The following is a 60,948-nucleotide window of genomic DNA, read 5'->3' as shown; positions in this document are numbered from 1 at the left end:
GAAAATAAAACCAACTCTCTAATGCAAACAACTTTATTAAAAAAAAATGAAAAGATACAAAGAACAATTAATAATTCCTAAATTACTAATTGTGGCCAAACCATTATTCTAAATCATTATATCAATCCATTCCGGGTCAGTAAAGCATGCCTGTGGTAATATCAAGGTTGATTTTCAAAATACAACTAGTTGAATTCATCACAAAATTTTAAAATCTTCTTATGGAAAATATGAATTTTCTAAACCAATAAGAATTTTTGGGTATCTATGTTTTTGTGACATCGCCTCCTATGGGGCTATTTATCATATTTTCACAGAAGCTTTTGATAGGTTATTATAGGTTAGGTAAATGATTGCTCCTTAGGGACTAGAAATAGGAAAAAAGCTACTGTGAAAATACGATGAAACTCCCCAGGTGATGTCACAAAACCAACAATACTTGAATTTTTTTGGAGTGGAAAACTTTAAAAATTGAAAAATTATTTTATGACTGAAATATCTGAATGTTCTACAGGCTTTGTACAAAAATCAAATCATAATATTGGTAATAAGTATTCAAATCTATCTTTTAAACTATGATGATCATGAAATTTGAAAAAAAATATATTTTATCTATTTAGTAGATATAAAAGTTGATTTGGATACTTATTACTAAATATAACATAACATACTAAACATTATAATTCATAGTTTTATCAATTCATACTTTTCAACTAAAACTTCATTGATTACTTTTCTTTTAAAATTGTTTCAATAAATAGGAAGACAAAAAGAATATTTAATTGGGTGTATGCTAGTTATACAAACATATTTAACATCTTCATTATAGATGTGCTGCTCTTGATACCATATTAAATAGTTGAAATTTAAAAAAAATTATGTTGAATTATTAGGGCCTAGAGATAGTAATTAGTCATTTAAATTTGAATTTGGACAATTACAGAAAAGTTTTTTTTCTAAACTTAATGATTAAAATTAATTCTCATTAGATTATAAAAGATGATTTGAAATCAAAAGTTTTATAAACAATTTGTAACATTTAAATAATAAAATAACTTTATAGTAACATTTAAATAAAAACCTTCTTTGTTATCTTTCTATAGCATATCATCATACACAATAATCATACAATATAAAACATAGTAATAAGCAAATAACTAGAATGAAAATAATTAGGAGTTGCCAAGCACAAAAAATAGATAAATAATATAACATGGAAGTCTAAACATATTGTTAGCCCTAATAGATAAAATTCATGTTTCTGTGGACTATTACTGGAAACCATAAAATTTTTTGGATATAGTCCCTTTCGTGGCGATGCCTCTTAAGGGGCATTTTGGTTGTATTTTCACAGAAGCTTTTCCCCTATTTCTAGCCTCTGTTGAGGATCTAACCCTGCAGTGCCATTTGCCTAACACTGCAGGTCATTCACCTAACCCAACTTAACCTAACCTAACCTAAAATAACTTATAAAAACTAATGTAAAATATAATGAAACCCCCCTTAAGAGGCATTGCAACAAAAGGGACTATATCCAAACTTTTATAAACTTTAGTTAAAAAATAGGTTTATCTATTTTTTACTTTACAGAAATATTATACTTTAAAGCAATGTTGTATACTGTCATAACACTTAAAGTCAAAATAAAAGCAGATAAAATTTTAAATTCAATTACAAGGACAAACTTGACAAAAATCTGTTTTTCTGAATTTTTTTTCCAAATCGAAAACAAAGAGATATTTGAAGAAAATTTGGAACATTTTGTTGATGCTAAGCTTTATTGAACACACCTTGCAGGTTACAAAAATTATATCCCATGCACTATTGCTTAATTTACTGGTTAAAAAAATCGTTCAATTGCATTTGTAATGAACACTAAACCTCAGGATATTTTTTTTGAAACAAAAATAAATTTTTAAAAATCAATAAGCTTGAATGAAGCTAGAAAAAAACTCAAATTGTTACTGAATAAAAATACACATAAATTATTAACTAATACCATTTTGCTAGTGGCCTTCCCCTTTAGGATATTGGGGCATTGACTCCCCCCTTCCCTTCAGCTGAAATAGATTTTTGTCATAAGAAGAAACAGATTACTTTTCAATTGCTTAATAGTCTAAAACCTTCCCTGTAGAATTTGAATTTAAAAAAAATTGTTCTACAATAAGTCTATCAATTATTGAGATCTTACAGAACATACAAACAACTAACTTTCAGAAAACTTTCTTGAGCCTGAAAAATGATTTTAAAATTTTAAATTATGAAAGCTAAAACTAGTGGTAGTAACCTGCATCTTATTTTAGTTGATATTCTATCTTATTATAAAGAATTTTCAAATTGAATGTTAGAATGTTTTTCATTTTATCATCAATAGATTTTTACTATTCTAAGATTAATATTGTAAAATTTTGAAAAATGTGTTAAGAAATTGTTAAAATTTTAGAGGCCCAAGAGTTTAAACAATAAAATATAAAATAGTGCAATATAAGAAATTAAACAAAAGTATATAAAGATAATTAGCACAATAAAAAACATGAAATATTGAAATGTTTGTCTCTTGCTAAAATATATTTAGATTTTACTAAATATTGCTACTTAAGGAATGCTTATCTACATTTGAAATTTAAGAAAAGTTATTTTTTTAATTCTTCTAAAGTTTCCCTTTAAATAAATAAATTGTCATTATTTTTTCATGTCATTTAAATATTATTTTTCAATATTAATTCAATTACATATGCATTAGAGACAAACAAGTTAATATATAATTGAGTCATCAATTAAATAAAAAAAGTACTAAGTAATTCATCTATACCTAGATTTTGAATGATTATCAATATTTTTTGAATAACTAAATCTGGACAAAAACTCTTAATTTGCAAGTAAAGCATCTTAATCCCCCCTCACTTTATTCATGAAAACTATGATCAAAATGGCTATTGTATGTCAGATATGACTTTCAAGAAAAGTATAGAATATTAAAAGGGTTTTGTGCTTTGGGTGGGGTTGAAGGTTGCTTCACTGGAAATATGTGAGATATTACTTAGAGCAACAGTAATATACTTTTCATTCAGTAAAAAAAGTTTAAAAATTTAGTTGGACATGATATTGTCAAACGTTAATAGAAGAATTTAATAATTTTGAGTTTGAATTTACTCTATATGCTGAAATATCTCTTTTTACATATCCATCCAACTTTCAAAATCAATCAAATACCTGAAAGTAAAATAATCATCAAATTGGTCAGACCAAGAAAAAAATAGTATCATGAAAAAAAGATTTGGTTTAGACTTTTAAGTTGTCTAAAATAGATATCAGAGGTGGAGAAACTCACAGAATATCATTTGTAAGAAATAATGCTAACAATCTTTACTATTATCTTTTTATTTCTAGTCTTTTGAGTTGAAGAGAAACACCAATTAAATAAAAAAATCTAGAATCATTCTGAGATAATTTTGTTCAGAAAACATTAATTTTCCACATTCAATAATAGATGTACATGTACCTACTAATATTGAGTTTAGAATATTATAAAGTTCATTTGTTATAAAATTATGTACAAAGTGCAGCTGAAAAAAAGAGACTTACTTTTAATGAAGTATTTATCTTCCATTTTAACACACACTGCTCTCATGAGTTGGTTCAACAATAGCCTAAACAAAACAACATTTTAGAAATCTTATTTAACATTTTAAAGTTGAGATATTTGTGTTGTCATAAATATATTTTTTGTTTGTAATTTGTTCATGAATCTTAATTAAAATTGTAGAAACAGAATTCCAAAATTATGATTGGGAGTTATTATCCAGAAATTGCATGTTTAAACAGGGATATGTTACCACTGACCTTACTTGAAGGAAAAGTAGCTCTGATATTCTTGAAACTATATTTACCTCAGTTGTGATAATTTGCATTGGGATTTCGTCAACTACAGCAATCAAGTTTTCTCCCTGAATAAAAGTTTACTCTTATTTTCCTTAATTTTAAACAGGTTTCTTTTTCATTAACCTTATATTGACCTAAATAAACAATTTTTAACATTTGTTACAAAAAAATTAAAATCTAAAGCTTGAGGATTGTTACAGTTTATATATTGTATAATTTCATTTGTTTTTTTTCTCTCAATAAATGGTAAGTAAATATATCATTCAAAAGCCAATTTTAAGTCAACAGAAAAACAAATCTTACCTCTTTTTCATTTTCAAGATCAGCAGAGATCCTTTCATTACTTGAAATCATTTCTCTGGAACTTGGAATAGTTTGATCTTCTTCACTCTGAAGTAAGAAATTTAATTAATATTTGTATGAAGAAAGGTTTTGTTGGAGAGTGGGAGGGGAGGGTCAAACTATTATCTAACTGTTTTTTTTCTGTTTCATTTTATGTTTGTTAAAGATAGATAGCTCTAGAGAACTGACTTTAAATTAGATTATTAGACACAGTAGATAATTTTAATATTAGCATCCTCACTGGGTCATACAGGCACAAAGCAAAAAAATATAACTTTTTAAAGACCTTTCCTAATAATTTTATTTTTAAGAAAAGGGTTTATTTACTTTTTTCAACAATTTCTCATTTTCATCCATGTTTTCAGTTTGTTCTGGTCCTGATTTCAAGTCATCCATGGGTTGGGTTCCAACAACTTTGGAATGAATAAACTTGAAATTGTCAAACTCCTTCTCTACTTCTTCAAGGGTTCTTCCACACAAAGTATTTTCCAGAGTTATTCCTATTTAGAATATATTATCAGTATTTAAAAGTATATACAAAAAAAACAAAGTAGAACAATATCTGTCTGTCTATCTATCTGTTTGTTTGTACTGAAGATTCTTGCTAACCGCTGATTTAGGAAAGGTTTATAATTATCTTCAGGGAGGGTACCTCCACCCTCCCAATAGAAATAGCCACTAGAAAAAAATTTCCCCCCCCCCCCAATTTTTTTTAAAACTAAAATTAAAAATGCGAATTGGGGCAACCCCCCTCCAACTCCCCCCCCCAAAATTTTTTTTTAAAACTCCCCTCTCCTCAAGTGCCCCTAGAGGCAAAGCTGCTAGTTTTTTAATATATGATTTTAGTAAGATATAATCTATTAGACAAAAGTATATAAAATTAATAATGATTTTATGCAAAGCCCTAAGTAGATTAACTAACCTCTCCCATCCCCCTCCCACTATCATAAAAAATATTATAACACTTTCCAATCTGATCTAACCTGAGTAATCTTCAAATTTAATTCCACATCCTGATACTGTAATTTTCTGCATTCTGTCACAACAAAGTAGTCTTGACAGGAATGAGAACTCACACTTGTCTTCAGTTTTTACAGGCCCATTAATTTCATGCCAGACATGCAATTTTGAATAGTACAAAACCTAAACATTTTCAATTACTTATTTTCACAGAATTTATCATATTAACTATTGGTAATGATTTTAAAAAATATGAAATTATGAACTAATTTTATGAAATGTTCATATTATTTATACTTTGTTGGTTTAAACCTTATTAACTCTTTGATCCTTTTTATTACTTTTTAATCTAGTAGATAACTCATTATTAACTTCTCAGAAAGGTTTTAAAAAATCTAAGGGAAAAATTTATGAATGATAATGAATCAATGCAAGTTTTTGTATACATGTTTTACCTCTATCATGACAACAACAATCCAGGAAAGATTAACAAAGATGGCTGCTGAGGTGAAGGAGCTGTGGTTGAATTCATCTTGGGATGGAAACAAGGTAGGTGCAATGAAAGGTAATACTGTCATAATACAGTTTTCCAAGAATATCAACATATAGAAAAAACAGGTTGATAAAAATTTGTATTTTGGAAGGTGTAGTGTGGATGAGTTGTAATGAATGTCCACTTGAAGGAAACTTGAACATAAGCAGCTGATGATAATCTGAATCTTCCTCTTATGTGATTTTACTTGGTTCTGTAGCCATTCTAGAGTCCAAATATTCTGTCTGTTCAATGATGTCTCTTTCATCTCTTTTCTTCGTGACTCAAATACAACTTTTACTATGATTAAACATAGAAAGTGAAATAAAAGGAAACATGTGTATTTGTACCAGCCAGGAACAGTCATAAGCATCAAATTTTGTATGACTAATATTCTAGCAACAACCTGCAACATAACACTGGGGAATAGTAGAACAAGTAGCTTCATTTTTTTCAATAATCCAAGTCCTGGCTTTTCAAGTTTCTTCATGGCATGACCTAAACTTAGCATGACCACAGTGAATAATATCTTTCCAAGAGAAGTTTCCACATCTGAGTTTGATTCATAGCTTCCAAAACTAATAATACTCCACACTCCATTGAGGCCAGCAGAGAATAGATCTGTCCATGATTTCTGAGAGATGCAACCAAATATTGGAAGGAGAACCCAAAGTTGGATGGTCAGTTGAATTATGTTTTCAAATGACGTCTCCAACACCTTCACCATATTCCATAAGATTTCTGTCTTGAATTTGGTCTGGATTGTTCTTGTTGGGGTGGTTGTAGTTAGGTTTTCAAATTGATAGGTCATCAGTAGAAATACAGGCCATAGAAGTTTTGCCAGAAACTTTCCAATAATATTGTCAATTGTGGTGGGGACTAAAATTGCTCCAATAGCATACATTATTCCATTTAAAATCAAAATGGAGAGAGTAATCCCAGAAGCAATATCATATTCCTTTGTTAAATCCATAGAACCAACAGAGTTGTTACACCATAATTCCATATTTTCCTTTGAATTTGAAGAACTGTAGTCTTTAAAGGCCATATACAACTGGAAATCTGAGAAGAAATCCCACAAATAGGGCAAGATTGAGACAAGCAGTGTCTGAAAGATAACTGAGAACCCAATCTTCATTTTCTCAAAACAGCTTTTCTCAGAGGTGTCATTCTGTCCATCTTTTTTTGAGCAACATGACAATTTTTCTTTGAAGGCTTCAATTGTGTTACTACATTTACCAGTGGATTCTCCTCTTATTGTGTCAACTAGTTCCAGCTTTAAAGGATCTTCTTGAGTATTTTCTCTGAGACACTGAAGGACTGATTCAGTGTCTTGGCCATGAAGAATCTTTTCACACTCAAGCATATCTAATGCTAATTTGAAATCCTTATTAAGAATAGCTACATTTAAACAGGACATTCTCATTCCATCAAGATCTTCATGTGTATGAAATATTTGGAATACATCTTGAAATGTGAGCCCAATTTCATCTCTTTTCTGTTGAAGTATCCCATTCAATACATGTAAAAATTGTTGGTTATACTTGGCACATGCTTGGATGTGTTGAACAATAAATTTAATAATTTGTGTTTTCTCTGCAGGCTTTCTTCTTAGTATCTTCATTATATCTTCCTCTGTAAGGTTCTTTATATAATTTCCTAAGAAAAATAATATTAAAGAGATCATGAAACAATTTTTCAAATTGCATTTTTAATCACCTTTTCCTATGTTTTAAGTTATTATTTTCAAAGAATTATGCCTTTAAATTCCATTTATTTCATTTAATTTAAAGTTCTATTTCACAGGATTTTGATGCTAAAACCTTTGCACTAAAAAGACTTAGGGAAAATAAGCAACAAAATTGATACTCTACAAATATTATTGTAATAATTCTCTTTTAAAATTTGTTTTCAAACTTGGTTTGAAAATAAATATAACACTTCTTCCAATTTTCTTTTCATTAATGTAAGTATGATGACTAAAGAAACATGGTTTAAAAGCAAAATAATGAAGAAATTAAGATTTATTTAGAATTTTTCTAAATTTGGTGCCACCTAACTGACTTTGAGCGGACGCCATGACCGACACAGACCAGATATCCTTATAAGATCAACTCTTGCCAACGTATAATTACTAAACTTAAAAAGTCATGAAGTCACAACTTTCTATCTTACCTACAAAAAAAATGACATTGAAAAAACTAGAGGGGAGGGGTCAATATGCCCCCCCCCCAATCTGTAAGGGAGATTTACAAGAAAATTTTTAAATTTGTTATATTTTTTTACATCAATGCAGAATTTGGTTTGTTTCTTTAAATAGTTTATATTGATATGCATTGTTATGCCATTTTAATAAGCTACAAATTCTTTATTAATTTTGACTTCAGTTCTTCACAAGTCAGTGCATTTGTTCTTATTAATGCATTTACTATTCAGTTTACCAACAAAAAGTTTTAAAAATCTTTTTGATTTAATTCAATTTTTGTCATCTTTTAAGGCAATATTTGTATAGATTTCTCTTTAATTGTCATATACCTATAAATTGAAATAAACTTATTTGCAAATTCATGTGCACTTTAAAACTAGCATCATAATCTAGTAAAAAGCCCCTAAAGGCGCTTTAAGTAAGGATTTCTCTTATGAGGGTGAAGGTTCTCTCTCTCTTCCATAATGGTTGTATTCCTTCTATGTACCTACAAGAAGCTACACTGTAAAGGAGAACTATATGAGTCCAGCAGATAGCTACTTTTACATCAGGATTATAACAAAATATTTTTATATTATTTTCTAAAATACACCAATTTTAAACAATTTCTACCAGTATTATAATTATTGAAGTTTTAAAAGTTGAATTGAATTAAAATTTTTTAGTTTGAATCAGTACACAGAGAAAAGTCATGTAATTTTGTGCACACAGGTCTCCTTAACTAAACCTTAGATTAAAAAAAATCTCCAAAGAAACGGACAACGGGGCCTTAAAATAGGGTACAGTGGTAATCAGAATCCGTTGGAGATTAAATCTTAGCTGCTCCTTCTTGCCAGATATTGCAATTTGAAGTTTTGTGGTAAAAATGCCTAAAATTACAAGAATTCTAAGGATATATGCATACGTAGACACCTTAATTCATCAAATAAAAAGGTGAGTTTAACATTTGAGGAGTTTAGATGTCTCTGCATATGTAAACTACACAGTCCCTCCCCATTTGGAAAATTTTTAAACTTTAAAGAAATTATTTTAACAAGAGTAATGAAAAAGGTACAATGTCCAGTTTAAACTATAAGCTAGAGGCTGATACCCTGGAACCAGTAGAAAAAACCTCAGTTCAAGTTTACATATAGCTAAAGTTAAATCAAAATACTCAAAACCCCCTCCTCCCCTCCAACCCCACCCCTTACAGCCCATAAATTTAAGGGGGGAGTGGGCAGGGGGGCAAAGTAATAGTATTATGTTTTTCTCAAAACTACTGGAAGTATTGTGAAAAAAATTTATATGTAAGATTCTTAGGCCCAAAGTTTCTGGAAATATTGTTGACTACAGGGCAGAGTTCTTTAGATATTACTAAAGAAATATATAAGCTTTAGTACTTGAACTTTAGTAGGAATCAACCAACCCCCTCCCTCCTTCTTAGACCACAAATTATTAGGCAGTATATGTGGAAAATAATCTTGTGTTACTTGTGAAATCACTGAATTATATTAAGCAAACTTGGATTTAAGCTTTTTTAGGATATTAGTTACTGTTACAAATATTGCTGAATTCCCCACCCCCTCCATCTGTTGGAAATAGTGGCTAGTGGCATAGGTAAATAATATTGTGTATCATTTAGAAACCTCTAGAGATATTCAGGGTTAATATTTTAACTTATATAGGCTCATATTTACTTTTTTAAATATCTATTTCAACTACACAGACCCAATTTAGTACAATTATTTTGATGCATAATAAAAGAAATATTGTCAACCCATTGCTCCTTCCCCAAACATTGAATAGGTAATACATATAAAGCAATTTGGAAATCTAAACGCTTGATTCCAAAGTTTGCTCCTTATTGCTTTATTGGTTCCTGAATAAAAAACAGGTGATGGGATTGTATGGAGGGTAGCTGGAGAGGGAGGGGGGGGGGGGGGCAAACAATAATTTAATATTTTTTTATGGGGGTGGAGGAAATTGTGCAGCAATATAATTTTTCTGGATGGGGGTTGGTTGAAGTTGGGGAAAGGTCAGCAATATTTGTAATTATGAACCTACTAAAGTTTAAATCCAAAAGCACACTATATCTTGAGTAATCTCAAAGTAAATCACAAGGGTATTGCAATACTTGTCTTTATTACTTAATTGGAGGGAGGGGGGGAGAGAGATTGTAAAGCAATACGGAGGGAAAGGGGGCTTGGAGGGAGGGTTTCAGCAAAATTTGTAAAAGTTACTTTTGACCTACCAAAGCATATCTCAAAGGTTTATAATTCTAGGAGTTTCTAACACAACAGAGTAGTACCCTTTCAACTGCAACCCTTCCCCCTTTCCCTCTTTACAAAATGTTATGTTTTTGATTTATTAGGAGATGGGAAGAGGTGAGCAATATATGTAAAAAAAGCTTTGGGTCCCACAACAATACAGATCCAAAAGCTTATATGTATATATCTAATAGTTTTTTAAAACACATTGGAATGATCTTCTGCCATCCCCCCCTCCCCCCCCCCCCCCAATTAGGTTAGGACAAAGGGGAGGGTGGGGGGAGAAGGTGGTCAACATAATTTCTACAATCTTTTGGCCTAACAACCTTCCATAAAAATTTTTCCCACTATACTTCAATTAGTTTTTGAGAAACACATAATAGTATTACTAGGCTTCCCCCCCCCTCCACCCCAAAGTTTGTAGATTATGGGGGGAGGGGGGGCAGAATTACTAAAAGTATCTTGGGCCATATGTAAACTTAAACTGAAGTTTTTTCTTCTGGTTCCAGGGTAACAGGCTTTAGGATAAAGTTGTAAATTGCACAAACCTCTTTAAGCTTATAGTACCTTATTTATTACTCTTATTTAAGTTAAAAACATCATTTATAGTAGTAAAAATTGTTCTGAATAGGGATGTAGTGTGTAGTTTACATATGATGAGATATCTAAACTCCTCAAATGTTAAACTCATCCTTTTTATTTGATGAATTAAGGTGTTCACTTATGCATGTATCCTTGGAATTCTTGTAATTTTAGGCATTTTTACCACAAAACTTCAAATTGCAATATCTGGCAAGAAGGAGCAGCTAAGATTTAATCTCCAACGGATTCTGACCACCACTGTACCCTATTTTAAGGCCCCGTTGTCCGTTTCTTTGGAGATTTTTTTTAATCTAAGGTTTTGTTAAGGAGACCTGTGTGCATTTAACACATGATTAAAGTGATCACAAAGCAAGTTTTAAAAATCTGATATATATTTGGAAATATTTAGATATTTAGATTTATGACAAAAATTTTGCTAAATTTGATATAAAATTTCTGCTTTTTACACAGTTGTTATCTATTTTGCTTATTGACAATCAAAATAATGCAATAAAAGTTTAAAATGTTGGACCCAAAAGATATTTCTCAGCTTAATTTAGTGCTACTAACATAACGGGTAATCAGAACAAGTGTAAAATAATGTATTAAAAATACAAAATAGAAACACAACTAAGGGGGCCCTCAAATGGTTTTAGAGAGATGTAGTATTAGTAATGCACAGATAAATTCAGTTTAATTTTTGTTATCAAAGTGCCTCAATAAAAAGAAACTTCTATGGACCATTTTACATCTTCTACTTACTAAAAACACCAATTAGCTACTATAAATAGAGATAAAAAAAGTTAAGACACCCACTTAAGAAAAATTTGCATATTTAGAAAGTTTTATACACACAAAAAAAAACAAAGGAGCAAGTGCAGATATCAAAACGGGAACAGCTAGGCAAATGCTTCATGTGCTATGCTCAGCAATTTGGATATCTAACAAATACATATAAAAAAGGACAAGGTTAAAGGGCGAATATAGGTTCGATATGATATGAGCTTATATCAAAGGTGCCATTACATACTTTTAGAATATCTATGCCAAATTTAAAAATTCAAAAAAATCCTTAAGTAGATTTTGCAATTTTCTGTTTCAATTGAACATATAATAAATGAGATTGCCGACAAACTGTTTATTTTAGCCCTTAAAGGGCGAATATAGGTTCGATATGATATGAGCTTATATGAAAGGTGCCATTTCATACTTTAAGATTATCTATGCCAAATTTAAAAATTCAAAAAAATCCTTAAGTAGATTTTGCAATTTTCTGTTTCACTTGACAAACCGTTTATTTTAGCCCTTTACAAGACTTTTTTTTCACTATTTTTCTTAAATCAATTTGATTGTTATATTGGCATGCATCTTATAAGGTAATTTAAATGTTTATTTGTTTTAATTATATATTATTTTATTACATTTTTAATTTCCATCAAAATATTTTACGCAAGAGTGCCTCAAATATAGCGTCAAGGGTAAATAATACATTTTAAAATTTATTTTTTCTATGAGGATCTGTGATTAATTCCTTATGAAATATTTACCCTAATTACGATACGTAACACGAACATACATACACAAACATGATGCAACTTTTAGCAAAAAAAGTAATATTTTAATTTTTAAATATTTTTTTTAATTAGTGGTTCAGCCCTTACTTTTTCAATGTACTTTTACAAAATTATTTTATGAAAAATTTATTTGATCAAAAGTAAAAGTTGCAGCATCCAATGTCTGTCAAATCCTTTCCTCTTCATTATGACTATGATTGAACAGAAGCTTTATAATTCAACCTTCAGACACAGCCTTGTGTGATGCAGTGATGTTTGGATTTCTTAGGGAACTACATTGGTTACGCAAAATGACGCAATTCTAACAACGAATTGGATCGGTTTTTGGCTAGAAACAGACTTATACAGTTAAATATGTCTATGTCTTTAAGTTATTTATAATCTATATAATGGCACCTTTGATATAAGCTCATATTATATCAAACCTATATTCGCCCTTTAACAAGACTTTGTTTTGACTATTTTGCTTAAGTTTGATTGACTATTACATTGGCACGCACCTTAAAAGATTAAATGTTTATTATTTTAGATTATATACTAGTTTATTTAATTTTTTAAAAAGCATAAAAATAATTTGCGTAGAAGGGCGTCAGGAGTATTGACAGGGTAAATAATACGTCTTAAAGTTTATTTTCTGTACAGAGATCTTTGATTAATTCATGATGATATAAACAACCCTTGTGTACGCATTTTCAACACACACACACACAGCCACAAAAAAACAGGGATTTGAAATCATTCTTCCTCCAAGAAAATTTTATCGATTATTTTTTTTTACTTTTTACATTATTTGATGTTTTTTTAACTTTTAAATAATTTACTTTATGAAGGTAGAAGGAGGGTATATTTACCCCTGATTAATTGGTTTCCACGTTATTACGACTATCATTTAACAAAAGCTTTTTAATTCAACCTTGCCACGAAGCCTTGTGTGATGCTAGGGTGTTTGAGTTCTTAGGGAACCACACTAATTACAAAATATTTTTATCGAGATTGATGGGTTTTAAAGTGTTCACGAAGCTGGAATTAAGTTGATATATGTCACTGATTAATGTTTTTTAAGATTACTTTTTTGAGAATTAAGTCTTAAATACTTCCCATTTAAAAATAAATCAAACTTTAAAAAAACGAATTTATTCCCTTGAAAACATCGTTGTATTTTGTGTTTTATTATACATATCTAAAAACCTATCAAAATCGACAAATAACAATCTTTTAGTTGAAGTTTACTTGCAAATTTATAGTAAAATAAAAGCTTTTGTTACATACCGTATTAAACTAACCAAAAAATGTTGAAATTGTTATCTACGGATAGATTTAAAATTTTCTTCCGATGGTCACAGAAATAAAGCCATATATGGTAATGAATATCACTGATAATGGTACCTGGATTTTCATTTTTTCCTTTATTTAAAAATTTATATGAATATCTAATTCTACATATCTACATGGCTTTAGATATGTGACGTTAAAAATCATTTAAAATCAGTTAATTGCTTTGTATATGTATGATAAAATGTAATATAACCATTGAACAGGATACATACAGGCAATGGATAATATTATAATTGAAACTATAAAATTAAGCTATTCTCGGGACCATCAATAATGTATCATCTTAATTAACGCCTATCTCAAAAAATGCTTATCTCAGAAAATGCTTTTCTAAAAACATTTTAAAAAGCAAAGCATTGTTTTATATTTAGCAATCAATATATTAATAAGAATATATTTTAATATCATTAATATGACTTAATTATATTCATTTTGTATAAAGACACATTCATTTATTAAAAATTAAAAATTAAAGTCCAAGCTTTTTAGCTCTAACTAGTGGCTACGCCCCTAGAGGCGTCTAATGGTACTTTAAATGTTTTTTTTTATATTTAAAATATGTCTATGTTGCGTTTGACATTTATGTTTCATTGAATGCTCTTTGTTAAATCAAGAAACATAATTTTTTTGTTTTCTTGTGATTTCTCTTAGGAAGGTGGTGGTACCCTCCCACAAATCTTTCCGGGACCTATGAGAATCTACCATGTTAAGAAGAACCTGATTGCAGCGAGATCCTTTGGCACAAATATACAGACACACAAACATCCTGTTACTAATAAAGTAACAGGATGTTTGTCTGTGTGTTTGTACTCTCTTTTGGAATCATACTGCAGAGTTAAAAATACGAATAGGCCCCCACATAATTGGGGGATTTTAAAGTTTTATTATCAATTGAGAAAGTTTTTACAGATATTAAGGTTTTATTTTATTTTGGGGTAAAATTCTTGCTTAGATTATATTTAATTAATTAACTAAAATTTATAGAAGATATTTAAAAGAAACAAACTTTAAAATGTGAATTAATTAAAGGTTTTGCTGTAAGTGTTTTCTAAGATGGGCGTTTTTTGAGTACAGACAGGTTGAATTAAACACACACACACATACACACAGACAGAGTACGGACACCACAGAACTTGATTGTATTAAAGTTTATTCTTCAAAACATGGAATAGGATAAAGAGCACACAAATTCTATTCTTTTAATAAATTTATATATAAATCTGTTGTATATGGATGTACAATAATTAAAGCAAGGCTTTATTTTAATACTAAACAAAATTACGTAAAGATGGTTCCTGAGATATTAAATCAAGTCAGTTTATAAAATAACATGTCTTTTCAGTTATGGGAATTCAATTATTTACTTATTATAGTTATTGAAATTGTCCTATATTGGTCCAAACTTATAACTTAAAATACACTGAAGGGACTGCAACTTTTACAATATTTAAAAATGTTTGGTTTCTATATTTCAACTTAACAAAATTTGTTGGTACCATTTGTACAATGATAGGTAAGAGAGGGGACGAAGAAAGAAAGAGGGAAATACAAACGGCTATAAGTTGGGTTTATAAACAAAATCTGTATGATTATAAATCAATAAATTAATAAACTTGTTTAACCAAGTTGTCGAGATTTTACATAATATCACCAGGGACGTCCTAGGGGGTGGAGGATAAAGGGGTAGGCATCCCCAAAATTTTTAATTTTTACCCCCCTTAAAATAAAAAAGCTTAGACGTCACTAACTCTATGACATAAAGATTTCTCCCCCCAAAATGAACTTTGTGATGCTGTAGGCATCTCAGAAATTGTAATTTTTAATTCTTCCCCCCCCCAATAAAAATGCTTGGACGTCCTTGAAAAGTATGATCTATGTTATCAAGATTTTCAATGATAAACAACCTTTTTGTTCCAAAGACCCAACTCTGTGTGAATGAAACAGTGATATTACTGGATAAAAATTAATTAAAATCAACTTATATATTATCCAGATTTTATTTAATTGACGACCTTTTTGTTTTAAATCCCCAACTCTGTTGAATGAAACAGACAACTACTTAAAATAATGGGCCCTGAATGTTTATTTTATATGGATTTTTCATTTAAATAATGTTTAGTTGAAACTTATGTATATTGATTGTAGGATTATGAATTTAAGGCTTTAAAAAAAATTAAATAAAAAACAAAATTTGGATATCTAGGGTTTAGATATAGGCAGGTATTTAGAAAAATTTGACTCTTTTCCGATAATTGGGAGAAAAAAAAGATTGCCTCTGTTTATGGAAAACCTTTAGTAAGACTGCTAATTTTTTTGCTAGATATATATAGCAAATGATATTTGTTTATTCTTTTTGCCCAATTTTATTCTTAAATCATGTATTTTCTGAAGATTTCAACAATTTTTCATATGTTAGTGTACCTGCATAGATATATCAATATTTGGTAACTGATTTTACGAAATTAACGCAGGTTTTATATTTAATTGTAAACCAAGTTTGAACATTTATTTCAAAAGAGGTGTAGTACAACAAAATTTTTGTAGTATAAATTTCGTTGTTTTTATGTGTAAGCAAAGAAAAGGGTGATTTTTCCTTAGTCTTATAAGTGCACAGATTGTTGTGGTATTTTTGTGAGAAGTGGATCTCGGCATTCTTAATTAATTTATTTCTACCTTTATGGAATTTTTAAGGCATTATTCAATGAAAATTACTTAAAACATAAGAAAAAGTAAATAAAAATGCAATTTGAAAAATTAGCTTCGCGATCACTTTAAGCTATAAACAGACTTATACAATTGAATATGTCAATATTTTTAAGTTATTTATAATCTATGGAATTGCACCTTTGATATAAGCTCATATCATATCGAACCTATATTCGCCCTTTAAGGATGTAAAATAGTAATGTCAAATCTGTCCTTTTATATGGTGCTAAATGATGTAAGATTAATGTTGCTGATATGAAAAAGTTAATTGTTTTTCATAATAAGAGTCCTAGAAGAATATGCAAAATATACTGGCCAGACATTAATAGTGTTTTATCAGGCAGGGACATGTGCTGAGAATGAATGGTCGTAGGATACCAGAACAAAAGCATAGAGAAGAGGCTGCAGGATGTGAAGGAGACAGCCCAGTATTGGAAATATCTTGTCAAGGCCTAATATTCCCAAGAGAAATGAAACATTTGTACAATTACAATACTAGAACAAAATTAACATATTTTGATCTGTTTAACCCCCTTATTATCTTATTATTGGAGCTAGAAGGCTAAATTTTTATGTAAAGTTTTCAGGTAATGTAACTATTTAGAAATTGTAATTATTTGCTAGAGATCTTCACAATCATTTCCCTAGAATCATATTGTTTTTGTGAAATTATCAAATCTACTGTAAGAATTCACTTACCTTCTTCAATGTCAGAAATTTGAGCCCCATGATATAACATCAAGGTCAGAATATCTCTACTTCCACTATTTACAAATTGTATAGCTGTTCTTCCTGAAAATATGAATTATTTATCAATATCTTATATTCATATCTTTCAATAATTACTCTTATAGTTGGTGTCCTACAAACCTGGAAAAAAAAGATTAAATCATTTGAGAAGGAGTAATTTCATACCCTAAACATTACCTAATCATTTCAGCAGTAAGTGTGATGATGGACAGTTATAGAACAGATATTATGTTCAGAAAAAAAGAAAGACCATTTAGTAAGAGAAATTAGTGAATTATGAAAAAAGAAGAGGACTTACAGAGAAAGAAATAAAACTTAGATAAGCCAGATAAAGAGGAATAAAAATGCAGTGAAGAGAACAAAAAAGAAATAAAAATCTCACAAATTTAGGAAAGGGGTGATTAACCCCCCAAGATTTTTATAAAACTTTTTATTTTACCCCCCCTCCCCCATATAAATTTAGCCCTACCTTGAAGGTGCCTAACTCACCCCCAACTATTTAGGAGGTGGAGTATTTACCCCCCCCCCTCCAAACAATTTTAAAGGGGTAAATACAAATAAATAATCCCTAAAAAAATTCTTTGCTTCAAGCACATTTTTACTCCCACTATTAAGATTTTTTACCACCCCCCAAAATGAAAAGGAAAATGAAAATTGAATGTCCTTCATCAAATACTTTTAAGGCATTTTTTATAACGTAGAAGGTGTTATAAGGTACAAGAAACTCATATCTAATAAAGATTAAAAATCTAATAATCCATTAAAATCTTTTAATTAAGTTTTCTTAGTTAAGGTGGCAAAAACTAATTTTGTTTCATAAGGTTGTAAAAAATTTTGAAGGCTAATCAACTATTCTTGGAAAAAAATTACTAGAATTAGTTTATTAAATTTTTAAACTGCTTGTAAATACTTAAAATTCTAACCAATATTTGGTTTATTATTTGATTATCTCTATTTTTCTTAAGATATGCTTCTTTCAAAATATCATGTGTTTTATTGGCTTTTTCATTACAAAGTGACAACTTTATACGCCATAACTTACCTTAAAATCCTTGCTAAAGTTGATTAAATTTAAATTTATTTAAAAATAAACAGAAATATTTTTTTCTTTAGAATTTTCAAAAATAACTTCAGTATGCTCCTATTGGCTTATATAGTCTTTAAAAGAATATAGTTAGACTGTCCATTAAGTGCAGTCAATAATTTTATTTGGTGGAAAATTAGTGCAGCTACTTTAAAAAAGGTAGTTAAATGATAATTAGTTTATGAAAAAGTAATTTTATTGTAAAAGATCCATATTAATCACAAAAGAAGTTCAAAAATTTGCTAGCGTAAAATTTTTGTTTGAAGACAACATTATTATTTATAATATGCGCACCATTTATAACAACTTTAAAAATATCGTTACGTGACAACCAGTGGACCGATTTTAGATTGGTCAACGGATTTGAATTTATTACAACCAGGACTATTTTTTTGCCACCTTGGACGACTAAATCGACTAAGGAATAGCCAAATACGGTATTTTTAAACTTTACTTCTATTTTATGCAATTATTATCATGTCTACAACTTTAAAATCATTGTTACGTGACAACCACTGGACCGATTTTAGATTGGTCAAAGGATTTGAATTTATTACGACCAGGACTATTTTTTTGCCACCTTGGACGACTAAATCGGCCAAGGAATAGCCGAATACGGTATTTTTAAACTTTACTTCTATTTTATGCAATTATTATCATGTCTACAACTTTAAAATCATCGTTGCGCGATAACCACTGGACTGATTCTTGATTTGTCAACGGATTTGAATTTATTACGACCAGGACTATTTTTTTGCCACCTTGGATGACTAAATCGGCCAAGGAGTAGTCAACTACGATATTTTTAAACTTAACATGAAAAAAATGTGAGCTGAATTTGGCCGAAATCGGCCGATTTCCAGCCGGCCGATAACAAAAACAGCTTGCTAATACTGTTCCAATTTGGTTACACTTTTAAGGGAAGGTTTATAAATGTCTTAGGGTTGGTGTTAGGCTTTGTTCCTGACCTCCATCAGACTCCCCAATAGGATAAGGATCAAACAACTAATATTCTAATATTATAGCTTCTAAAATCCTTATTTCTGAACCGATTTTAAAAAAATAAATGTCTAGCAGCTCAGTTATGGGACCTGGAAAACAATTAAAGCAATCCTTATATGCGTGGATTGAATCACAACAAAGAAATTAAAAACCGCATGAAGATTTTGGGTTCGCAGAGTTATAAAATTTCAAAAAAAATTCATATCAAGGATATAAACTATTCAGATAATTGGCAATTAAAATCCTTATTTGTATCATAAAAGGTAATAGCTGCACAATTTTTCCAAATGTTATAGTCATTTTAGAGAATATTGACTGCACTTACTGTCCATTGAATGTAGATAGTTTTAGGCACCTTGACTGTCCAATTTGGTCAAAATATCTAATTTTTATGTTTCATCCTTTTGCTGTTTAAAAGATGATTTTACAGTAATACTTTAAAATAATATCTCAATAAGTGTTAGAGCTAGAAAAATGTTAGAAACCGTTTTAAAAAGCTCCAATATCTGGCAATTCAACTGTAATGTGAACAAATTTGCATGATGAAAATGAAAGGCAAAATTAGACAATAAAGGAGTTTAGGTAAAGGTACTCTAAAAATAAAAGTAAAATTTGATCACAAAAAGAAATTCTAAAATTTACTACTATGGGAAGGTACTAATTCAATTTTGGGAAAGGAAGCTAATAAAAGTGGCAGCACAGATTATGACGTCAAAAAAAAATTAACTAATGAGACACCAGTATACTCTGTAATTGACCAATTGTAAAATTTATAGTGGCCTCTTATTGGTTAATTTTTTTAACGTCATAACCTGTGCCGCCACTTTGACTAGATTCCAGGAAAGCATGTTCTGAACTCAATAGGGTCCCAGTACTTCCTGTGTAAACCGTTTTAAGGGGGGTTGTTTTTTACCTGACAAGCTTTTGGGTGGGGTGTTTTCAATCAAAATTAATTTTGAAGCTTCCATGAAATAGATAAATCAACTTAAATAAATTTTTACTTAATCTATGTTTCAGGGATAGGAGGAGAGGACCAGATAATGATTAAATGGTGTTCCAGAACTCCAGCCAATTTTTTTTGTAAAATTATAAATTTGGTAGCAAATTAACCCTTAACGGTTGGGGGGGGGGCGTTGAACGCCCTCCCATCCGGTTTTTTCTATCTCATTTTCTGTGTGTGAAAGATAAAGAGCCCAAACTGCTTGACTTTTTAAGTATGGGTATGACACATAACTGAGAGTTGGAATTTTTTGAATATTTCTATTGTAAAATTTACATAAAAATAAACATTTTCTGGAAAAAAAATTTTCTTCTAGCTTCAAAAATAAGAAAGTTACAGCCGTTTGAAATTTTTAAGTAAAAAAAGACCTAAAAACAATGTTGTTAAATAAAAGGGTGAAGGAAGCGAAAATTGACTTAGACTTATAAAAGGATGGAAATTCATTATCAAACCATGGAATTGCACAAAAAAATTTAGCCCTCTAGCTCTAATAGGAACTGAGATAATAAGGGGGGGCATTGAACGCCCCCCCCCCCCGACCGATTAAGGTGCGGCAAGGGGCCCGACTGTAAGGGGTTAATATAGGAGTAAAGATTTTGAAGTGAAATAATATCTTTTTTTTCTCTCTTTTATTTTCATGCATTTGTAAATATTGGATAAACTGTAATAAATCAAGGAAGAGGGGATTAGCAAATTTGCCTCCCCTCTCATTTTTGCTCCCCCAATAGTCCTCTCAGATGAACTGTTTTTTAAGGTTAATCTGCCTGCCTTTAAAGTGTTCATGAAGCAAGGGATACATTTGATACAAAAATTTGATACATAGTTGGAATTACTAAGTTATTTAGAATCATGACCAAAATTTTGCTAAATTTGATATAAAAAGTGCCTTAAAACACCTATTTTTAAATTTGCTACAGTATAACTAAAATTTATTGACACAATTCTGTGCTAAACAAACCTTTAGATTTGTTGACATTTCTCTTAACACAGATGGAGTTAAAAAAATTCATACTTACAAAATAGAGATAAATATCTGCTTTTTATACTGTTGTTATCAATTTTGCTTTATGACAACTGAAAAACTTGCAGGTAAGGTTTAAAAATGTTGTACCAAATGTCTAAAAAGATATTTTTCAGCTTATTTTAGTGCAACTATCATGACAGGCAATCAGAACTAGTGAGGAATAATTTATTATGGAAACACAACTTTAGGTGCCCTTAAATGGTTTTAGAGAGATGTAGTATTAGTTATGCACAGTTGTATTCAGTATAATTTTTGTTATAAATGTTGTGCCAAAGTGCCTCAATAAAATGACCCTCAGAACAGGATGAAACTGGTAATGGATGTATCATTTACTAAATTATACATAGATATCCAATTAAAAATATTTTGATTGTGTAATTGTAAAACAATAAAATATGTAAAGTCTAAATATTTTTTACAGTTCTTTATTGATATTACAATTATAAATGATGGCAATAGGAGCTCCTTTTAATCCACAAACAATAAAATATGTATAATCTAAATATTTTTAACAGTTTTTCATTGATTTTATAATTACCAAAGAAGACCATTAGAGCCCCATAAAATCCAAAAGCAATCATTTGGGTTATGAGGTGAAAGAGCATGCATTGATGTTCCCATTTGGCCATCATAAGTAGGTAGATTAGTAATTATACAATTCATTCATACCTCTTCTCAATGCAAATAAAAGGCTTCAGTATGGAAAAAAAGCATGAGGCACTCTGAAATCAGAAGAAACAAATCATGTAAATAAGTGCCCTTTTAAATCTTCATGCCACCTATTGCTTTTAAAGGCACAATTGCCTTCTTGTAAGGTTCAATATAATCATCATTTTATGGGGAATTAAAAATCTAATTACTATTTGGTGTCGTGTGAGGGTCTACAAGTGTACACAAAAAGGGCAGGGGGAATGAAATATTTTCCCCTCATCAAAGATTATTTATATATTTATAGATGTTTAGATTAAAAGGAATAAATAAATTTGAAAAATATTTCTAGAGCCATTTCTTTTATTGTGATAGTAGTTTGATTTTTTTACATTCATACAGTTGCTTTAGAAAGCATCATTCTTCACTTCTCTGGTCTGATCATACATAAATGTTCTGCTATTAAATTACCCAAGGATTGAGAAGATGATTCTATATATGTACCACTAAAAGGGTCCCTTCAACATTGCCTACTTATCCTCTCAAACATGATACTATCTTGTAAAGAAATACTTTTACAATTGCTATTTTTATTGTATAGAGGGCTCTACTTGTCTATTCTATGATGATATGGGGGTGACTCCAAATAGGGGAAGGCAGTTCAATATTTACAGTACAAAGGTTTATTTTGTACAGCCTTCCCTTGTTCAAAGGCAGCCCTAAAACATCATAGACTATACAAAAAAAGGGCAGGGGGAATTAAATATTTTTCCTTCATCAAAGATTATTTATATATGTATGATGATTTGGGGGTGCCTTTAAAAAGGGTAAGGCAGTACAAAAATTACCTCATCTGAGTAAATTATGCAGAACTTAACAAATTTTTATTGTCATAATAATAAATATGTTAAATAGAACATTGATACAGGAAAGGCATTATTTCCTATAAGTTATATTTATGTGCATTGCAATAAGTATATTTTCTAACTAAAATTTTTTTTGTATCAATGTCCTATTTTACAAAATCATTATTTTTTCAAATAGCTATTTTATTTCATACTGGGCTCTATTTGTATAGTCTATGATGTTTTGGGGCTGCCATTGAACAAGGGAAGGCTGTACAAAATAAACCTTTGTACTGTAAATATTGAACTGCCTTCCCCTATTTGGAGTCACCCCCATATCATCATAGAATAGACAAATAGAGCCCACTATAAAATAAAAATAGCAATTGTAAAAGTATTTCTTTACAAGATACTATCATGTTTGAGAGGATTAATAGGCAATGTTGAAGGGTCCCTCTTAGTGGTACATATATAGAATCATCTTCTCAATCCTTGGGTAATTTAATAGCAGAACATTTATGTATGATCAGACCAGAGAAGTGATGAATGATGCTTTTTAAAGTAACTGTATGAATGTAAAAAAATCAAACTACTATCACAATAAAAGAAATGGCTCTAGAAATATTTTTCAAATTTATTTATTTCTTTTTAATCTAAACATCTATATATATATATAAATAATCTTTGATGAGGGGAAAATATTTCATTCCCCCTGCCCTTTTCGTGTACACTTGTAGACCCTCACACAATACCAAATAGTAATTAGATTTCCAATTCCCCTTAAAATGATGATTATATGGAACCTTACAAGAAGGCAATTTTGTCTTTAAAAGCATTAGGTGGCATGAAGATTTAAAAGGGCACTTATTTACATGATTTGTTTCTTCTGATTTTAGAGTGCCTCATGCTTCTTTTCCATACTGAAGCCTTTTATTTGCATTGAGAAGAGGTATGAATGAATTGTATAATTCCTAATCTACCTACTTATGATGGCCAAATGGAAACATCAATGCATGCTCTTTCACCTCATAGCCCAATTGATTGCTTGTGGATTTAATGGGGCTCTAATGGTCTTCTTTGGTAATTATTAAATCAATGAAAATCTGTTAAAAATATTTAGACTATACATATTTTATTGTTTGTGGATTAAAAGGAGCTCCTATTGTCATCATTTATAATTGTAATATCAATAAAGAACTTTAAAAAATATTTAGACTTTACATATTTTATTGTTTTACAATTACACAATCAAAATATTTTTAATTGGATATCTATGTATTATTTATTAAATGATACATCCACTACCAGTTTCCTCCTGTTCTGAGGGTCATTTTATTGAGGCACTTTGGCACAACATTTATAACAAAAATTATACTGAATTCAACTGTGAATTACTAATACTACATCTCTCTTAAACCATTTTGGGGCGCCCAAACTTGTGTTTCCATAATACATTATTCCTTACTAGTTCTGATTGCCTGTTATGTTAGTTGCACTAAAATAAGCTGAAAAATATCTTTTTAGACATTTGGTCCAACATTTTTAAACCTTAATTGCAACTTTTTCAGTTGTCAATAAGCACAATTGATAATAACTGCATAATAAGCAGTAATTTATCTCTTATTTTACAAGCATTAGTTTATTAACTCCATCTGTGTTAAGAGAAATGCCAACAAATCTAAAGGTTTGTTTAGCACAGAATTGTGTCAATGAATTTTAGTTATACTGTAGCAAATTTAAAAATAGGAGTTTTAAGGCACTTTTTATATCAAATTTAGCAGAATTTTTGTCATAATTCTGATTAACTAAGTAATTCCAAATATATATCAAATTTTTAAAACTTGCTTCGCGATCACTTTAACCCCATCCTTCACCTTTCTTCATCCACGCCTGAGCTGTTGAATTCCCGCCATTGTGCTTAATTATATCTAATTAGTGTGTGTGAAAAGAAGGATAAGTTTCTCTTTTATTCTGTTGTAGCCTCCCCCATTTTTCATGGGGTAAACTTCACCCGCCTGGCCTTGGAGTGGGACACAAATCCGTGGCAAGAACTTTTGTAGCCTTTTTTTGTAGGCTACCTTACAATTTTTACTTTTCCTCAATTCTGTGAGTCCCGAAAAATGCCCTCCAACACACTACTAGTCAACTCCTGCCCAAAATGCTTGCTATCAATTAAACCAATCATCTCTTAACAAACTGAAACTCAAACACCAACCCAATTTTAACAATATCATTTTAATTGTGTAGTTAGTTTTTATATCTAATTTATCTTTTGTTTCATATTTTACTTATTATATTTTGTATAATTATTTCTGTAAAACAAATAAATCATTGGAACAACAACAACAATAATGCATATAATAAAATATGTATTGTAACATATCACATTTCAAATCACTTGATATATGAGTAACACACAATAGTTTTAGCCAGTTGGGGGTTATAGGGAGTTGGAGGGTTGACTTACATGATCTTATTTTTTTATTTGTCATGCTATTATTACTATATTTTTAAATTTACTTTTTTAATATCTGGAAGAATAAACTATGATGAATATTGAGTAATAGCCTTACTAATTTTGTTAACCCCCATTCTTATTTTACTTTGTTCTGCTGTTATTATTACTGTATTTTTTATGTTCAATTCTTTTAATATCTGGTGTAATAAACTTAAATAATTATTAATTAATAACACAAATAATAAAGTAAGCATGGATAAATAACCTTACCCCATCTATCCTTGACATGAACATCTTCCCCATCTTGTAGGAGTTTCTCAACTATACCATTCTGACCTTTCATTGCAGCTCGATGCAAAGGAGTCCATCCTGAATATTTAGGTTAATATAAATATAATTTTTGTTACCTCTTTTTTTTCTATATTTGTAGTGCAGCTACTTCATTAATATGGAGTTTCTTCGGCAATTATTTAAGATAAGATTCTAACTTTGTTTTCTTTGTTTTATTTTTTATTTTATTATTGATAGCTATTTTAAGTTTTTTTACTGTTATGATTCTGGTTATGATCCATTTTATATTTTTTTACCACCCCCTTACTATCAATGTAGTTATTATTAAACATTTTATTTTTGTTTGTCCATATTTGTAATTGTATTTTTTTTGTTTCTATTCAATTCTTTTAATAATTTAATTTCTGGTATAAAAAAATTAGATGCTTATTGAGAAATAAAACAAGTATGAATACATATAATTAACTAACCTCCATTATTCTTGGAATACATGTCTGGCCCATGTTGTAGGAGTATATCAACAATACTCTGGTGGCCTCTCCAAGCAGCATAATCCAAAGGAGTTTCACCTGAATATTTAGATTAATATTAATATTAGTGTTGACAAACTTTACACATTTTTCAGAATCTTTTTCTACATTTGTAGCACAGCTACTACATCAATGTGATATTTCTTATGTAATTATGAAAGATAGAAGTTATTTTTTTTTTTGTATTTTTTCTATGTTTAACAGCCATATTAACTTTATTGACTCTATATAAACCTTTTCCTTTTTTAACCCCTTTCTTATTTTACTTTGTCCTGTTGTTTTTACTGTATTTTTTTTATCTTCAATTGAATTAAATCGAAATTAAATGTGTATTGAGTAATATTACCAATAATAAAGTAAGTATGGATAAATATATATTAAACTTACCACCCTTATTCTTGACATGAACATCTGCCCCATGTTGTAGGAGTATATCAACTGTACTCTGGTGGCCATTCCAAGCAGCTTTAAGCAAAGGAGTGTATCCTGAATATTTAGGTTAATATTAATATTAGTGTTGACAAACTTTACACATTTTCAGAATCTTTTTCTACATTTGTGGCACAGCTACTTTATCAATGTGGTATTTCTTCTGTAATTATGAAAGATAGGAGATACATTTTTTTTGTACTTTTTCTATGTTTGACAGCCATATTAACTTTATTGACTCTGAACCTTTTCCTTTTTTCACTGTCTTTCTTATTTTACTTTGTACTGCTGTTTTTACTGTATTTTTTTATCTTCAATTGAATTAAATCGAAATTAAATGTGTATTGAGTAATATTACCAATAATAAAGTAAGTATGGATAAATATAATAAACTTACCTCCAGCATCCTTGACATGAACATCTGCCCCTTGTTGTAGGAGAATATCAACTATACTCTGGTGGCCTCTCATAGCAGCACGATGCAAAGGAGTCCATCCTGAACATTTAGGTTAATATTAATATTAGTCTTGACAAATTTCACACATTTTTAATTTTTTTTCTACATTTCTAGTGCAGCTACTTCATCAATGTGGTATTTCTTCTTTAATTATGAAAGATAGGAGATACATTTTTTTGTACTTTTTCTATGTTTGACAGCTATATTAACTTTATTGACTTTAAACCTTTTTTTTTTAACCCCCTTCTTATTTTACTTTGTCCTGCCGTTTTTACTGTACTTTTTTTTATGTTCAACTCTTTATAATGGTTTGATAAACTTAAATTTATATTGAGTAATATTACCAATTATAATACAATTAATTGGTTTTTTTGTATTCCTTCTGGTTGTGTCAGAAAAACAGAATTCATAGTTTTAGTTCTAACACTGTGTAGATAGATAGACAGAAGGATAGTTAGATACATATATATGGGTATTATCCACATAGGATTTTTTTTTAAATTTTAAAAATTGAAGTCAAGCCCCCCCCCCCCCCTGGATAAAACTATGAAAGCTGGCTGCTGCGCTTGTTCCCCTGGCCTTCCTAACCTGAGTGCTTGGCTCCCTAGCCTGCCTAGCTGCAGTGCTTGGCCCTGTAAGAGTCTAACGCCAAGGTATAGTTCCTTTCATCCCAGTAGCTTTTTGTTATCTTAGGTTAGGTGATTGCCCTGCAGGGTTAGGTAATTGACCCTGAATGTGTTAGAGCCCCCTGCAAGGGTAAGAAATAGGAGAAAAGCTACGAAGACAATTTGATGAAAATGAAAAGAGGCAATGTCACACTATACCCTTTACTGAATTACACTGTCATTAAAACATGAATGGACAATTTGATGTTATAAAATAAAACCAAACACAGATTTTTTTTTCTTTTCATGCTACGTAAAAATCTCTAGAAACAGTAAAATAATAGTATATGTTCAGATTTGACAAGTTTTTCCTTTTCATTCCTAAAATAGAAAAATCAAGTCATAAATGTAGTATACATTTGTTAAGGGGTTTTATAGTATAAAAAATAATAAGCAGATTAATGTTTCTTGTGTTTGGAGCTTTAGAAATTATGAACAATATCCTTTTTAAAAGGTAAAAGGATCTGTGTATGTATTTCTGTGTGTGTACCAAAGGATTTGGCTAACCGTTGAACTTATATGGTTAACTAAAAATTCTTTTCTTAAATTTTCACTTTTTGAAACTGCAAATGCAAGTGAGGAGGTCAACTCCCCCCCCCCCACAATAAATAAAAAAAACATCGCAATTTTTATTATTGGTATGTAAATATTATTATTGTTTTTAAATTTCTAAGCTTTCCTGGATCAAAGCAGCTAAATTGACTTACCATAAAAGTCTTTTGCATGTATAATAGCTGGGTATTTAGAGAGGGCTTTATTCACTTCATCCAGATTTCCTTCTTCACAGTTCTTGAAAAACTCATACACATCTTTTTTAGAATGCATATTCCTATAAAAAAATGAAAATATTTTGTATAGCACGGGTAGGCTAAAAAATTCCAGGTTTTTGAAAATACCTATTTAAATGTTTGCACAGCCTTAAAGTCACATGTCTTGACATACTGGAAAGAGTAAAAATTTAATTTTATAATGGGCCCACAAAATTTTATTTTCTCCATTTTAGTTTAAAATACTAAAAAAAATTGGGTAATTTGATAGAAATAAAAGGAAAGGTTTGTCTTTTTTTCACAATTAACCCGTGGAGGATATCCCTTAGGAGCTGGGAAAAATGAGAAGATGTTGTTGGAACCACAATAGCCAGCAATACTTTAGTAGATTAGACTTAATTCCAATATAGAGGGGTAAAACAGAAGAATAGCCTAAAACCTAAATTATAAATGTAAAACACTCTAAAGCCAAAATGAAACCTATATGAAGCTTCCCTGAAATAGAGGACTCAATCAGTTGTATGGTTTTGGAAATCATAAGCTACAGACAAATAAACCTTATTACTTTCAAAAGTAACTAGCGGCTTCGCCCCTAGCCTCTAGGGGCTTTGCCCCAAGAGGTTATCAAAAAAAAATTAAGGTGAAATTCGTAAAAGGACCAAGGAAATCTCCTGCAAAAAAAAAAAAAAAAAAAAAAAAAAAAATTGGGGGGGGATTTTTTTGTTTTTGGGGGGGGTTGGGGGTGTCCCACCCCCAAAGAAAATATCTTAAAACCACCACAGGACCAGTAGGTATATTCCCTGAAGAGTAGAGCCCATTCGGTTCAGCGGTTACCGAGATCTTAAGCTTCAGACGGACAGACATCGTTCTACTTTGTATTATAGATAGGATCAGTGTGTCTGCCTGTATGAGAGAATCTTGTGAAACTACATGGTTCTCCTTTACAATGTAGTTTTGCATAGGTTCTTGAAAGGTTTTCTACTATTTGGGGGAAAAGTATCACCACCATCAAAGATAAAATAATAGCTCCCTTTTACTTTTCTTTAAAAACTTAAATTGAATGTAAAGTGTTGTTGCCCACCCCTCAAGTGTTCCTAGAGGTTTTAAGGCGCAAAACTGCTAATATCTTATTATTGTGGTAGGCGGCATCATACGGACAAGCCTTTTCTAGAGTATACTATGCTCTGGGACTCCCGGCAAATGCAGGTGTTAAAACTCCACCCATCAACTTTAGATACGCTATCAAAAGACGGTCATTTTGATAAGCGGTCACACCCAACCCATTGTTATGGAATACAATGGCCACCTGGGCATGGGGAGGGGATTACCCCCTCCCCCTTTCCGCAGCCGGACCTTCCCTTTTCTCTGCCATCACCTGCCTCCTACCTTTGCGCCTGTGGACACAGCCCCAGCTCAAAGGAACCCCTCACCAGCTATCCCTCATAATCTGTTATTATATTTCTATTTGCTATATAAACCTGTATATCTATTGTAATGCTTCAGTTCAAATATATCTTTTAAACAGTAACTACTTGTAGTTCTTATTGATAGAATCCTTAAAGGCTAGGGGCTCTTTTGAATCGAACTCGCTCAGTAGGGTTGAACTGCTTCACCCACACCACATTATCATTAAAACTTACTTTTCTATAGAAGTATCCTCTAGCTTGTCACCATCAGAAGAAGACATATTCCTAGAATTAATTATCTGATTACATCCAGGCATAAAAAATTAGCTTATATCAACAACAAAATTAATTTGTAAAGAAGTCACACAACTTATACATGTTTTCAGCTGTCATTTGGGGTCAACACATCGTTGAAGACCTCTCCATCTGCCCCCGAAACATTCTTCTATATTCATTTTGCTTGTTGGGTATACCTTTTACCCGATAAAAAATAAATAAGTGGCCTGGGAATTTCTTCAGTAATTCATCAAAAAAAGCTTTTCAAAATTAGGACTTTTAATGCTTTTTGGGTAAAGTAAAGGCATATAAAAATTGGGAAGTTTTTATAAAAAAAAGTTTAAGAGAAAGCACCAGTTTATTTCTTTCTCATCATAATTTATGGTTTATTACACTATTTTTCCTTCACATTAATATTTATATTTAATAATCTTTGGTACTATTTAATGCCTTAATTATGATATTAGCTCCCTACTATTGATTTTATCATACAGGTTTTTATTTCCAATAGATTTGTTTAAGTTAATTAATTTGCACTGTTTTAAAAATAATATTGAATGTATGTTTTGAAAGAATAAACTTAAAAGGTTCAGTTCTTTAGTAGTAAATCATTGTTTAAATTTCATCTATTTAAGGTTAAAATGTTGTTATGAACAAAGCATTTTTTGTATAATTGGGTCATTGAAAACTTAAGAATGCTTAGAAACTAAATTGAATTTATTGTATTGATATTACAATAACTTACTTTTCTGATAAATTATCTCTTTCTTCACCAGAAGAAGACATATTCCTAGAATGAATTAATTGATTGTGTGGTATCCGCCTAGGTTAAATGGCAGACACCAGAGTTCAAATGACTACGGCAGTGCGAACAGACGTGGACACATATATTATAGAGAAGCTACGCTTCTCTAGCAATCACTAAATAATAAACAGAGTCTATTCAGTTGTTCCTTTATTCAGGGTCTAAGGTTTACTGAAGTTGTACAACATAATATAAATACACATGGATTAGGAATAAAGATAGTTAAACTGTTTTTAAACTATTTTTGAATGGGGGGTCAAAAATATACTAGGACACCTATAGAATCACACTGCAGAGCGCAAATTTGAATTAAGTCCCCAATAAACTTTTTTTGGGGGATTTAAAAATTAATTTTTACTGTTGCTCTGGTCATTTTTACCAGATCAAAAGGTCTTTTTTTACTTCGTGTAATATTGTAACTTAGTGAACAATTTTATATAATTCACTTTATACTGATACAATAAAAAAAACATTACTCTGTTCAATGGAAAAAGTTTTTTTTCTTAAACAATTAATTTCATTAAAAAATCTGACATAATACAATAAAAAACATAATGCTGAATTTAAACCAATTAGAAATTAGAATTTCCGAAAGAGTGTTTTCATAAAGTGACTTATTTCAAACGTAGTTAAATAATTTTATTTAATAAAAATGAAAAGAATGAAAACCCTACTCATAAAAGATACATACTTTTTAAAAATATTTTTAAAAATATGTTTGAATAATCTTATTTTATATCATATTTGTATATGTGACAAAAATAAATTTGTTGTATTGCATAAACATTTGTTGTCATCTTAATTTATTTAACCCTTTACAGCCAATTTTTATGTGTTTTAATGTATAATAGACATGAAACATTTTTATGTTAATTCATTGATATATTGTAAAGAATTAATTTTTAATTAGTATTGATAGATAAAATCAAAAGACCTAACTTTACTGTATACTAGCATACAATATTTACTTAGCAAGATACTCTAAAAGCTGAGTATTTTACCCACAAAGGGAAGAAACATCACGATTCAGTAAAAATTATTTAATCCATAGTAAAAAATAAACTTTAAAATCCTAATAAAATTTGATGTGGGCAATTGTTCTCATTTTTGGCTTTGCAGTATGATTCTACAGATGTCAAAGTATATTTTTAATATACCTTTTAAAAATAGTTTAAAAACAGTTTAAAGGTAAATCATACAAGTAAAACATAGATAGTTGCAATGGTTAGGTAGATGGCTATCCCTGTCCGGGGGAGGCAGGATAGCCCATGGAACAGCACAATGGGTAGATAAGCATAGAGGGGTTGAGTGGTAGGTCTGGGTACTAAAAGGGAAGGTTTGATGATTACTGTGACAACAACAGTCTGTGTGGTTGGTGATTCTATCGGGTGAAGGAAGGCTTAGATCCTTTATCCTCAGGGCTGAGGTGGTGCTGATAACTTGGTGGTTGAAGGGGAAGGTTCCGGTGCTTAAGAAGGGAGAGGGAGGGGTAACACCCCTCTCTCCACTTGCAGGACAACTGAGAGATGAAATCAATACCGTTATCTGACATATTTGCAGGTGGCTTTACAATTGTAGAATAACAGGATTTAGCTGGGTGCGTAGCATCACTATAATGTCTTGGTTTCTGCATGGCCCAGAGTTGCCGAATACCACAATTGCATCAAATAACAGAAATTTGAATATATATGTTAACAGTAAAAACAGTAATAAGGTATAACCAACAAGAGAATTAATTATTTAAGCCTATTTCACCATAGTTGCTAAAAACCTGTTTTTTTGAAGATACAACTTTTAGCATAAAAACACTCGAATCATGGTGAAATTTTCAAAATTGAAAAAAAAAATTTTAAGAGGATAATACCACTTAACCTCATCTCTCAAGAGCTACTGTAAAAATACAATGAAACCCGCAACTTCGTTTTCTTTCCATGACCCAGAAAATCAAACTTGTAAACAAACATTTCAGTATGGCTTTGTAGCTAATTAATATCTGCTGGATTAAAACAGGTTCTGAGCCATACTAAAAAATCATGTATTGTATCATATTACAGACAGCTTTAATGAATAATAAAAAAAAACATAAAAACCAATACCAGCTTAGTTAGCCCAATCCTTCGCCCCTAATTTTAATTATTAATATAATTTTTCTCTTTATTAGCATTGGAAAGCTGTCTAAAATACGCTGCGATAGTTAATGGTAATTTAATATGTATTGAAGATTTTAAATAATTAAATAGTGTATATAGTGTACTATTATGCAATGCATTTTTTAGATTTAGACAGTCAAAGTAAGATTTGTAGATTAGCTTAATTAATATAAAGTAAACGGAAATAAGTTATTCATATTTATTCAACAATAAATCAAAATCTTAAACATACATAACAAATAAAAAAACGGTTATTCTTTTTACATTTAAATTATATTCTAAATAAGGATGACAACATCAAAAAAAAATAAGCTCTGAAACAGTAGGATAAACTAACATTAGCACTTGATTTGCTTTTAACATTGTATCTTGTTGTAATGGGAATCAGTATTTTAAAAATCAGATGAATAGAATAATTATATCACATAAAAAATCTTTATTAAATATGTTTTAAATGAAATGTACGTACGGACATTCTAGTTATAGAGTTGCTACGTTTTTTAAAAAGTACCTAACTACTATTGGTATCACCATGCTAAGTTTGAAATTGAAAGGACAATTCTAACATGCATAAATCAATGATAAGAGCTATCAGTTACGGACGGACAGACTGAACCTAATTATACAAAAACTTTACTTTTAAAAATCACATAACAAATTATCATAATATCAGCTGTCTGTGTAGTTATTTTAATTTTTTTTCAAAACTAGCGGCTACGGCCCTAGAGGACTCTAGGGGCACTTTAAGAGAGTTGAATTGGATAACCAAATTTATTATTTTAGATTTTAAAAAAAGAAATTTTTATTTTCGTTAAAAAAGAATTTTTTAAAATCTTTATAATTTTTTTCAGTGGGGGGGGTAATTTTTTTTCTAGGGGCGATTTATCTTGGGAGGGTGGTGACACCCTCCCCCAAAATAGTTATAAACCTTCCCGGGACCTTTGTGAAGCTACCCTGTTAAGGAGAGCCAAATCGGTTCAGCAGTTAGCGAGATCCTTCGGTGCACACACACAGACAGACAAACAGACATCCTGTTACTTTATTATACGGAAATCCAAATCTTAGAATCTTTACAATAATTTTAGCTCCTCGATAAAATCAAAAAAGTAATTTATTTTTTTAAAGTTATGAAAAATAGTTGCACAAAAAATGAATTAACAATAAGTACCAAAATTCCCATTAAAATTCATTAATGGAACTTCTCCTTTTACTATTATTTTAAATATTAACTATTTTTTTTTCAAAATCTTATAATCAAAATGAGGAATAGGATATTTCCCTATAACAGAAGTGACAACTGGTGAAAAAGGCTCATTTCTTTTGAGATAGGTGCCATGGTGTTCTCTAAAGGTTTTATTTGCTTCTTTTCTGTTGAGTACACACCAGTTTACCAAGAGTTAATTTTCTAAAAATAAAGAGAATTGTTATCAAAATTAAGACGTATTTCAAATGTACCATTCACTTATGTGTCATGTTCGTTCATTTCCTCTAATGGAGAATTTAAAATACTTATTTTTAAAGCGAAGCTTTTCTCTAATTAGGGTCGGTCCGACCGTCAGTCCGCCCGTTCGTCCGTAAGGGTTAGCTCTCTTCGTTAATTTAGGCATGTTAGAATTGTCCTATCGATTTCAAACTTTGCATGGTGATTCCTGTAGTAGTTAGGTAGAATTAAGAAAGTGAAGAAACTCTATAATCGTTACCAGAATGTCCGTACGTCTATTTTAAACATGTCGACTTAAAACTTTTTAAACACATTTAAGTACGCTTTTATAAGCTTAGCATCTCCAATGAAGTCTTAAAAATGTAGGTTTGTCCTTAAACATTATCCTGTTTTAGCACAGTTTTTCAACAAATTTACATAATTAGAATTTTATACATTTAAATTCTGACACTTACAAACGTTAATGTTTGTTTATCTACTGTTTCAGAGCTTCGCTTTTATGGATGTTGTCCTCCTTGTTTTAATGAAATTATACATTTTATTTGTATTTTTGAAAGGTGATGGTTTCTAAAAATAAGTTCGGTCCGTCTGTATGTCTGTCCGAATCATAGTGAATACTAACCTGTAATGAACTTTTCCTCTACTCTTTTAAATGTTCAGTAAGATAAACCAGTGTCTTCTAAAATTAGGTTCAAGATGAAAGCAGTGAAATCATACATTTTTTCCTGGCTAACTATACATAATTTCATCTCTGAAAAACATATAATTAGAGCAAAATAAATTATGATAAAGAATGAAACACATAATTAATCTCAGACGATATGACAAAATATATGTAAAAAAAAGCTCATGCTGTTAATGTACGTAAGGACCTATTAGTAACGATTTTAGAGTTGCTATGCTTTTAGAATTGTACCTTACTATAACATGTATCACAATGTCATGTTTGAAACTCCCCCCCCCCCCACCCTTATTTCAACTATTTCAATTTTTTTTACTTAACTAGGTACTTTGAGGGAAGAAGCCTGCTTATTGAATGTTAGGATATTGAATTTCCTAATTGACAAAAATTATTACTAAATAAGGATGAAAACATCAATAAAATTGCATAAATACAGGATACTGTGAAAGGACATTTCATTCTTTAAATTTAATTATAAAGATGCTATGCTTACATTATTGGACCATCTTGTCCTAAAAATCTTCCAAAAAAAGTATACAGTAATAAAGTTTTTGTCTGAATCTTAAGATCTTGGAAACTGGTAGTAAGAATTAGTTATAATTTTCAGGGTAGCTTTATAAATTTCAGTTTGTGGTTTTAAGCAATATTTTCCTGACCCCCTATCCCCTCCCCTAGATTCTAGGGGTGAGGTAACTTGTCTATAATACAAAGTAGAACGATGTCTGTCTGTCTTAGTAACCGCTGAACCGATTGGTTCTACTCTTCAGGGAACAAACCTGGTTGAGGGAATGTCAAACGCACCTTGGGCGAAGACCCTAGAGGCTAAAGACGAAGCTGCTAGTATAAAATAAAGTATAAAAATCAGCAAGTTTTAAATGAACGTACATTTTCTGGTAACAAACATAGAGTTGCCACGCTTCCTAATTCGTTATAGGTATCTCACTGCAAAGCTTTCTAAAATGTATAAATTATTGTAAAGAGCTATTCTTTACGGACGGAAGGAATGGGACCTATCTTAATTATATAAAAGCTTTGCTGTTTTGCATTTATAAACTGAAAATTTTATGTTTAACATGTTAAAAATAATGTTTTTCACTTTATTTTCTATAAATATATCACACGCATTAAATCTATGTACTGGAAAACAGCTGACAGACAGATATCTCATTTCTCCCCTTTCCAAATAATAATAATAATCAGGGCCGGCAGCCGCTCGTCGTATGCCACAGTGAAATAGTTTTAATAAGACGTAAGATTAAATTTTTGACAAATTCACGGCTGCCTGGCCCTGATATTAATTATACGCAGTACATTTATGTGTACTTTAATAACTTTCGCTTTTTTCACTAAATAATTTTTGAAATATGTTTTTATGTAGAAATGAACTAAATGTTTTTTTGTGAAGCATTTACTTATCAATTTGTTGTGAGTATATGATATTATTTGAAAAAAACACACTCTTTGTTTTTTTAGCTGCCATTTTGTTGTCTGCTTCCATTGGTATATGTTTGTTTACAAACAAAGCGCGACAAATATAAAATGCCGCAATTCTGATAATTTTGTCTATGGTGAAATATAAAATTTGCCCCCCAATGACAGCTGAAAAAGGCAAATTAATAAACTTTGCGTTATTTTTCCCCCCAAATAGATTTTCGAATTTATTTCCTTGTTGGTTATACCTCATTCCTGGTAAAAAACTATTGCCATGCATGCTTCCAAAAATTTGTTGTAATTTTTCCTATAATTTCCCTCAAAAAAAGATATATCACCCTACATAAATATTAGGAAAACTGTAATTGAACTTTTAAGCAATACAAATTCTCTTGGAGATTTAGGAAGCTTTTCCTTTATACCTTTTATGATATTTAAATAGTTTCCCTATAAGGGCTCATATCTGAATATTTCAGAATATTAAAGATTGTCTTTTTTGTTAAATTATTTTTGGAACTATTGTTAGTGGATCATAGAACAAAATCATGAAATATTATTTGTTACCTTTTTATGGTTAATTCCAATGAATTATCTGCATCTGATATTATTTTCATAATATCAATTTTGGCTGCTTTGTCCACTAAATTTCCATCAATGCTTGTTATAACATCATTTTTCTAAATTAAAGAAACTGGTAAAAAAGTGATTTAGGAGAATATTCTTTGTGGCAACAATATGATAATAGTTATTTATTGCAAACTATTTAAGACAGTGGATGATGGAAAGAAAAAGAAGTAGAAGGTTTGGTTGTATTTTCATAGTATCTTTTCTTCTATTTCTAGCCAATGTGGGGAGCTTTAACCATGCGGGGCAATATTTAAATTTACTCAAACTAACCTACTGTAAATTAACCTATCAAAAGCTACAATTAATATAAGAAAAAACTTGCTGCTTCTTTTTCTTTCCATGATCCAAAAAAGCTTTCCATGGATATCAAAATAAAAATTTTAAAATAATTCCAAGTTTTGTTAGCCTTAATGGGACAAAGGGCTAACAATCACCGGCTTCTTCAGCTAGACTAATTATTGTGAAAATAGTGAAAATGGATTGAAGCAAATTAAAAGACATTCTTTTTGATATTCTCACACAAGAATCCTGAGAATTATTCAATACAATACAATACAATACAATCCTGGTATTACTATTATGATTTTCATTTTAATTTTTGTAGAAAATTGTCTATGATACAATTCATGATTTTTCATTATATCTGAGAACCTCTTATAATCCATGTGATGTGTATTAATTTGAAAGCCATACTGGAAAAGTAACTTTTGCTTTTTTTAAAAAGAATATAAAATTGGAAATATTTTAGGGTTTAGACTTACTTTGCAACCTGCAACATCTGCTGGACTATTTGGATACACATGCAACACCCATGGTGTGGAGGACTAAAAATATTTACTTTATACTTGTTTGAAAAAAAAAATATATTTTTATTCTCTATGTAATTGAATCTAACATATAGATAGACACACATAATGATAAATTATAAATTATTATAAAATCTTGATATTTCTCTCACTTGCAACCCCCTTTCCTAGTCCATTTGTAAACTAATTGAAAATAAGAGGGACTAAGGAATAAAATTTATGAGAGGTCAGAGGGTGTTATTAACACTTCCTTTAAAGTTACATCAGTCTAAACTAGTAAGTTTTCTTTATGATAGTAAGTCACTGCCTATGAAGATAACTTTCCAGAAAAAAAAATGAAACTCCCTTGGCCTAGATTATTATTTTTTTTTGGGGGGGGGGGTGATTTTTCATGGGAGTGTGGTGGTACCCTCCCCCTAATAGTTATAAACATTTACAGAACCTATGAGAAGCTACCCTGAAAAGGAGAACCATATTGATTCAGTGGTTAGCAAGAGCCTTGGGTACAGACAGACATACATAGAGGCAAAGATCCTGTTATTTTATTATATAGATTATATCTGTCAATATTGTTTAATCTCTTACCTTGTCAGCAGCAAATTCAAATCCCCACTCTTGACCAGAGTCCCTTTTCAGGGTTAAGGATATCTCCTCCTCTTTTGGCTTCATTTCTATAATTGTGAAAAGTTAGGAATAATTATTTCTCACATCATATTAGAAACAGCTTTCCAGGGATATAAAATGTACAGTACAATCATAAAATTTAAACTATTTTTTTAGCCATGAGATGCCAAAAGCATGGGCTAAAAAATTGGTTCTATTCTCATGATTGTAAATTCTTATATTCATAGAAAACTGGATGTAATATGATGCTAGACATAATTTTTCTGTATGTCTGAGAACTGGTTCTAATCCACTGTACATTAATCAGTTTCAAATTGTTATGGGAAATTCTGTTTTGTTGCTATTAATGACTACTCATGGCTTTATTCTCAGCATTAGGGAGTCATCTATGAATAAGTTTAGGTACTGCAAACACATATAACTTTAAAGTTTTTTAGAATTTTTTTGTAAACTCTAAAACTAAAATTTATGGCAAATGAGATATAAGCCTAGTTCACAATTATTGTACTTGTTTAGGTTGACCTACAGAAATAATCGGTCGGCTTTTAAAAGTTATTTGTGAACAGAGATAAAATCAACCTTATTTGACGTTCGCTCAAAGCCCCCCAAAAAATGGACTTAAAAGTGTATTAAACTGTATATAAGTCTAATACACAAAAATCATCACCCAATGTTTAAGATTCTAACACGCCTGAATTAACAAAAAGAGCTTATGGTGGCATAGGTACATACGGATATACACACCCTTACTATAAAAATGTTTTGCTTTTTAAAATAGTAAATCACTTATTCACAAATTGTTTTACTTTGTTTTTTTATTATGAAATGCAGCTGTTTTAAGGGTTGCCAGCTTAATAATACAGACCGATTCAATGATTGCATTAATATGTTATGATGTTTATCTTTAAAATGGTGTAATTATAGTTATATTTAGCCTAGAAAAATGATAAAGATATCTATAGAAGCGTTAAATAATTATCTTTTTAATTACATAAATATTTTTTAGAAACAAGAACGAGAACAATGCATAGCAGTGTAAAATATAAATTAATATTTTTTTCCAAAATTCAATTCCTTCTGGTGATGTTATAGATAATATATCAAAAGTCAAATTTAGGTGGATGTTATATGAATATATAAAGCTTCTTTACAGCCAAAAATTTTGGAAAAAAAAATATCATTTATGGAGAAACAACAAAAGTAGGTTTATCACAAAACCTCGATTTTTTAGTCAACTGTTCTAAAAACAACCAAGTTATTACCTGTATATTATAAAGCAATGCCAGGCGATTAAAATGAGGTATTAAGCACTTTCTAACTCCAAAAAATGATTGTTCTAGAGCAAAAATTAGTTTCGCATTTTTGGTGACTCAAATTTGAAATTTGATTTGTAGCAAGAGAAAAATATTAAAAAAACATATTTTTTTTTGTATAAGATGCAAATTAATGGTATCAATATATTCGCAAATGACTTATATACAGTTTAATACACTTTTAAGTCCATTTTTTGGGGGGCTTTGAGCGAACGTCAAATAAGGTTGATTTTATCTCTTGTGTCCATTTATCATGGCTCTGCACATATTGTTTGCTATTAATGGGTTATGATTTGCGGGATTGATTGTATCATTAAAATTATAAACCCTTTCTATTTCTAATAATGTATCTTATGTAATTGGAAAAATGTAATTTCTTCCAAAAACAAAATAACAAATAAAAATTTTAAAGAGTGTAGAGATTTTGGATAGCAAAGATATCTTTATTCCTAATAAAAATGTTTGAAATAAAATAGAAAATAGTAAAAATGTAAATTAGAAAATGCTTACCTCACAAAGTTGGAGCTGAAGCAAATTTATTCTTACTTCTTATATCTTAATTTTCAACAGTCTACATAAAATTAGATAAATAAAAATATTACATCCATGAATAAAAATCTAAGAGATGAAACAAATATTTTGAGGTACAGCTGCACAAAAATGGATAAAATTTTAAAAAAATTAAAAATGTGGTCAGACCAATCTTTAAATATATGTAATATTAGATTATAACAATCTTTAGCTGAAATATTTCTGAATAGTATTGTCCCTGTTTGAATTCAATATTTTTCACTCATAAGCTCTGTTTTTTTAATATATAAAAACCATTCCTGTGCTACGGATAGTACAGGAATTAAGAGCTAAAATGTTCCAATTACTTAAAACTTTTCAACCTTTTTCTCACATTTTTCAACGTAGCTCCTAAACTACAAATAGAACAAAAACGGGTCTTATATTTTCAATTGCTAGAGCTTGTGACGATTCCAACGATATGCGCAACATTTTTCTACTATTACCACAAGCCACGCAATTTGAATTTTAAAAATGTGTGTATTTTTTGCACACCCTTTAAATTCATAAATCTTCGAAAAAAAGGCTGACCTCCAGTCTTATGGATGAAGCTAAATACATGCTAAAGATAAAAATTACTCCCAAAAATGGCCTCTAAGATGCTCCTACAGGTAGTGATGGTGAGCCAAATGTCTTTAAAGTGCATGCCCATGATGACAACTTATATATTGAACTATGGTCCAATTTATGTAGTCATAGCAGCCTCAAGCCAAGCAGTATTATAAAAGAAAAAAATTGCAATTTAAATTACTCAATTTCATAAGTTAATACCGTACTTCTTAGATGATGGTTATATTTCTTGTCAGGAGGCTCCATTGGAGATTACTATGACTACATAAATGGTACATAGGATTATAGACAAGTTTGTAATGGGCATGTACTTAGATAACATTTGGCTCACCATCATCACCCATAGGAGCATCTGAGAGGTCATTATCCTCAAAATCAAGATTTGAAAATGTTTTTTAACACATTAAAAAGCATTTCTGTAAACTTTTCAGGGTGATTTTCATCTTTAACATGTATTTGGCTACATTCATTAAACTGGAGGTCAGCAGCTGTCCTCTAAAGTGATAGGGGTCGAACTTCTTTTTTTCTAATATTTCTTATTTTAAAAAAAATCATTAATTTCTACCTTATACTATATTTCTTTATAATTAATGCATAAATCCCTTAAAAAATTGTTAATTTATCAGAATCAATCTTTAAAAGAAGAGAAAAGTGCAAAAAAAATCGTTTTTCCATTGACTTGTTTTGGATTTTCATGTCTTTTTGGTTCACCAATTTTTACCTAAAATGCTGTTTTTGAGATCTTGTGCTTCATTGGTGCTGATTAATAAAAAATTAATAGTTGAAACTTGTAACCAAAAGATGCATCTACAGTTTATAATTACAGTAAAATCGTCCCAAAATAATAATGAAGCTGCCATTCTGAAAATTCGGATTTGCCTATTTTTTTGGTTCGCAGTTTATGTTAACAAAACAGCGTTAGGTACTATTTAGAAATGGTAGCAACTCTATAAATGTTACAAGAAAGTAGGTACCTCCATTTTACACTGAATTAGTAACCATTTTCAACACAACCACAGTTATGGAATGAAAGAACATATGCTACTTTTGATGATACATTCAGAAATAAAGTCTCTAAACCCTAAAAGATACTTTTTCGTGGGTCTTACTGTATGTTTGTACTCTATATTAATTACTAATAAGTCCGTAGGTTCATTTAAAACATGTAATTTTTAGTAGGAAAGCTACTCTATAATTCACTTTGTCTGTCCGTCCATCAGTCCGTCCGTAACGCAATGGGGGAAACGAGATTTTCTCGGCTCCTATTAAAGATAGACAGCTGAAATTTTTAGTGAAAACTCCTATGACATATGCTCATCTAATCTATACTTTGTTTTGTCCGTCTGTCTGTTAATTGAGGTGCTATATCGATTTCTAGATTTTTACATTTTTGTATTTTTCTTGATTCCTGTTCAAGATAAACGGCTGGAATTTTCAGGGATTATATAAATTCACATATTACATATTGCCACCAAGTTTTCTTAAGATGCCTTTATTGGTTGGGGTGCTAGATCGATTCCTAGATTTTTAAGTTTTAATGGTTTTTTCTATCCCTATACAAGATAGACGGCGTTGCTATAAAAGACCAACTCTACAAAAGACCAATGCCTACAAAAGACCAACAAGTCGGTTCTATAAAAGACCAACTCTACGAAAGACCAACACCTACAAAAGACCAACTCTACAAAAGACCAACACCTACAAAAGACCAATACTACAAAAGACCAACAAATACAATTTTAAAATTCAGCCTGTGGACAAAGTTAATCAAGAAAGAAAAATCGGTATTGAATTTTGTCACAGTGTTTTATCGCCATATTGGATACCATTAGAATTGGAAGATTTTTTCTTAAAAGATTGGAAGATTTTCATGCAATTATTTCATTAAATTGATACTAAAAAATTTATTTTCTGTTTATTCTCGTAATAGTGTCTTTTACAATCTATTTAAAGCATTCATTTTAATGATAAATACAGATATAATGGTAGACCAATTGCAGCTTTAGACCTTATAGCATTACGATTTTTTGTAGAGTTGGTCTTTTGTAGGTGTGTTGGTCTTTTGTAGTGTTGGTCTTTTGTAGGTGTTGGTCTTTTGTAGAGTTGGTCTTTTGTAGAGTTGGTCTTTTGTAGGCGTTGGTCTTTTGTAGAGTTGGTCTTTTGTAGCAACGCCAGATAGACAGTTGAAATTGTCAGGGATTGAATAAGTTTACACCCTACATATTTCCATTAAGTTTCATTAAGATAACTTTATTGGTTGGGGTGCTAGATCGATTCCTAGTTCTTCAAGTTTTGTGATTTTCTCAACTCCTGATTAGATAAACAGTTGGATTTTTTATTGATTAATTAAGTCAACATTCTACATATTTTGACCAAGTTGACTTACTATTGGTTGGGGTGCTAAATCGAATTATAGATTTTAACGTTTTTTCTTATTAGCTTAATACTTGAAAAGACCATTATACAGAATATATTTTAAAATTTTTCGTGATATTTATTAATGAAGTTTTTTATGACATATTTCATAGATAATTTTTCAAGATGTATATTTATCGTTTTTGTGCTTCACTAATTATGGATGTTGTCATCCCTGTTCTAACATATAAACAACACGTAATAATAATTATTGTCGTAATCATCAATTTTTATGCAATAATGATTTCTAGGACAAAAAATGAAATCTCTATGATGTCAAAAAGGTAAAAATATACTTGAACAGCATACTGTATCTACGCAATTTCACAACAAATCCTTATAATAAAGTAACAAGATGTCTCTATGTCTGTTTGTTTGTGTGTACCAAAGGATCTTGCCTATTACTAAACCGAAATGGTTCTCCAATAAAGGATAGCTTCTCATAGGTCCTGGGAAGGTTTACTACTATTTTTAGGGAGGTTACCAATTCCCTTTCAAAAGAAATCGCCCCTAGAAAAATATTTCTCCCACTACCCAAAATTTTTTTCAATTTTTCTTTTTTCAATCTAAATTAAAAATTAAACTCCACCTTCCTCAAGTGCCCCTAAAGGCCTCTAGGGGTGTAGCAGCTAGTATTAGATATTACATATTAGAATAATAAAAATTTATATTCTATAATTCTGTTTGTTTATCCTATCATCATATGGGAGTGGATACAAAACAGCGAAATTACAAAACAGCGAATGTTACAAAAATATAACTATGTAGGTATTTCTTTAATTCATTATTCAAACAAAGAGAAAACAAATTATACATTAAATCAATGAACAATTTAAGAATCCGAAAACAAATGAATTTTAAACAGTGTCACGGTTTCCAAATAGGAACTCTTTCATTTATGCTCTCTTATAAAGATTTTCTTTTAAAATTTGGAACATTATTTTATTTTTTGTCCTATTTATAGTATATTATTTTTTGCTGTTTTGTAACATTCTTTGTTATGTTTTTCGCTGTTTTGTATCCACTCCATCACATGTTGTCATCACCCTTGTTAAAAGCGAAGCTTTTCTATAATTGGGATAGGTCCGTCCGTACGTCACAGTTAGCTCTTTTCGTTAATTTAAACAGGTTAGAATTGTCCTATCGATTCAAAACTTTGCAGGATGATTCCTGTAGTAGTTAGGTATAATTTAGAAAGCGTAGCAACTCTATAATCAATACCAGAATGTCCGTACGTCAATTTTAAACATGTCGATTTTTGATTTTTTTGACAACTAATTTTTGTATGTTAAAATTATTCGATTCTTCTGATTTTTGAAAACTGATTCCTATTACAACAAGGTACAATGTTATAAGCGAAGCATCTTTATAAACAAGTCCCAAAAACGTCAGTATGTCCTTTAACAGTATAATCGATTTATGCAGTTTTGCCACAAATTTACTTACAATATTGTTTGTTTCGATGCATTAATATTCTGCTAATTCAGTTCTGACAATCTACAAGTGTTAATGTTCGTTGTCCTTCCATTTCAGAGCTTCGCTTTTATAGATGTTGCCATCCTTGTTTATTTATGAGATACCTTAATATATTCACCACATAATCATAAGAATGATAACTATTAACTATATGAACTATATATAAGTTCAATCAAGCTCAAATGTTTACACTAACTGTCTAAAAATGTGTTATCAACATTTTGCGAAATAATAATTGAACTTTGATATTAAAATACTTATCAATTATTAAAAAAACAAAAATAGATATATCCATGATTTCGCAACCAAAAAACAAGGGAGGGAGGAGACATTGGCTTTTTAAAACATTAGTCCCCAATCCCTAAAGTTTTCTTATTTGTTGGCTAATCAACGTTGGGGACTTGTATTGAAATTTGATTGGATGGTTTATTAAGTTGGATGTCCAGAAGTTTCTCCTAAGCAAGGCCCGGAATTTGTTAGCAACTCAACAAGTCTTGAAAAAGAAGGACATTTTGATGAGATAATAGTTATTTCTCGCATCATATTATGAACAGCTTTCCGCTGTTATTAAAAAGTACAATTATAAAATTAAACCAAGCTTTTTTTAGCCCCGAGAGAACTGGATATAATATTATGCTAGACATAATTTTTCAGCATGGATGAGAACTGGTTCTAATCAACAGGGTATTAAAAGGGAGAAAGACAAGGCTGGGGGATTTTTTATGATGAAAACACTTTTAATTCAACATACAATGTTCTGTAAGTATTTTTTTTATCTAAACTTTTGTAGAAATATGTTTTGAGACTATAATATTCAGGATGTAGAATATGATGATATAACAGGAGAAAAGTTGTCGTATATTTAGGTTGCAATATCCCCTCGCATTAATTGGTTGGGCCGTTTATTCAGTAAGAAGAAAAAGGGGGGGGGGAGATTGTTATTTTAGCCCGCTACTATAGAACATGAAAATCTGGTGTAAGATACAAGTTATAATACATCCATTTGAATGATAGATCTAATTTTTAGATAGAAGAAATTTTAGGTTTTTCTGTGTTAACCTTTAATATTAGAGAGAGAGGGGACATAAGGCTGTTTATTTTTTTAATATAATGCTTTCAATAATGCTTCTTATTTAAAATAATGCTTTCTTATTCGTTGGCATATCATCTTTAGGGGCGTTTAATGGATTTTGATTGGTTGGTTTAAGTTGAGTGTCCTACCGTTTCAACCACTAATTATAATCTATATAAGGGGTAATTTTGTTTATAATCATTTAACACATTAAATGAATAAGTTTATAAAAGTACATAAAAGTTATTTTTTTTAAATTTAGATTCCTTATTCTATACGCTATTTAATAATAATTACAATTTAAAAAATGAATAACATTGCTGCGATGATTTACAATATTGTAATTGATACATGTCAAAACATTAATTTTGTCTTTCTTTTTTTGTATCAGACGTTTTTTTTAGAGAGTACCTATAATGTTTGCTTGTTATGTTATACATATAAATTGATTCAAATTAAAAGATAAATGTGGAATAGTCCCTTTCGTGGTAACTCCCCTTAAGGGCGATTCGTCGTATATTTAAAATTGCTTTTAATAGGTTATTTAGGTTAGGTTAGGTTTTATCGGGTTAGGTTATTGCCCTGCAGGGTTAGACCCCCCTTCAGGGGCTAGAAATAGGAGAAAAGCTATTGTGAAAAATACGAAGAATCGCTCCTTAAGGGGCGTTGCGAATGGGACTATACCCGATAAATGTCGTGTTAATCAAATGTTAGATCATCCTGTTTTACTAGTGACTAACAGAAATTATTTAATATTAACACAATTTACATATCAACATTAATAAGTGATTATTAGATTGCATTAAAAAAAAACATTGATAAGCTTTTTATAATAACAAGGATGACAACATCCTGAAAGCGAAGCCCTGAAACTGTAGGACAAACAAACAATCAACACAAGTAGAGTGCCAGAACTGAATAAGTAGAATATTAATGCATAAGACTAAATATTAGTAGATTAGTAAATTAGTAAATTTAATTAAAACTTCTCAAATACAGGATACTGTTTAAGAACATACTTACATTTTTAGGACTTGATTATATAAATGCTTTGCTTATAATATTGTACCTTGTGGTAATAGGAATCAGTGTTCCAATAATCAGATGAAAAGGATAAATGAACAGCATGTTTTAAATAAACATTTTGGTAACGTTTATAGAGTTGCTACACTTTCTAAATCGTACCTAATTATCATAGGAATCATTATGCAAAGTTTGACATCAATAGGACAATTCTAACCTGTTTAAATCAAATTAAAGAGCTATTTGTTTTGGATGGATATACGAAAAAAGAACGGATGTACGGACCAATTCTAATTATAGAAAAGCTTTGATTTTAAAAAATGTTTATAATATAATTCAACTATCCAAGGACTGAAAGACGGCTAGGAGTGGTGTTGATTACTTTATTTCAAACTAGCGGCTTTATCCCTAGAATCTCGACCCCCCCCCCCCGTAGTTGGGTACGATTTAGAAAGCGTAGCAACTCTATAATTATTACCAGAATGTCCGTACGTCTATTTTAAAGATGTGGATTTCTTTACTTTTTAACAAATTATTTATTTTTACGTATCTAAATATCCAATTGACCTGATTGGTATACAGATTCCTGGGACAGCAAAGTACAATATTATAATCAAGTCCTAAAAATGTAAGCTTGTTCATAAACATTATCCTGTATCAAGGTTTTCAACAAATTTACTTACAATTTTGCTTCGACTTTTATTTATTAATATTCTGATTATTCAGTTCTGACACTATACAAGTATTAATGTCCGTTTGTCCTACCGTTTCAGAGCTTCGCTTTTATGGATTTTGTTAATTTTATGGATTAATTTGTTTTACATTGCATATCTTTCAGGTTATAACTAAATAAGAATTTACCTTGCTTTAATACAAAAAGTTCTTGGCGGGCAAAGTTTCTCTTAGTATATCCAATTTATAAACCTAAAAAATAAAAAAATTTAAACTTTTAAAATATTTCCAAGTTTGTGTCAGAGTAGTTCTACAAGAAAACAAAATAATTTCCAACTGGAAGAGGGTGCATCTACACTAGGTGGGCACTTAATAGATTCTCGTATTCATTCGAATCCGGTGGATAGGAACCAGTTCTCATCCATACCAAAAAACTATGTCTATCATAGTATTATATCCAGCTTTTTACGAATATAGAAATGTACAATCATAAGATTAAAAGATTTCTATGAAAGAAATAACTATTATATATTTAGTAATAAAAAACTATAAAGATACATTTTAAGATGTTACATAGATTTGAAAACACCTTCTAAATTTTGAATTAATGCATTATCCCTTTACCCTATGTACAAAAGGCATATAGACATTTTTTTAAACTTGAACAAAAATCTCTACTCCCCCCCTCCAAAGTAAAAATTGAATATCTTGTTAAATTTTCATTTCCAAATAAATTTGCAAATATAAAAAGAATTCCTCTTATAAAGCTTACCCGACTACAGGGCCAAAATTGACAAAAGAAGAAAAACAACTTGCAACCAACTCTCTTTTGACACCTAAAACATTTATATAATTTTATTTCAATAATTTTCATGTTTCATTAATTGATTCCTAACTTTTGTCCAATTGATAAATCTAATATTTTTAGCTATGGATAAAATAATGAAGATAATTTAAATTTTTAATAAAGGTTTTCTTTTAAGTTTTGAGTTTGGAAAAATCAAAAGTTTAATTCATTTAAAAATTGATAAATTCAATATCAATGTTAAACAATTTATCATTACATGGATGTTAATGTGTTGCCTCCTTTTTTGCCTAGATGTCTTTCCAGGCCTATATGCTACACATAGTCATTAATATTAGTGAACAACAATTTACTTAATTTGAAGAAAAATAATTTCATTAACCCTTTATGGTCAGGTGCATTTCATGACCTTTGGGGGCAAGGGGTAGTTAAACTCCAAAACCCCCTATTATCTTGACTCCTATTAGAGCTTTTGAGCTAGGGGGCTTGAAAATTTTGTTCTTGTCTCCTGTTTGATAATTAACCCCTTACAGTCGGGCCCCTTTCCGCACCTTAATATGTCGGGGGGGGGGGGGGTTAAACGCCCCCCCCCCCTATTATCTCAGTTCCTATTAGAGCTAGAAGGCTAATTTTTTGTGCAAGTCCCCTGTTTGATAATGAATTTCCGACCTTTTATATGTCTAAGTCAATTTACGCTTCCTTCACCCTTTTATTTAACAACCTTTGTTTTTAGGTCTTTTTTACTTAAAAATTTCAAACAGCTGTAACTTTAAAAATGGTTATATTTATGTAAATTAATTTATAAATATCAAAATATAAATTTCAGCGGCCGCAGCTGTACTTTGCAGCTGCCAGCCGCCGCAGTCGGCGGTCGGCGGGAAAACGGCGGCGTATCGTTATAAAATTTTAATACATTATGTAGACATGTAAGAAAAGCTTAAGTTTAAAATTTGAAGTCTTTAAGTCAAAAATTGCGGCCACAGGAGCCTTTTAAAGATTTCTGGAGACCTGGAGGATCAGGACCTGCAGGATCATACCTGGAACCTGAAAGCGACTTGAACACCTGTATTTCATATAAGGATGTACTACTAGAGGATATTTTAGTATTTTGGTATGATAAAATGCTTTCTTTTAGTCAAAAAAATATTTTTGTTCCTTACCTGGATGACCCTACCAGGTTTGCTGGCATCCTGTGCCCGCCAGGATGGAGATATTCAAAACTTCCAACTCTCAGTTATGTGTCATACCCATACTTAAAAAGTCACGCAGTTTGGGCTCTTTATCTTTCACACACAGAAAATGAGATAGAAAAAACCGAGGGGGGGGGGTGGGGCATTTTTGCTTCCTCCACCGTTTTATTTAACCAACTTTGCTTTTGGGTCCTTTTCTACTTAAAAACTTGAACTAACAACCCCCCCCCCCCCTCTACCTTCTGCCTGACCATTAAGGGTTGATATTAGCTAAGAATATACTTAATTGTAAGGAAAAGAACTAGAATTTTGTTAAAGACATTCTAAAACTCTTTATTCTGCCTTTTTTCTGGGAACGATTTACCCAAAAAATTTCCAAACAAACCCTCCCAGGACTTAGAGAAGGGAGAACCATATCAATTCATTGGTAAGAGAGATTCTTCAGCACCGACAGACATCCTGTTACTTTTATATAAGGATGAATAATATTGTTTAATTTTTTTTTTTTTAAATGGGGGACCTTCCTTTCAAGTCACCTGTAGGGGCGAAGCCACAAGTATCTTTTTAAAAATATTGCTCTCTTTGTATACTTTTACTATTACTAGAGACTATTTATTTATTTAAAATTATGTTGATTTTATTAATTTAAAACTCTTATTTCCCCCTTTCAATCGACTATTTAAAGCAGAATATCAGCATAAGCTTTTAGGGATAGATTCATTTATTGTCTAGCAATTAAATACCCCCCCCCCCCCCCACCTCTTATTTAAATATGATGGCTATGCCCTTGTTATAATTACCTAATATTTCTTATCTCACATCACATAATAAAATTGAATAACTTTGATGCACAGAAGAAATATAAAACACAACTAAACTCTGTTTAAAAATCCTTATCTCTCATTATTTAATATAGCGAAGCTTTACTATATTGTTTCTATATTTATATAGTAAGGGTCTGTATGTCAATGGGGGGTAAAATGATAGGTTTTAAAGGTTTAATGGGAGGGGGAAAACAGCCCTCTCTCCCTCCCCCTTTTGAAAATCTATGCACATAACCTTAACACAACATAAATTAGATAAAAAATAAAAATACAAGAAAAAAGGAATAAGAAAAATAAATTAATTGTAATAACAAGGATGACATTGATAGCAAAGTACAAAAAAAACCAGGTATAAGGTATAACCAACAAGTGAAATAAATCTAAAATAATATTTGGGGGGCAAATGGAGAGGTCGTCAATTTTACGATGTGTTGCCCCCCAACGACAGCTGAAAAACACATATAGGTTTCGTGATTTTCTTCCGAATTAATTTCGTTATTGGTATTAGCTTAGTACATTCCAGACATCTCATGGATTAAAACATTTTCTCGTATTCATTTGAATCCGGTGGAAAGGAACCGGTTCTCATCCATACGAAAAAACTATGTCTAGTATCATATTATATCCAGCTTTCTACGAATATAGAAATGTACTATCATAAGATTAAAACTAGTTTTTTTAGCACAGGCTAAAAAAACATTCCGCGGAAAGCCGTTTATAATACGATGAAAGAAATAACTATTACAGATCTTAGTACGCAAGGGTATAATTTTTTCATTTTTGTCGCAATATGAGTCAGCTATAAATTGTCATATATCTTAGGAAAAAGCTTATATCTTGGGTAAATTTATTCGTATAATGTTAAACATATGACAAAACATATATTAAGTTCGCTTCGTCCCTAGCCTCTAGGGGGTCATGGAATTGTCAGAAAAATAGCCTAAAATCGACCCAAGGCATATAAAAACCTGCCCTAAAAAGAATTACTTATTCGGACCAGCCATTTTCCAGATCTTTAGCTACAATAAAGGTACTAAGAAAGAGAGGGAATGTCTGATTGAGCCAATAGGAGAATCGCATCGGAATTTACATTGGATCTCATTGGTTGAAATTATGTACACATTTTCCTACGAAGGCATGTTTTTTTTTCATTTCATACATACATAAAAGTCAGCTGTTAACAGTATATTTTCTTAGTAGAACGCTTTGCGGAATCAGAATTAATTGCCCAAAAATTTCGTTTACAATTTGAAAGCTTGAAACAAAGTTGGATTCTTAAAAAAAAATTTAGGCTGGCAACTCGCTGGTGAGGCAAAATGATTTTTGTGAAAAATCCTCCAAAATCGAATAAAAAAATTTACAAAAATGAAATTAAATCTTAAGAGGGTTATTAACATATGATTTTGTTTAATTTTTGTAGATTTTTAATGTGCTTTTGGATGATTTTTCACAAAAATAATTTTGCCTCACTATCGAATAGCGAGTCTATCATTTTTTAAGAATCCACATCAGCTTGAGTCGAAAGTAAACAATACTTTTGTCTGCTAGGAATGTTCTCTCTTAGATTTGACGAAAAAAGGGTTCAGAATATTCTTCTACTCTTCTATTTCTATTTTAGCTACAAACAAAAACCCTTACTACATTATATTATAGGATGTAAGCAACAGTTTTTGTCTACAAAAAATTCCTTTTTCAGTTTGATTAAAAATGGGTGAGGTGGATTATCTAGAAATATTATATCTATTGCATATATTATATTTATTATAGGACACTTTTTATTATTAACTCATTTAAAAAACACACACACACACACACAAACTTATAAAATACACACATACCTACACACACACACACTCATACAAATACACACACATTGACACACACACACACACTGACACACACACACATACACATACACAAAATTATGAAATACACACATACACACACACACTCATACACACACACACACACACGCATACACACACACACATACACACACAAACAAACACACACATATACACACACACAAACACACACACACACACACACACACACACACACACACACACACACACACACGCACATACACTCATACAAACACACACACACACACACTCATACGCCCTTAGCATGTTAGGTCAGAAAGCGGCCTAGTCCAAAAACACTTATTTTATATGTATTGTATACAGGGAGGGAGGAGACATTGGACTGTAAATTACACTGGTACCCAATGTTAACCTAAAAACTTTGGGTACTTTTTAATTATAATTGGTTGTTTCCAACTTTTCAACTATTAATAGGTGCAATTTTGTTTATTCTCATTGGAGATGTTTATCAATTTATCGTCCATTGTCTTATCCCTTTAGATCCCTAAACATATATGGATACGTCTTCTGGTTGGCCTTGAGTTTTTGGGGAGTTATTAAAACAAAGTATATCAGCAGGGATCTAAAGGGATAAGACAATGGCCGATAAATTGATGTACAGCATCAATTATGGTAAACAAAATTACCCTTTCTGTAGATTAAGATTATTGGTTGAAAAGTTTGGATACTGCAAGGTGTAATCGACTGATGTACCCAAAGTTTATATAACATGGTTGGTTATAAAACTTTGGGTACTATAATAATTAACCATGAATCTTAATGGATAAGACAATGGGCGGTAACTTGATGTAGATCCAAATGATCAGATACAAAGTTACCCCTTTAATTATTGAAGACTTTATAAAATACAAAACGCTTTAAAAAAGGTATTTTGATATGTTAAAAAAAAGAAATCTTTTTAAAAGTTTAGCTCAACTTTTATTAATATTGTCATCTTTTATTTCATGTCCAAAGCTTAAGATCTCGGGAACCGCTGAACCGATTGGGCTGGTCCTACGTTGGTATAAGAATATTAATGATTTAATAAAACTTTGCTAAATGGAAAAATTCATAATCTGTCAATAATATTGTATTTAAATATGTTGACTGAAATAAATATTTTTAAAAAAACAATACCATCCCACTTGCTTTTGTGATGTAAAGCCCCTAGAGTCTATGAGAGAAGCTCTTAGATGCTACGGGCGACAACACTTATCTTTAGCTAAAAAGTTTACTTCATTTAAACGCAAAATTTATCATCAACTTGTTTTCAAAACTTTGGCTCACATCTTAGGTAACGTTAGGCCATATCAGCCAGGATTGAGACAAAAAATGTAAGAAATGTCTTTTTTTTCACAGTTATAATTCTATATCAGAGAGAGAGGGGACAATGGACTGTTATTTACAAAGTTTTTATAATAACGTTTTCTTATTCGTTGGCTTAACAACTTTGGGGATTTTAGAAGATTTTGATTGGTTTGTTCATTAGGTTGAGTGTTCAAAAGTTTCAACCACTAATTTTAATCGACAGAAGGGGTAATTTTGTGTTTCATCATTGGGTATGTCCGTCAATTTATCGTCATTGTCTTTTTCATTAAGATCACTGAAAGTGAAAACGTAAAGCAACTCAGGGCTAAGACAATGGACGATATATTTACATCCCAGTCATGATAAACAAAATTACCCTAATCCTATTAAAAGTACCCAAAGTTTTAAAGCCAAAGATTAAGAAAACGTTGTTATAAAACTTTGGGTACCATTGTAATTTACAGTCTAATGTCCCCTCCTTCCCACAAAAAAAAATATTTTTTTGTATTTCTGTATCGGACAAAATCTTTACAGATTGTATGGTTCTTTCTGCGCGATAAATGCGCGATAGACACACACACACACACACGCGCGCGCGCGCGCAGAGCAACACCAACCAGAGAGAGAGAGGGGACAATGAGCTGTTTATTAAAATAGTCGTCAAAGTTTTATAATAACGTTTTCTCATTCGTTGGCTTAGAGTAATGTTTATTAAGTTGAATGTTCAAACGTTTCAACCACTATTTGTAATCTACAGAAAGGGTAATTTAGTTGGGGATGTACATCAATTTAACGGCCATTGTCTTATCCCTTTTTATCCCTGAACATCAACGCACAGAATGCGCATACCACCAATACCAACACAGCTGCACACATACACACACACACGCACACACACACACACACACGGACACACACACACACACACGGACACACACACACACACACACACACACACATACAGACACACACACACACATACACGCACACACACACACACACACACACGCACAACTACTACTGAGTGTTGTTATTTTGCTGCTTTTAAATCTTGAGTCTTCTTACTCTTTAGTCTTTAGTCCTTTTTTAACCTTTGAAGCAGACGAAACTAAAAAGCTAAAATATGTGGAAAAAAGTGACAACCTATTATATTAAGTATTATATATATATAAACGAAACTTATTTTTTCCTCATTTTTTAATGGAATACAGATTATTACTGATAAATAGATCATCAGTTCTAATTAAGAAGTATAAAATAAGAGTTAAATCCTTCAAAGTAATAATTATCTATAATACAAAGTTGCTTAATGTCTCTCTCAGTCCGTCCCTTAAGATCTCGGTAACCACTGAACCGATTGGATTCTACTCTTCATGGAATATACCTACTGGTCCTGTGGTGGTTTTAGGCTATTTACTTGGGGGTTAAACACCACAACCCCCCCTCCCAAAAAAAAATCCCCTCATTTAAAAACAAATTAATTTAAAATCATCTCCAGTGGTACTTAATTTTTTTTTGATTACCTCTTTGGACAACGCCCCTAGAGGCTAAGGGGCGAAGCTAGTGTGTTAAAAAATGTAGTAGGCGTTTTGTCTGAAGCTTAAGATCTCACTAGCTACTGAACTGATTTGGTTTCTCTAAGTTAGGTAAGCTTCACATGGGTCCCGTTTCAAAAGCGTAGCTATTTTAAAACTGACTAGCGGCTACGCCCCCTAGAGGCCTCTAGTGGCACTTTAAATATTTTTTTTTAATAATACGTAACCTTTATATGTAGCGTTCAAATCTCTACGTAAAAATCATTTTTTTATGATTTCTCTTGGGAGGGGGTTGTACCCTCCCCCAAAGTTACTCTGTTAAGGAGAACCCGATCGGTTCAGCGGTTAGCGAGATCCTTCGGTACAAACAAACAGACAGACAGACAAACATGTGTATTATCTATAACTAGCGGCTTCGCCCCTAGCCTCTAGGGGCTTTGCCCCAAGAGGTTTGATCAAACCAATTTTTCGTATTTTAGATTTAAAATAAAAAGTTTTTTTTTGGGGGGGGGGATAGTCGACCCCACTATTTTAATTTTAGTTTTAAAAAGAAAAGAAAAATTTTTTTTTTGGGGGGGGGGTATTTTTCAAATATTGGGGGGTTAGGGGTGTCCCAATCCCCAAGAAAATAGTTATAAACCTTCCCGGGACCTATGAGAGTCTACTCTGTTAAGGAGAACCCGATCGGTTCAGCGGATAGCGAGATTCTTCGGTACATACAAACAGACAGACAAACATACATCCTGTTACTTTATTATAAGGATAAATTGATATTATCCTTAAAAGTTGGAGGATGTATGTGTGTCTGTCTGTGTGTACCGATAAGGTTCTCTGCTACAGTGAAGCTTCTCATATGTCCTGGAAGCTCAACCCTCCCAAGTGAAAAAAGCCACTAAAAAAAACCTCATCCAAATAATTTTATAAGCGAAGCTTTTCTATAATAAGAGTCGGTAGGTATGTAAGTCCATAAAAAAAGCTCTTATTATTCATTTAGGTATGTTAGAATTGTCCTATCCATTTTAATCTTGGCATGGTAATCCCTGTAGTAGTTAGGTATCAACTCTATAATCATAACCATAAAGTCCATATGTTTTTAGATTTTTTAAAGCAATTTCATATGATATAATTATCCAATTCACTTGATTTTCTAAATATGAATTCCTAAGAGCGTTGGGCACAATATTGTTGTCGAAGCACCCCCTACTCACCCTAATGACCAAAAAAATCATGGGAACGGCAAAAATCGTGAGGGGACAATGCATAGACGTCCAAGGGGGGGGGGGTAATAGGGCGGATACCTTCCCCCCCATTTAAAATTTACCCATACCCTGGGGGTGCCGTAGGCACCCCCAACCATTTAGGAGGGGGTATTTACCCCCCCCCAAAACTATTTTGGGGGAGTAAATACCCCCCCACCCCCAAAATAAAAATCTCTAACAAAAAAAATTTTGCGCGCTTCGCGCGCATTTTTAATACTAAATATTTAATCAAATTTAAATTACCCCCCATAAAAATTTTACCCCGGGGGTAAATTTTGGGGGGGTTAACAAAATTTTACCCCTGCCAACAGATTTCAGGGGGGTAATTACCCCCCCCAAGCCAATTTTACCCCCGGGGTAAAAATTTTGGGGGGGATAAAAAAAAATTGCGGCGCGCTTCGCGCGCCATTTTACCCCCCCCCCAAAAGCGAATTACCCCCCCCTTAAAAAAATTTCACCCCCAAAAAAAGAAAAAGCTTGGACGTCTATGGGACAATTGGCTGGTTATTACACTAGTCTCAAAGTTTTATAATAAGGCTTTCCTATTCGTTGGCTTACAACTTTAGGGTAAATTTTAAGTGTAGAAACGTTTCAGCCAATAATTTTAATCCTTAGAAGGGGTAATTTTGTGTATCATAATTGGGGATGTTCATCAATTTATCGGCCATTGTCTTATCCCTTTAGATCCCTAGTTTCAATGTCTTTTTGCAGAAATAAGGTATAGCCAACAAGCGAAGTAAATCTAAAATAATGTTTGGGGGACAAATACAAATGTCGTCAATTTTACTAAGTGTTGCCCCAAAGTATTGTACAGGTTTTGTGATTTTCATTACAATTCATTTCGTTGTTGGTATAAGCTGTCTCTTACGTTTGTCTGTTTGTCTTATTTGTAAAGCTTTGCTATTATTGATGTTGTCATCCTTGTTTGGGAAAAATTCAGGGAGAGAGGGGACATTGGGCTGTTTATTACACTAGTCCCCAAAGTATTGTAATAACGTCCCTTATTCGTTAACTTTGGGGTCTTTTATTGAATTATGATTGGTTGGTTGAGTGTTCAAACGTTATAATCGCTAATTTGTGTATTTTCATTGGGGATGTACATCAATTTATCGGCCATTGTCTTATCCCTTTAGATCCCTGAGAAAAAGTGCTTGATTATTATTGACTTTTCTTTGCTTTTGATTTAGGGATTTTAAGGGATAAGACAACGAAAGATAACCCCTTCTGTAGATTTAAACTAGTGGTTTAAACGTTGGGACACTCAACCAAATGAAACAACCAATCAATATTCATTAAAAGCCCCCAAAGTTGTTAAGCCAACAAATAAGAAAATGTTATTATATGACTTTGGGGACTAGTGTAATAAACAGCTCTCTGTACCTTCCCCTTAGATTCAGGGATCTTAAGGGATAAGACAATGAACGATAACTTTATGTACATCTCCAATAATTATTCCTTTTGTAGATTACAAGAAGTGGTTGAAACGTTGGAGAACCCCCCTGTCCCAAATGATGATATACAAAATTAAACCCTTAAATTATTGAAGTTTTGAACTCACCAATTTAACGAATTACATAACGGGGACGGAGATATAAAACTTTGAGTACCAGTATAATTATAAGATTAAAACCAGTTTTTTTAGACCCGAGGTACCGAAGGCATAGGCTAAATCTTATTCGAGTGCTCAAAAACTTTTTGGGTACTTGGGAATTTTTATTGGTTGCGTTCAAACTTTTAAAACAATTATTTAAATCTACAGAAGGGTTAATTATGTTAATCATCATAAGGATATTTGTAATGTATACTTATTTATCGTTCATTGTCTTATCCCTTTCTATCCCTGCATTTTTCTGCGAAGTTATTAAGGTGTGGCGTTTTATGATATTGATATTTTAATAGAAATATAAGAATAGAAGCATATTCTGAACCTTTTTTTCGTCAAATCTAAGAAGTAACATTTCTAGCAGACAAAGGTATTGTTTACTTTCGACTCAAGCTGATGTGGATTCTTAAAAAATGATAGGCTCGCTACTCGATAGTGAGGCAAAATTATTTTTGTGAAAAATCATCCAAAAGCACATTAAAAATCTACAAAAATTAAACAATATCATATGTTAATAACCCTTTTAAGATTTTATTTAATTTTTGTAAATTTTTTTTTTTTCGATTTTGGAGGATTTTTCTCAAAAATAATTTTGCCTCACCAGCGAGTAGCCAGCGTAACTTTTTTTTAAGAATTTCTGTTTGAAGCTTTCAAATTGAAGACGAAATTTTTAGGCAATTAATTCTGATTCCGCCAAGCTTTCTACTAAGAAAATATACTGTTTACAGCTGACTTTTATCTATGTATGAAATGAAAAAAAACATGCGTTTGTAACAAAATGTGTACACAATTTCAACCAATGAGATTAAATGTATGTACCGATGCGAACCTCCTATTGGCTCAATCAGACATTACCTCTCTTTCTTAGTACCTTTATTGATATTTTAAAAAGCGAAGCTATTCTATATTTAGGGTAGGTCCGTCCGTCCATCCGCTCGTAACTGTTAGCTTATTTCAATTTGGGCATTTTAGAATTGTCCTATTGATTTCAAACCTCAAAGGTATGATAGGTTCTTGTAACAGTTAGAAACAATTTAGAAAGCGTAGCAACTCTATAATTGTTACTAGAATGTCCGTACGTCCATTTTAATGTGTTGATTTTTAACTTTTTTAACAACAAATTCTTATGTAATATAATCATCCGATTGATCTGATTTTTGGAGAACTGATTCTTATTACAATAAGGTATAATATCATAAGCAAAGCATCTCTATAATCACGACCTAAAAACGTTAGTATGCCTTAAACAGTATTCTGTATTTAAGAAGTTTAGCAAAGCTATTCTAATGGCAACAGAAAGCTCTTATCGTTAATTTAGACATGTTAGAATGTCCTATCGATTTCAAACTTAGATATGATATATTCTTGTAATAGTTAGAAACAATTTAGAAAGCGTAGTAACTCTAAAATCATTACCAAAATGTCCGTATTATATTATAGACATCTTTCCGCAGATAGTAAAATGAAAGAAAATATATGATAAAATATATACAACTGGTATTAGTTTTGTGATTTTTATTTTTTTATTAGTCGTGTAAAATTGTCTGTAATACGATGCTATACTTGATTTTTCAGTATGGCTGAGAACCGGCTCTAATCCAGCAAAAAAAAATTTATCAGTTTCGAAGCCATACTGGAAAAAAGTATACAAAAAATTCGGGGATTCAGGGGCATTTAATCTTGGAACGGTGTACGTACCCTTCTCCAAAATAGTTGAAAACCTTCCCTGGACCTATGAGGAGCTTATTTTTTAAGAGGAACCATATCGATTTAGCGGTTAGCGAGATCTTTTGGTACAGATTGGTACTTTGTGTACTTTAGTGAACTTTAGGTACTTTATTGTCCTTTGTGTACTTTTATGTACTTTGGGTATTTTAATGTACTTTGAGTACTTTACTGTCCTTTGTATACTTTTATGTACTTTGGGTATCTTAATGTACTTTGAGTACTTTACTGTCCTTTGTGTACTTTCATGTGCTTTGGGTATCTTAATGTACTTTGTGTACTTTATTGTCCTTTGTGTACTTCTATGTACTTTGGGTATCTTAGTTTACTTAAGGAACTTTAGTGTACTTTGGGTATCTTAGTTAACTTTTGGTACTTTATTGTACTTTGTGTACTTTTATGTTCTTTGGGCATCTTAGTGTACTTTGGGTACTTTATTGTACTTTGTGTACTTTTATGTACTTTGTGTATCTTAGTGTACTTTGGGTACTTTATTGAGCTTTGTGTACTTTTATGTTCTTTTGCATCTTAGTGTACTTTTGGTACTTTATTGTACTTTGTGTACTTTTATGTACTTTGGGAACTTTAGTGTACTTTGAGTTCTTTATTTAACATCCTGTAACTTTTACATATGAAACTAGTGAATAACAAAATATATTTTCAGATAAAAATGTAATGGAAAACAAATTTACAATGAGGATAAAATTGACATCAAGTTTGAAAAAGATAGAACAATTCATCCATCCACACAGAACGCTAATACTTGTAAGCTGAAGAATTTGAACGCAGTAATAGTGTCTGACTGATTATGACGTAACAAAAAAAATTAGCCAATGAGAGACCACTATAAATTTTACCATTTGTCGATAACGGCCTCTCATTGGCTAATTTTTTTTTGTTACGTTATAATCAGTCAGACACTATTACTGTGTTCAAGAATTTTATAAGGAGCTTTGACAAAATAGCCTAGGACATAATAGCCTCAACTGATAATAATGATCATGGCCGCAGCGATCAGCCCCCTAGCCTGCCTAATCGCGCTCGGCCCCCTAACCATATAACCTAAATTAAAGATTTTAAAAAGAAAATAAATAATAAATTCCCGAAATTCTAATTCTAAACAATTTCTAATATGGTGGATTTTACAAAAAGTTGTTGGG

At 31.0% G+C, this 60,948-nt stretch overlaps 2 protein-coding genes and 1 long non-coding RNA gene across 3 annotated transcripts in view; 1 reads left to right on the top strand and 2 right to left on the bottom strand.

Annotated features, from left to right (window-relative positions):
• Positions 1 to 2,818: 2,818 nt before the first annotated feature.
• On the bottom strand, positions 2,819 to 25,541 carry LOC145307238 (uncharacterized). The gene is made up of 9 exons (XM_080149613.1): positions 25,447 to 25,541; positions 17,065 to 17,157; positions 5,640 to 7,375; positions 5,208 to 5,367; positions 4,552 to 4,724; positions 4,186 to 4,272; positions 3,891 to 3,947; positions 3,586 to 3,650; positions 2,819 to 3,213 (listed from the first exon to the last, which is right to left on the bottom strand). The coding sequence occupies exons 1-8, from the start codon at positions 25,517 to 25,519 to the stop codon at positions 3,612 to 3,614; spliced, it is 2,418 nt and encodes an 805-aa protein (XP_080005739.1). The 5' UTR covers positions 25,520 to 25,541; the 3' UTR covers positions 2,819 to 3,213; positions 3,586 to 3,611.
• A 12,353-nt stretch (positions 25,542 to 37,894) lies between these two features.
• On the bottom strand, positions 37,895 to 40,454 carry LOC145307228 (uncharacterized). The gene is made up of 3 exons (XR_013875357.1): positions 40,387 to 40,454; positions 38,525 to 38,610; positions 37,895 to 37,957 (listed from the first exon to the last, which is right to left on the bottom strand). It is a non-coding gene; the product is annotated as an uncharacterized LOC145307228 (long non-coding RNA).
• A 20,002-nt stretch (positions 40,455 to 60,456) lies between these two features.
• The window catches only part of LOC145307442 (beta-1,3-galactosyltransferase 1-like), a 23,661-nt gene continuing 23,169 nt past the window's right edge, over positions 60,457 to 60,948 (top strand). Inside the window, exon 1 of the mRNA XM_080149886.1 lies at positions 60,457 to 60,553. Within this exon, the coding sequence (XP_080006012.1) occupies positions 60,464 to 60,553 (90 nt within the window). The 5' untranslated portion in view covers positions 60,457 to 60,463. The remainder of the gene's footprint in view (positions 60,554 to 60,948) is intronic.

This window comes from Acartia tonsa, chromosome 15, assembly GCF_053477335.1.
Source record: "Acartia tonsa isolate MP-2025a chromosome 15, ASM5347733v1, whole genome shotgun sequence".
NCBI lineage: Eukaryota > Metazoa > Arthropoda > Copepoda > Calanoida > Acartiidae > Acartia > Acartia tonsa.
Note: the sequence above shows the minus strand (reverse complement) of the source record. Positions and strands in the feature narration are given on the sequence as shown.

Coding starts and splice junctions, on each gene's coding strand:
- LOC145307238 (XM_080149613.1), bottom strand. CDS start 25,519: ATGAAAGGTCAGAATGGTATAGTTGAGAAACTCCTACAAGATGGGGAA. Junction 17,158..25,446: donor TCATGTCAAGGATAGATGGG/GTAAGGTTATTT, acceptor TCATATTTTCAG/GAAGAACAGCTATACAATTT. Junction 3,948..4,185: donor ATCTTGAAAATGAAAAAGAG/GTAAGATTTGTT, acceptor ACTTTTATTCAG/GGAGAAAACTTGATTGCTGT.